The following is a 72,089-nucleotide window of genomic DNA, read 5'->3' as shown; positions in this document are numbered from 1 at the left end:
ACCATATTTAATTATGGAGACTGAACATAGAACTTTGAAAAACACTAACCACATGGATCATGATATAGTTTTCCAGTACCATATGGTTTATATAGCTTGACTGAATTTATTATATTTGTCAGAAATATAAAACAAGTCAATAACTCTGTATAAAAGAAAACAACAGGCCGGGCGGTGGTGGCGCACGCCTTTAATCCCAGCACTCGGGAGGCAGAGGCAGATGGATCTCTGTGAGTTCGAGACCAGCCTGGTCTACAAGAGCTAGTTCCAGGACAGGCTCCAAAGCCACAGAGAAACTCTGTCTCGAAAAAAAAAAAAGAAAACAACAAAAACACTGTTCTTCAGTTACTTTATTTGAATACTAAATGAATTCTTTTTGTATATTCCATTCTATACATCTTTATTTTATTTTTTAATTGATTTTTATTGAGCTCTACATTTTTCTATGCTCCCTTCCCTGCCTTTCCCCTCCCCTTTAACCCTCTCCCAAGGTCCCCATGCTCCTAATTTACTCAGGAGATCTTGTTTTTTCTACTTCCCATGTATTACGTTATATCTATGTAAGTCTCTCTTAGGGTCCTCATTGTTGTCTAGGTTCTCTGGGATTGTGATTTGTGAGCTAGTTTTCTTTGCTTTATGTTTAAAAACCACTTATGAGTGAGTACATGTGATAATTGTCTTTCTGGGTCTGGGTTACCTCACTCAAAATGATGTTTTCTACCTCCATCCATTTGCCTGCAAAATTCAAGATTTTGGTTTTTTGTTTGTTTGTTTGTTTGTTTTGTTTTTTCTTGCTGTGTAGTAAATAAATTCTTAATAATACTGGGTACACTTGAACTGAGTAGTGAGTAATGAATACTATACATTTAATCTCAGTAGGAATTATTATTCTACTAACAGAATGCTTTGTCCTGTTAGGGTTGATTTTGTTTATTGATCTAGTGACATTTTCTAGGTCTTGTAAAGCCTCCCTGGCTACAGCCTGCTATACATGTCTTAGTGATGGGTCTTCCTAGGATCGGCAGCTTCTATCCATCATGCTTACTTAGATTGTTTTCTGCTGTGCACAAATTAATCTCAGAGTCTTCTTTTTCTCATATGAAGTGATTATTCTGATAGGCTTGTGTCTACAGAAACTCTTTTCCTTCAGTCACAGGACTCAGAAAGACTTGCGGAACTTTATGTGTAGGTATCTTAAAATAACATTACCTAAAAACAGTAATTTGGAGCTCAGCTCACCTCTGCATAAATAAACAGTAAACTGCTGTCTTTGTGACAACCATACTTCAAAACCTCCAATAAGTTACCTTGACTCCCCCAGAATGGCTAAACCTCCTTATAAAATCTAGCAAGATACATCAAGAGCTGTCCTTTTCCTCAGTCTAAACCTACCTCTCACATCTCTCCTCCCTCAGCTGACCCACACTCTGTCACTCCCACAGCCATACATTCCTTCGCAGACATGCACACACCCCACCTACATTACCTTGGAATGCATCATTTGACAGATGTTCACTTTTATTTATGCACTCTTTCATAGACGCCTTTCCGTTTTACCAGTGATCTGGCTAGATCATTGTCTCTATTCTAACAGAAATCCTGAATAGCTGTAGAACAGTCCTTCCAAATTCTAGGCCTTTGAGTGCTTTTCTGTATCTTGGGAGCAAGGGGCCTTATTGCTCCAGACTTTGGATGCTTTGGATGCCATAGACTTGTGGCTCAAGGGACTCAGTGGGGCACTTCCTACTCTGAACGTTAAATACCAAATGTCCTGGAACTTGACAGCTAGTGAAATCCTGACCTTCCATCAGCAGTAGATAGCACCTGCTAATGTTACTGCTCTGGAGCTGGTCTTCAACATCTTGCTACTTAGCCCTTATGGATGACTAGTATTACAGCTCTTAAGCACAGGATGCCAGGAATGTTGGCCCTTTAAGGATTGAAGGCACCTCGGAACTCTTAGGTGACTTGGGCTACTCCACCCTTCTACTCACTGTTGCTTCTGCCTACTCCAGTCCCTGGCCCTGTTCATCTTTCTGCATTCTCACCACTACTGCTGTTATCATTACCTTTGCCCTCATAAGGCACTAGTCATTGTGCTTCTGGTGCCAGGGGTGGACTCTCAGCAGCATAGCTCTCATTGCAATGTTGCTTTCTCCAGATGTTTATGGAGTGCTCAAGGAAGATAGGCCGTCATTAAGACAATGGGGTTGACTGACGTACAAGGGCTATCTCACTGACAGTACTTCAACCAGGGTATTGGGGCACATACAAAAGGACTTAGCAATTACCAACCGAGGAATCAAGTGACTAGAACAAACTGTTTCAATTATTTTAAGGAAAAACAAATCTTACGATAGGTACTCTTAATAGACGCTTAGCATGATGGCGTTTTTACAGTTTAAACACAGCTGTGACCATATGCCACAGAACCTTTGTCTTAGCCAAGTGCCTGCTAGGGTTCACTGAGTCATTTTATGTGCTTCATCACAGCCACCCCTCCTTCTGTTTCCTTCGGATCAAAGTGAGCAGTTATCTCACACAGAATTCCTTCATATAAACTCTCTTTAATTTTGTGTCATTCCAATACTCCACCAGCTATTGTACCTTTTAACCTATCCAAACACATTAAATACACCTCTTTGTTTCATTCCACATAAGCTCTTGATAGTAGTGCTTACTGCTTGTTGACTATTGTGTGTTTATATTGCGAAATAGTGAGACCAGTTTCGGGAAATGGGGAGAGAAGGAAACAGAGGAGAAGTACATATTATAGGATGTCACTAATGTCAAGTAAGGCAAGAAATAATAAAGACTGAGAAAGACAGCTAATCTTATCTTAAATGATTGTATGACTTACATTACATACATATGTGTGGATGTATACGTATACATATATGGTATACAGATGTACACTTAAACGGCTGACAGACGTTACAGGCAGTCTCTGAAAATTAAAAGCTATTATTTAAAGATTAGATAGCTATGTTCTAATAAAACAGGTTTTGTGAGAGTTTTTTTTAACAAGCCTCTCATAGGAGTTGCCTGTTTGCAAGAAACAGAAAATAATTAAATCATGTCAAATAAATAAATGTTACCAATCAATCAGAGGAGGGCTATTGGATTTCCATAGTCAACCTGCAAATTAAGCATTCAGTTATTCTCTAACTGATTTTCATTTCTAATTATCAACAGCCTGCCCCCTTTTTATAGGAGAAATTGACTTAGGCAATGCATTATACTCCTACCAACCTATCATAAACTGAAAGTCTAAGATAGGGGTCTGAGGTTGAGGAATTTAGTCTCTGCCTCTCTGCGACCACAAGACTCTCCCTTCTGGGGCCAAAACAAGCTGGAAGAATCCATTTTCTGACTTACCTGGTTTTCCTTCCAAAGAGGGCAGCAAAGAGAAAGTTGCCTACCTTTTAATAAAATTAGAGAAGATTTTCTTTTTTCTTAATGACCTTGGAAAAGTCTGACTTTTTCATTTTACATATATACAAAAAAAGACAGCTTATGTCTTCTAATGAAACCAGCTATTTACATAGGATTCCCTCCTGTTTTCCACTCTGGTTCAGGACTCTGTACTTATAACAAATGGAACTCATTTTCAGGGGTTCATTTGCTTAAGAAAGATTTAAATTTAGTGCAATAATCTAAAGGTAAAAACAACTCTTGTTCAGTCTCAACAAATATCACCGTGTAATGTACTTCATGTAAATCCATTTCAAATTTTTAAATGCTTCTGTAAATTGCATTTATATAAGAATGTCACTTTGAGAAATATAACTGCATGATTTCTCATGACTCTAGCTTGTAACATACTTTATGAATCAAGTGTTCCTTGATATTCAGCTAATAGAATTATCTCTAAAATAACATAGTTAAAATTAAATTATTTTCTCAAAACTAATTTACCTGCTGGAAGGACTGCTCTTTTTCTTGGAGACTGTGGCCATTTATCATCATTGTCATAGTCTCCCCAGAGAATGGATATGGTTTTAACTACTTCCTAATGGAAAGAAAAGTTTCAACATCTTCTGTTTGATACTGTTTCATTGAAACCCCTGTAAGTTTCAAGTGCCTGACAAAAAGCCATAATCAAAATAATCCAAACTAAAACTTAGTAGTTCATATAACAGGAAAGTCACCCAAGAGACCGGTTTGATATTTGGTTGTACTGTCACAGTAATCCAACTTTTTTCTTTATACTTTCTTGAGTATTTTCTTTTCTTGTCTTGTTCAGGGGAAGTCATCTCCCTCTCTCCCATCATTGTATCTCTCCTTCTCTGGAAGCACCATCCAGTATCTTAGTCTCTCTCTTTCTCTCTGTCTCTCTCTCTCTCTGTCTCTCTCTCTCTCTCTCTCTCTCTCTCTCTCTCTCTCTCTCTCTCTGTGTGTGTGTGTGTGTGTGTGTGTATGTGTGTGTGTGTAAATGTTCATATTTTATAGGTATGAGGGGGAGGAAGGGTTATAGGAGCCAGTGCAATCAAGGGTACCACAAGAAAACCCACAGAACTAACTAAACTGGGCTCATAGGGACTTTCTTGGGGCGTTTGTTCAAAGCTCTATTGATCTCTGTGCTCCAGAGATAGCTAAGATTTCTCTTGAGTGTGATACAAAGCTTCATTCTTGGGCAAGAAATAACCCTGCCAAATACATGTCCCAGAAAAGCAAGACTAGTCACTGCTTAGACAAGTTTAGGGCTCTATCCCCAACAGGGGAACAGGTAGATTACATGAATCTACTTCAAGATACAATTAAAACAGAGATAACTCATATTTTCTATCCCTTTATCTTAAGACGGTAGATGTACCTATGAAGGCCAGCCGGCTAACTCTGCTGCTACTTAAGGGTGTCAAAAAACGTATGGTCTCATATATCAAGATGTAATTTTTAAGTATTTGCATTATACTTAAGCTTTATTTTAGGAAAAATAGCCACATAAAAAAATAAAACTCTCTGATGTTTTGATTTGCTGTGAGAATTTCAGCTTCTAGGAAATTAGAGGGATGGCTTAATAGCAACACACACATTGTTCATTCCTCTGGCAGTTTTAGAAGGACAACTTTTGTCTGGAGAGCTATAGAATGAGGGTATAGTGGGGGCAGGACTAACTAGACACATCATTTGATTATAGTGTAAAACTACCTAACTGAAAGCTTTATGTCACCTGACCAAGGAAAAGCCATGGCAGACATACCTTTATCCAAAACAGAATTACTGCAGAGTAATGCCTAGCTGGTGCTTGCGAATTTGGGCATGGTTGCACGGGCTAGTAGCTTTTAAAGAGTGAAGAGTGGAACCTACTTTGAAATCCAATAAAAAGGCTAAAGAAATAATTCAATGTTTAAGAGACCTTACTGCTCTTGCAGAAGACCAATGTTTTGTGCCCAGCACTGACATAGTGACTCACAATTGCTTGGAACTCTAGTTCCATGGGATCTGATACTGTTTTCTGTCTTCTGCAGGCTCATGCATGCATATATTTTATATATTTTATATATTTTTTATATTCAGGGGTGACTGCATGTGCATGCACACACAAGAAAAATAAATATATTTTAAAATTTTAATAAAGACAATTTTTCTTTAATTTCAAAACATTGGAGAGTCACACGTGTACATTGATGCAGCCACTAGAGGTACTCTGGCCACGGTTACTACATGCTAAATGCTAAAGTTGAAAAGAATTTTCTAGGCTGAATTTAGAGGAAAAAATAGGACAGAGAGTTTGAGAAAGTGAATATATTGTTAACACAGATAATAATGCATAAATTGGAAGTCTGCGAAGCTTTTAGGGAGTGTACAAGTAGCATATCAGTTGAAGGTATTTTATCTGAGCTATGTGCATGAGTGTTTCACAGACCATTAGAGCCTGAGAAGGGAGGGTATGATGAGACTGTTCAGAAGTGATTAGTGAGGGAATTGTATACTTTTCTAGGATCTGGGCCGTCTATAATCATAAAGTCTGAAAATACTAACTGAATCACTCCTTAAGTCGGTAGACTTAAGTAAAAAACTGAAGTGAGTAGCTTGGGAAATTCATGCTCTTTTTTTGGGAGAGGTGGAGAGCTGTCCTTCTGCCTGCTGACTCTGCCTGCAGCGTTGCAACCCATAACTTCTAGTCTCTTACTATCTTGAAACCGAATAATGTCGAAAATGTTATTCAGCATTCTTTTCAGAATTTTTTATTCTATGGAATGTTATCCTCTAAATTATTTCTGAATGGAAAAAAAGAGACAGTAGTATAAAATATTCTCTTCAGGTTAGAATTATGTCTTATAAAATATTTCCAATTTTAATAAGTTCTATAAATGTAAAATTTCAAATAGCATCACTCACTGTCACTCTGGTGATGCATATGTGCTATTCAACTTAGTTCGTAATAAATTTACACTGAAATATTTAGTGTAAATTATTTAATTTATAATGAAAGTATGTCATTATCTCTGATTTTAATGGACACCAAAAGATAAATATGCTTTCTTTTAAAGTATTTCATACTTTCATTATATTGTAGCTTATAAGTAACTCTATAATCTAGCACTAACTTTTACCATATTACAAGAATAATTATTTCCTAGCATTAGGAAAAACCTAACTCTGGTTCTCTTTATTGTGCCACACTGATGTTTCCTCCAACCTCTTAAACAATCACTTCATCTTCTATGAACATCCTAGAGAAGAGTTCCTTGTACCAGTTTCCTCTTTGTTTCCAGAGATACTTATGTTCAGGTTTTTAAGGAAAAGACTGTCACATAGAGGTTCTCATGAAGGGAGGATAGTGTGGGAAAGGTAATAGATAATAAATTCCCAGAAGATATCCCTGAAACTTTTCCCACCAGACATACCTGAAACTGTAAAATCCAAAAGGGATTAAAGAAAGAATATAAAAACCGCTTCTCAAATTACAAAGTCAGGGGAGACGAGTGTGGTGGCAAAGAAACACAAGAATAACAAAGGCAGAATTATAAAACACAATTCAAAATGTAGGAAATCCAAAAGACTACCAAACACAGCATGTGTCCCCATCCATTAGAATTAAGAGACACGCTAATTAAAACAACAATAACATATCACTTTACACCGAGAAGAGAAGCAAATTGTAGAAAACTGGGCAATTCCAAATAGTGGAAGACGTAATGGGGAATGAAAAAGCTCCTTCCCAGAGTGTAGAGCCATGTAGCCATCCTGGAAAGACAATCCAAGGCACTTCTTAATCCAATTAAGTTCACATACCATCTATATCCCCACAACTCACCCCAAAGCACACCGTGAAAATTTTCTCATGCAGGGTATGCTGAAACATAACAAGAATGTGCTCCCAGTGGTATTTGTACTAGCAGTGGGTTGGGAGATGTAGATGGCTGTGCCTAGAGAAACAGATTGATAAGAAATGGCTCAGTGGTTGAGAGCACAGAGGATTTGAATTCCATTCCCAGCACCCACATCACAGTTCACAATTGTCTACAACTACTGTTCTAGAGGGTCCAGCACCCTTACACAGATGTACATACAGGCAAAACACCAATACATACACAAAATAATTAACTATAAAAAAAGAATTGGAAGCTATGGTATGCATACTATGTACTGCAAATAAGGTAGGGGCACAGGCTAGATATAGTAATAAAAAGATATTTAAAATATAATGCTCTTTGAAAAATAAGAGAAAAGAGCTATTTATTTAATCTTTAAGATACATGAACACAATACTATAACATTTAACATTTAGTGAAATTAAAGATCACTAATCACACACATTGGGATGCTTGCCATCCTGAGGGCTGGCTGGAAATTTATTGATGGAGCTGCATAATAAGAGTAGAAAGAAGCAATTGAATAAGCTGAGTAATATTGGCACTCATTAGCAACCATGAAAACTATGAAATAACACTAAAAAACTATAATTGAACTACCCTTCCCCTTGTAATATAAAGATAATTATGAATAGATACATATATAATTGTGTAAACACAAGGGAGTTACAGTTTAACTGAGCTTTACTGATCAATATATGTATTGGACAGGTAGACTTTATCTTTACAGATATTCAAGTCATTTAACAATGTCATTGTACTGTGTTGTTTCTTAAGCTAAATCTCTTGAAGGCAACGGTTGTTAGCAACTAAAACAGAACTTTCCAGGCAAAAATCCTGCCAACATTGACCTTGAGAACATGAATCCAAGCTTCAATATCCTTCCAGTTGGGCTTCTCTAGTTTCAAGGCATTTGTAACCCATTTGACTACTTAAAAAGACAGCCAACTGATGCTGGCCATTCATTATTTTGAGTTATCTGTTTAATAGGAAAAACCCCTCCTGTGATTCTTCATAGAGATCAACTCTTTTTGGAAATAGTCTTCAAGATTCAGAGTGATGCTGTTTTGCTTAGCCAGTTTAGGTGTGTTTTATGTCTAGACAAAATCTCCCTCGGAAAGATGGTTTTGATATAAACCCACCAATATTGAAGTATCAAAAATGTAGCTCCTTGGCCAGGCAATAACCCTCCATGTGGGTGAGCTGGATGAGATTTCCAGGCCTCTTCTCCTGTCCTGGGATCTGCAGCATCTGGAAATGATACTTGTGGTCATGGTAATACTTCTGTCTGTCAGAATATATTTTATCCAAAGTTTTCAGTGTGCTTTGCAATTTACTAATCCTTGCAACACCTATATAAGGCAGGCAGGTTTTTTTTTTTTTTTCTTCCCAAAGAGCAACAAAGGAAATCGAAGGTTGAAATGAGAACTGTACAGGGCCAAGCGTTTGGAAAGCAAGAGGAAGTCTTTTGCAGTTAGCACAGCAGCCAATCCTGTTACATGCTGAACTCAACTGACACGCTCATTATACAAATGTTCAATGAAACTTTATAGGTTTCTGAATATAGAACAAGCTTTTTAAACATCAAAATTAATAGAGACTTAAGGAACTAAAAATACAAAATCTGACACTGAAAAATGTGCTTTTGAGCTATTACTACATATTCCCACTTACTGGGTTTAATGCTAGAGGAAACCACCGGTGGTTTGACACTACCAGTCTGAAAATGTGTGAAGTAAGATGGTGTTTGCCTCTGGACAGTGAGACCGCTTGGCTGAAGGCACACTCTAGGGACCAAGAGGAACATTTTTGCTTCTGTTATCTGCTTCTACTGTTTTTATTTCTCGGTTGACCTCACATTCACTTCTGATTTCCATGCAGCTTAATAGAGTTTTCCTGATCTGTCATGGGCAGCGTGTAAATATGACTAATAATATAAAAGTCAGTGGACAGACTCTTTACAATAACTATGAACCCCTCCTTTTATCAAGGTGATTGTAATCTTGATGACTCACCTCCCTAGAAAGGCACAGAACAGACTGCGCTGGTGGCTACAGCATTGATAAGATTACGCTATGTAGTATCTACAATAGCTCAGTTAAGCACATAATGCAAAGAAAGGACTTTAAAATAATTGCTCATATATATGTACATTTATATGACTACACAGCTATTTAGAGCCACTTGAAAGAAGCCTCATTTCATAATTACATTGTTTCCATATTATGCATTGATAATTATATCAAAAGAGTACATTGTATGTTCTCTGAACAGTACAATTGTATTCTTATTAATATTTTAAAACTGGAAATGCAGTTTATTAATAAATATATTCACTTCTAGTGTCTAATATTCTTTCCTCTAAAAGTAATATTATTAATATATTTTGCCCTCTGATTTTAATATTTGCATAGAATGGTAAAGCTTTTCCATAATGTAATAGTCACTTCCTTTAATATTAGATTTCTTTATTATTAATGTTATTGTAGCATTATTACCATATTAACATAAATATTAATGTTATGGTAATATATGACTTATGATAAGATGCTACCAGTATGATGTTAAAATAGAGTATTTTGTGTCAACAAATACTCTTCTAATCAAAACACTTTTAAAATTTTGAATATTACCCATGTTCACTTCCAAGTTTCATTTCCAGACAAAATGATTTCATTTGGCTTCTCTCATTGAAAGTTTGTTAGCTATCATAGACCATGTATAGCAAGAGCTTGATGACACAATGCAGGCCTGTCGAATGACTTCCGTGATAATAAGCAGGTCTATTGGGTGTATGTCTTCTGTGGCCATGCTGATAGCTGCAAATGTTCAGAGCAACACACTGTCTACAGGACCCAGAATGTGCTGGGTTTTTTGCCAAGAAAAATCTCACCTTTCTTGAACCTAAAGCATGAGCTAATTTATATCACGAGGCACATGCCAACAAAAGTAGTCCAATAGCCCATTTTAAAATATAAAGCATTGCTTTCCTGAGAGGAAATATTTTATCAACAATTGCTTGCGACCAGTTTAAAGCAAGCTTTTCTTTAAATGTGTTTTATCCTTTGTTTTATGTATTTGAGAATATGGTGCTTAGTAGTATATCTTAGTTGATGGTGTTTTCATGCTATTGTATGTTTCTTGTCTACAGCTTTATTTTTTTCTTATGTATATTCTAGAACAAAAACTTTGCTCATTGCTATGCACTCTCAATATCTCAACCTAATGATGCTTGTTTTTGTATCCCGTAGTATGAATTTTCTTTTTTATTTAAATTTTTTATTTTACATATCAACCCCAATTTCCTTTCTCTCCCCTTCCCCATCCTCCTACCTCTCCCTTTTCCCATCCCCCATCCACTCCTCATAAAGGGTAAGACCTCCATTTCGGAGTCAACAAAGTCTGGCTTATCAGTTGAGGCAGGACCAAGCCCTTACCCCTCCTGCATCAAGGCTGAGCAAGCCAAGAAAACCAAGATTTTCTAATGACAATATTTATTTCATTGTTCTTCTCTTATGGTCACTTACATCTTTATCTGTTCTATCTAGAAACATACGAGCAAAGTTAAGGCTCTAAGACATATTAACTCTTTTAACTTCTACATGTCACAATTTTCTACAAATATCCGGCAAGATAGTAAAACATAAGGCAATTGTCTCCTTCTCATTGGTGTATTTTTACATAAAAGTACATAACAAGTTCAGTCCTTCAATTCAGAGCTGAGTCCTGACATTTCTTTACCTTCCACTCCCTAAAACATAAAAATTGAACCTGGAGAGATTAATGAGCCACTGTAAGTGGTGCTGCAAGCAGCTGATCTCAGGGCTACAGTGATAACTAGTGCCTAATCATGTTGATCTTGGCCATTATATGCACCAAATTCCCAGTCCTTCTAAAATGCTCAACCCCATGTACCAGGGCCATTCTATAAGATGTCTTGCTTCAATTTTTCTTGACAATCCATATGCATAACAAATGCATGGCTGTGGTAATCACTGTAAAGGGCCCTGCTAGCTCACTGTGAGAAAACTCTCCAAGGCCTCCTCGTGAACTTATTGTACATGGCCTCATTTTTCACTTCTTAGATATAACAGAAAAATCAGCAAATACATTTTGTTTGACTTCAAAAAAGAGGAAAGTGAAATTCTGCAAAAAGGAGACAAACGTGTGCCAAGATACCAAGCAGTGGTTCTCTGCTCTTGACATCAGCTCCTACAGAAATTTGACTTATAAGATCCAGACTGTTGCTCAATGCACATCATTTTTGCCTGATGATAGTGTGAAAATATACTCAAAAGATAATTGTGTTTTTCATTTTCATTATAGTGAAATAAGGTACATGAGATATCTCATTATAAATCATTATGAAATTTAATTCATTATAAAATCAGTTGTGTGCTTTTAAGTGGTTTGAAGGCAAAGCTGTAGAGTTTACTAGATAAGGTCCATCAAACACATTTACTTATTTGTCATATACTATATTTTTATTTTTCTAATATGGCATATTGTTTGGGAGACATACCCCATCATAATTAAGGAATGTCTGTGGTTAATAAATATCTAATATAGTTCTGATTATTTACTTTTAAAAACTCTTCCTGCAATTTTGGGTCAGTGCAAACAATAATAGAAATAAAATCATAATAACATGAGTTACTAAACAATGACTCCTTACTATATACCCAGTAGCACTGGACTTACGGTCTTGTGAGAATTATCTTCTTCCTTTTTTCTCATTAGACTTAAAAGGGAGGTGTTTTCATTTCCATTTTGATGTTGCTAGTACTGATCAATAGACATGTCAAATGACCTGGCACAGATAAGGTGCACATAATTGCAACACTGAAATGTATACTGAAGGCAAAATTGCGAAAATATCCCTGTTCCATCGACCAAGCTCTTCGTAGTTTGTTTTCTTTTTTGTTCAACTACATTTAGGCATTGTACTGCCTGTTACAGCAGAATTTTTATAACTAGACATGTAACCCTGATTAATATTCATAACTGATATTAAACCCTTCCTATTGCTACAGTAGACAGCTATCCATATAAGATAAATCTGATAGGGTCAAATGTAATATGGAGGTGTTTTCTTCATTGATTCAAATGAAAGTCAATGCCCCACATACTTAGAATATGGGGGTAATCTCTTTTAATCATGCAACTGCATAATAAAAGAGCAGGTGAGGAGTCATGAAGACAGAAGGTTATGATTAAATGTGACCGCCAGTTGTAATGACAGAACAGTGTACACTGTCCAGTAGATGTAACATGTGCATCTCTATATGCATGCCAATGTCAAATACATTAGTACAGAAAGGACTTGCCAGCTCAATATATGAAAAAAAAATGCCAGCTTCTTGAGGACATTCAGAGTTCTTTTGTGTATAAATAAATAATATAGAGTATATATTGGTATAAAATAACATCCAATGAAGGAACTTCAATTATCTTATTATGAATTAATTTTTAAGTAAATCTCACCACATATTTAAAAACATTGTTCATGACATCTATATGTAAATTATTTCCTACACTGAAAGTTTGCTACACATTGTAAGTTCTTTCTTCTACTGCAGGTAAAGGGAACCCTTACCAGTTACAAAAAACACTGATAAGCAAAGAGAAGAAAGAACGCATGAGACTTTATCTTAAAAGTATTCTAAATATAACCAGATTAATGGACTTCCCCAATGATAACCAGAAAAAGTTAGGAATCGGAACTGAAATTGATCTCAAATGTTATTGGTGCACCTGATACTAATTTTAAATTAGTATTTGTTTGTGAGCAGTCTGAGGTCTGCAATAAAGTTAATCAGGGTCCTTAAAAGTGATGGACTGAAAAGCTTGTTCTGCGGCTTCTCTGGTTCTAGACTACCTTGACTTTCTCCCTTGATCTCCACCTTTTCACTATGGATGTCAACTCCTGTTTAGAAAATCATATTTTGGATTTCCCCAGGGCTTAGTTTTGGCTTTTATTCTCTCTGTGTAATTGATTGCTATTATACATTATGCTCACATGTGAACATGAAGATTTATATTAAATTTATTAAACTACAAAAGGGTACGGAACAACTTCTGGTTTTAACCATTTGATAATTACTTTCTAATATCTGCCTCATAGAAAATAAAGACATTACCTCAATCTCTGATATCTACATTTATTAAACTATCATAATGCATACAATCAGGTTTATAGGAAAATGAGTTTTATCAATTAACAAAAAATTGAAAAACAATAAACTTGATTAAAAAAATCAGGGAAATATAGATGTTTCCCAAGCTTCAATGAGGCTACATCTTACTAAACATATAAATTAGTAACATAAGTCATAAGTATATGCAATACATTTAAATCTCATAGACTTTGTGGGTAGGCTATGGTATTGAAAATGAAAGCCAATAAGGTTATAAGAGAATCAATCTGCACCATGAAAAAGTCAAAACACAGTAAACTGACCATCTCAAGTTGGTGTAACTAGATGTTTCTTGAATGGCAATTAGTGCTGTAGGTATGAGAAGCATACATAATGCCTTGGTGATAATCGTGGTTCTATGCAACCTATTTTGTTGGTTTTATCCCTCAATTTTTTAATTTTAGAATAAAGATGATTATAACTGTTTTATAAAGGTGATTTTAACCATTAAGTGGCATGTATACAGGTGTTTTAGTCAGGGTTTTCTAATGTAACAGAACTGATAGAATATAAACAGGATATATTAAAGTGGCTATTCCGATAATTACTGTCTTCTGATGGTAAGTCTAGAAATTCAGTCCACAAGAGTGGATGTCTCAGCTTGTCTTCGGTACATGCCAAAATCCCAAAGAAGTAGACTCTACTGACAGTGAAGGAATGGACAAAGCACCAAGAGTGAGGGGAAGCAGGCAAAGAGCAAGAGCTGCTTTCTTCCTTGCCCTTTATATAGGCTTCCAGGAAAATCTTTGGTCATGATTAAAGGTGGTTTTTCTGACTTCAAGTGATATAGATTTAAGGGGAAAGGTCTTCCAATCACAAATGATGCAATTAACTAAAAATCTCTTGCAGGAATGCCCACCTGCTTAAGTTATTAATTGACTCCATGTATAGTCCAAGAGCAGGTAAAATAATTAAAGACACATCTGTCCCCACGATTAGGAGTACCACAAAAACACCTAAACAAGCTAAGAGCCACAACACATAGATAAAAGGCTCAGTGTTGACCCCTGAAGGCGCCATGCTTGCTACTTCAGTCTCTGTGAGTCCATAGGTGCCCTGCTTAGTTCATCCTGTGGGCCGTGTTCTCCAAGTCCTCCGTTTAATTCTCCAATCTTTCCACCACCTCTTCCATGGAATTCCCCATGCATTTGATCTTATTGAATTCCCACTCTACACCCATGCCTCCTCTCTTCCTTCCCCAATCCCATAGTCTCCTTTTTTATTTTTGTAACCCATGACTCCTGTTTGTGCTGCTTATGTACATCCATCCACTGTAGTGAGGTTTACCAGGAGCTACACCCTTTAAAAAAAGTAATTTTTCCTCCCCGCAGAAGGCATCGACATCTCATAGCTCTACTGTTTGGGGCTCACGAACGCCTTCCCCATCTACACTAGAATGTTGTTGACTGGCTTGATTTTATGCCGGTCTTGTGCAGTGAGCTATAACTGCTATGGGTTCATGACAATCCTGTGATCCTGTCCTACCCAGAATACATTGTTTCCCTCTGCTACCTCCCGATCTCTGGACTTTACAATCTTTTCCCCTCTTCTCTATGATGGACCCTGTGCCTTGTGAGGGGAGAGATAGGTGTCCCATTTATGACTGGCATTCATGTTTTGTACTCAACTGTCTCATGTAGGGATCCACATATGTATAGCATCAACATATCACATCCTGGGGCTCTCAAACTATGGTTCTACGAATTGAGCTTGAAACAATGTCCACAAATTGGCAACTCTTCCACCACCACCAGTATCTTCAAGCCAAGAATGTGGCAATTACCTTAGCGTTTCCTTCTGTGTCCCTCCCCCATGCGCCACTGTGTATGTTTGAATGTATGCATTTCCCCAAACTTTACAGCCACCACCTAACCTCAAGAACTCATCATCTATCTTCTGTAATAAGGTGATAGTCTCAACTCTCAGTGAACTTTTGCCTACATATAAGCCTTCCAACACTAACTAGACAATATCCACATTTTTTAAAATTGAAGACAACTTTGTCTAGGGCTTCTGGTTTAGTAGACTATTGCTATTAAGTCAAAAACAAAATTATTTCTCTGTGCCCAGATAACCTTGACTATTTCAGTTAATTCCCTGAACTTACCTTACCTTGTCTTTAATTAATATGAGCCATTGACTCCTGAGAGTCTCTACTAAGTTCTTTCGTTCAGAGGTATTATTCTCTCTGTTGTTCTCTGACATCACCCACCTGTATCTCCCCCTTGACTTCCCCAGAGTGAGGACCTCCCCACTTCCTATGAAAGCCTCTTACTGATCTTTTACATCTCAGTTCATGCATCATTTCTTGGGAGCAGCCTTCCTGATAAATCTCACATCAATCAAATTAATTTCATCATTACTTTCTTCCATTCCTTATTATAATTCCTGACTTGAATAGCATGCCTCTGTGTTGATGTAACCTCAGTTGTTTCATTTTGAAGATCATATTGGAAAAATAATCATATACAACAGTTAGCCTTTTATTCCTGAAAGATGGTCCATCCATACACTGTAATTATCCAGTAAAGAAACAAGTATTATTTGCTGTTGAATAATGAATGGTACACTTTCTAAAAACACATTGATAAGGAAGAGAATGTGATTCATAGCCATGGCAGAATAAAGGTTACTGCTAACAAAAATGAGAAAATTGATCTTGTGCAAATGTAAGGAGTATGTTTCTATGTTCAAATGATGGATGGATAATTTATTAAGACTGAAGTCAACTGCAGCAAGAGTATAACACCTATCTAAAAATACAACAATGGGGAAAGCCATTTTGTTTTTGTTTGCCTTTTTTCCCTTTGTTTCTTTGTTTGCTTTTGCAGAAAAAGAAAGGACACAGATGTGGGTAATTAGGGAGGCAGGAGAAATCTGAGAGAAGCTGAAGGAGGGGGGAAAAATCTACTCAAAATAAATTGAACAGAACTCTCGAAATTAATTTTTTACAAGGGGTGGAAGAGGGAGAGAAATAACACATTTTCCTTCTTTTTATACTAAAACCAAATCCAATTTCATAAAGATCTCTTCTTCCATAATAATCCATGTTATTGAAGCCACAATAAGAGTTTTCAACTCTTTAAACTTTATTCAACTATAAACTAGTCTATATTTCAAAAAGTACTGTATCATGAGAACTCAAAACTAAAGACTGTGATGGCTTAAAGAATATACTCGTTTTATTGTTGAATATAGTAGAAAGACATTTTTATTTAAAAAATTAACTACTGTAATTGAAGAATAATATTTTTCATAACTGCCCTTATTAATCAAGATTTTTCTCAAGTTATGACTCTGTATGAAGTAGGGCTATAGTAGTTCCTTCTTTGTGCATTAATTTCCATGGGAAATTAGTATATAGACATAAATATATCCTTATGCTCAGAATTCACTCATACAATATAAGAAGTATATAAATAATTTATATTTATATTAATATTTTATTCCTTAACCATTGATGTGGGCTACATGAAGTTAATTACCTACACATAGTTATCTATTCTCAAATGTGAAACACAGTCTAAATAATAAAGTATTAAAAGGTTGTAAATTGTTCTGTAAAAGAAAATCATTCATCTCCCTTAAGAACTACGTTTTTTTTTTTTTTTAATGTAGTCTTAGATGTCTAGTGAATTTGATGGTAAAATACTAAGTCACTTATTTCTTCCTAACTTTTCATATAATTTTCATTCATTATAATCTGATGCTGTGCCCTACATAAGAGCAAACTCAACAAATCATATTCAGTTTTATCACAGTTCACAATGGCAAAATGAAGAGGGAAAGTTACCACAAGGCAAGTAACATCCTTAGAAAAACAGCAATAAATCTTCAACTCAGCTAGAAGAAAAATAACATAGTATGCTCAGAGAATTCCTCATACTTGAAAACAAGACTGAACCAATATTTGGTTATGTTTGCTACACTTTAAAAACCACTTTCCAGCAAATGTATGTTTGATCACACCTTTACAAAGGTTTGCTTAATATAAAATGATGTAATATAGTATCCTGGGGAGATCAATAGAAAATTAGGACAAAGTTTCCCTCAAGGGCAAGCTATGTCAGCTAGAGAGTTCTTCATTTATTTATTAATTTGATCCTTTAAATAATTGCTAATTAATGGCTATATTACAAATGGTATGATTAATAATTAAATCTGCATAATATAAATGTTGTGAAACAGCATCCTTTTAATAACACTGGATACAGGAGACACTATATAAGTCTTAGTCTCCATGTTTATGAAGAACACAGCAACTAATTCAAGACTAACTTTAAAAGGATGCGTTCAATTTGAACTTTAAAGAAGATAAAACTTATCTGTAAGTGTGGGAGAAAGAGAAAGAAAGACATCCATAAAAAGTCATATAATAGCTCTAGTTTATTTACAAAATCTTGAGAGCCTTGCTGCATTGTTCCTTGTTCTTCATGATGGTCTAACGGGATAAGTCTCTACTCTGCAGGATGAACTTTCTGTGTTTCAACAAAAACTCCAAGCAAAAAATAGACACAATCTGTGCCATAAAGTAGCTCCTACCCACGTGTATTTGTAAAGTCAGTCTCCTGAAAATGAGTAATTCAGTCTTCCTCAGGACTACTCATATCCTAAGTGCATGTTGGGATGTACAGAATATATCTGTCAACACTAAAGTTCTACTGGGCAATATCATATTGCAGTTGTCTTGTTTCTGTTCCTAGAGAGAGTCATTTCTAGAAATCCATATGGAATTTCAAGTGCACTCTTTTAGAGTGTGTAGGTAGGGCTGAGTTTTAGTTAAATAGTTTTAAGTGCTATTTCAGGATACATAAGAAATCTTTCAGGAATGGAGACACCATTCAAATGTTCTTCTATGGGAAAAAAATCCTAACTAAAACAAATAGTAAATGCATAAGGTTCTACAGCAAGTTTATTTGAGATCTATAGAAGAAACTTAGTACTGATTTGTTTTACTATCATTGAATTTCAAGGGTGGCGCTAAATTGCTTTAGCAATTTCTGAACATGAACTCCCTCCATTTTCTAATATGTCTGTCCAAATCACAGATCCTATATTGTTTGAATTTGTGCTCCTGGTCATCTAAAGTTCTCAAATTGAACCCCAAAACCAGAATCAAGATTGTAAATTCATTATGTTACTTTTGTCTTCCCCTTGAATCAACATCAGACTTACTACATCAGACATCCACCTCTGATAGTATATGTTTTATTTTATATTGGAAATACTATATATAATATATATAATATACATACTCAATGTAACATGATTATATATCTTGTAAGCTGAAGATTTAAAGTGCCTTGCTAAATGAGTTTTCTAACTACTCAAAAATACCAGCATGTACACAGGAACAAATAGAAATGTCTATGCCATCTTTATTTTTTGGGCAAGTAAGATCAAATTATATAAAATGCTACATGTGCATAATTTCTAGTGTTATCATTTCCCTACTGCTGCCCTATTTTGTTCATTCAATGTCATAATTATGTAGCGAGATATCAATGAAAACGATCATGTTGAACTGACATGTGACTTTGTCTCCCTTCTTAAATATGTGATATATTTAACAGAGTTAAATGAGTCTTAACAATCAATAATAATTTTCTGCACTTTTTATGTGGACTTAAAGCATTTTTCTACAGTCGTTTTTATGTTTTCTAATGTGAGTTCATAGGTATTTTAATGTTTACTTTCATATACTTACATATTAAAAGTTTAGTATCTTAGCCTGTCTTGACTACTATATCAAAATGCTATAGTCAGGAGAGCTTGCTTACAACATAAAATTATTTCTTGCTATTCTAAAGGTTGCTGCTAAAGATCAACACAGCTGTCTAGCCAGTGTCAAGGGAGATTCCATGGCCTGGTTTCCGGAAGCATGCTCCCACACAGTGGAAGATGCATAGGTCTGTTAATTCCTTCTGAGCAAGCGCTGGCCACATTACCTAGCCATCTGTCAAACACCTTTACCTCTTGGTACCTTTGCTTTGTGTATTGGCTTTCCAACTATGAGCTTGCAGGAACACAAGCATTCAGATTATAGCCCTCAGCGAACTACCTGGGTTTTGATATGAAGGACTTCAGAGGAATGATAAAGTGAAAAACTGGGCATATGGGATCCTTGCTTTCAGAGCACAAAGGACTTGAGAGCATTAGCCAAAGGGAGGGGGAGAGATGTGCCCAGCTTCTATGAAATGTATCAGTTCAATTAAAAGGGCATTGTCACAGGCAGTAAAAATTGAGAGTCAAAAATCAATGAAAGAGCTGAGTGTGGGCAGTATGGTTGAAAGCCAAGCATTTGTGACGCTGGGGTAGAAAAGAGGATCTTAGGTTGAGGTCCTATTACAAAACCGTAACAAAATGGAGCCTTGCAATTTTACAAACAAAAACATCATCATATATGTGTTTAGGCATATACCAACTAGGTACTAAATAGATAGTGGTATATATTCATGTATAGTATATGTATTTATCTTAGAGATTCTAGGTGAATATACACAATGAGTTTACCACATATCTTTATTTCTCGTAGTCATATATTTCGGTGATATATTTCGGTGAAGTAACAAAAACATTTTCTATGTTCTACCTGAGAAAGTATTTAAATGAGAGCTAACTTCCTGATTTTGCCATATACCAAAGAAGCAACAGAGCTCTCCTCAAAATCCACACATTTTTTAAAAAATACTTACACGAAAATCAGTATCAGTGCAAACAGTTTTTTTATTAAAAATTTCCATCGCCTTCCCCCCTCCTCCTCCCCCTTCCCTTTCCTCCCCTCCCCACCACCCATACCCCCACTCCCTCCCTCTCCAGGCCAAAGAGCCATCAGGGTTCCCTACACTATGTTGAGTTCAAGGTCCTCCCAAGTCCCATCAGGTCCAGGAAGGTGAGCAACCAAACTGACAAGGCTTACACAGAGCCCGTCCTTGTCGTAGAGACCAAGCCCATCGCCATTGTCCTTGGCTTCTCAGTCCTCCTCCACCGTCAGCCACTTTCAGAGAGTCCGGTTTGGTCGCATGTTCCATCAGTCCCATTCCAACTGGACTCGGTGATCTCCCGTTAGTTCTGTCCCGCCATCTCAGTGGGTGAACGTATCCCTCACGGTTCTGACTTTCTTTCTCATGTTCTCTCTCCTTCTGCTCCTCATCAGGACCTTGGGAACTCAGTCCGGTGCTCCAATGTGGGGCTCTGTCTCTATCTCCATCCATCGCCAGGTGAAGGTTCTATGGTGATATGCAAGATATTCATGAGTATGGTTATAGGATCTGGCTTTTTTCGGCTCCCTCTCCTCAGCTGCCCAAGGAACTAGCTGGGGGCATTTCCCTGGACACCTGGGAACCCCTCTCGAGTCAAGTCTCTTGACAACCCTCAGTTGGCTCCCTTAATTAAGATATATGCTTCCCTGCTCCCATGTCCACCCTTCCTATATGCCAAGCATCCCATTCCCCCAAGCTCTCCCCATCCTCCCCTTCAGGCTTTTCTCTCCCCATCTCCCCTTGCCCCCATCCCACCCCACCCCCAAGTTCCCAATTTATGCCCGGCAATCTTATCTATTTCTCAACATCCAGGAGGATAACTGTGTGTTTTTATTTGGGTTCATCTTCTTATTGTCTTCTCAAGGATCATGAATTATAGGCTCGATGTCCTTTAATTATGGCTAGAAACCGATTATGAGTGAGTACATCCCATGTTCATCTTTTTGGGTCTGGGTTACCTCACTTAGAATAGTGGCAAACACAGTTTTTAAAAAAATGAAAACAGTACAAACAAATGTCTCTAATAGTCTAGATGTTAATGCCAAAGATAGAAAGACCAAAAGATTCATCACACCAACGGATAAAATATTAATCATTTATTTATACACACATGTCATTGCCTTTGATCCTCAACACTTGTTAAAGAGTTTGAAGCTTAAAACTGGCTGTTTTCTCTTATAATCCATACTTCCAGAGTCTGAATCAAAGTCAGAACAAAATCAATTCTGTCCTTATATAAAGAAAGCCCACTCATTGAATGCTAGTGTTTGACTCAAACTTCAAGCTTAGTGATGGCCAGTATTTGAAGAGATCACTCAGAAAATAAGTGGCAAAACCAGTTTTATGAACTGGTTCTACTACTTCTTCAACAGTTTTCTTAGTACCTCATTTAAGTCACAAGAGATATATTAAGTTCAAAATTGTACATAAGGATAGCTTAAAATAAATACACGTTTGGCTGTGAATTTGCCATAATGAGTTTAATTATTTTTATGGATTTTTCCTATGGTTGGGCCTAAAACCAGATTTTTAGTTTACAGATCAGATTATATCCTAGCCATATTAAAAATGTCCCCAAAAATCATGGCAGAGTCAGCTAATGTTGGGACCATCTGTTTTTTGAATTGCTCTTGAAATTTTTCTTCAGAGGAATTCTGCCAACCCTTTTTCATGTCACTGGCTCCTCTCTGAGTGACTGAATTATTCAGTGTTGGACAAAAATTATTCTCAGCAGCAGGTTTAATTTTTTTTTTCGAGGCAGGGTTTCTCTGTAGCTTTGGAGCCTGTACTGGAACTAGCTCTTGTAGACCAGGCTGGCCTCGAACTCACAAAGATCCACTTGCCCCTGCCTCCCGAGTGCTGGGATTAAAGGCGTGCGCCACCACTGCTTGGCTAGGTTTAAATTATAACAGGAACTGATTGAGTAGACATCCAATATGAGATGACGCACTCTGCATAGGGTTCTTGCTACCATGTAATATCTAAGAATGCTCATATGAATTTGACATTTAAGTTTTAAAGGAAACCAAAAATGATGTGTAAGGGGGAGAGGAAATTTAGAGATTGCCTAGAAATTCTACTTGCGTATCTCTGTTGATGTAACAGAACCAAGTCAATCTGAGCATGTCTAATGACAAGGAAGTTCTTCCAGGTCTTGCATCTTCTCTTCACATCTCTGAAACACAGCAGTTCACTTAAGATGATGCTGTTTCTTAGAAATTTAATTTTTTTTTAAAAAATTATGAATCATTTTTTGAAGTCTTCTGAACTCAATGCAACCGAAGTTGATGAATCACATACTAGCTTTTTTGTTATTTCCTTTAATTTTATTTATTTTATTTGTTAAATTAAAGCATAATTACATTGTGTTCCCTCTCCCTGTCTTTTCTGCAATCCCTTTCATATATCCTCCTCTCTTACTCTCTCTCAAATTCATGCATCTTTTTCCTTATTTGTCGATATGTATAATAGACAAGATTTCTTAAATATATAAGTGCCACCTGCTCCTAATAGTATATACAAAATGTTTACTCATATGTGTATGATTTGAAGATTGACAATTTGGTATTAGATAGTTAATTGGTGTGTTCTTCTCTGGAGAAGAATATTCCCTCATAACACTACTTAGTTACTATAGTTCTTTCTCTAGGGATAAGACTACCCGTTCCACACAACAAGAAAGATTTCCCTTCCATGATAGCATGTCTATTGGTGTTGGCCTTTGTCAGGTCTCTGTTTTCTAGGCAGCCATGCTGATGAGACTTCATGGATGATATTTCTAAGAGATGCAATCTTACAGCAAGCTTCCTGTTCCTTTGGTTTTTACAACCACTCTGCCCCTTATTTAATAATGATCACTGAGCATTAGGTGTAGGAATTGTGTTGTGATTGTATCTGTTGGGACTGGGCACAACACAGTTCTCTGCATTTTGATCAGCTTTGTCTTCTGTGATCATCTCTGTCTGTTGCCAAATGAAGCTTCACTGGTGAAATGTGAGGACTAACATACCCGGGGGTATATCGATAAATATTAGCAATGTAGATAAGAATTGTGCTTCTTAAGTAAAGGGACAGTCAAGGTTCTTCTCCAAGATTCATCACTTCCTAGCCCCAGATATTTGACTAGGTTTCCAGGACCAGCCATGATTTTCCTCTGAGAAACTTGCATGGCAATGTATACTAGCTCTTAAATTTACACGTTTCATTGATATCAAGCCACGTGGCTATATCAGTCTACCAAACCTCTTATCACATCTTTTTGTCAACCTCATCTCCTTTTATGTTTTTTAATCAACTGAGCCCAATTACTGCTGCCCATGTGCATATGAGTGTGGAATCATCCCACTACAGTATGTGGAATCCATTATCAGTGCTGTGAAATGCTCTCCTCTAGACAAGGCATGGCTGCTCTGTACACACTTGATATTAGAGCAGCCATAGTCACATCAAGACCCTTGTAAGATCCAGTAAGACACTTGCTGTTCTAAGTATCATATGCCTAAAATTCTATAATAAGCTGGTTCTTTTTTTTCTTTATAAGTGTTTCTTATAAAAGTAAACACTATAAAAAAATAAATTATAGTCAGCATAAAGCCCCCCAAGACATGTGGATAAATAGATATAGGTTAGAGCATTGAAATCTAAAGGATCTTTCCTTTCTCAGAGTGCTATGTAAGGAACGTTAGTTGATACTCTTACAATCCTAATTACTGAATTAGCATTGTTTTGTATGTGCCTCCTCTGGCAGGTATTGTGATTTTCACAGTAAATCTATGAGTAGAAGTTATCACCACATCCTACACAGAGGGGAAAGTAACTTCATTTGCAGTTGGGTTGATGTGAGATTTTCCTCTGTATGCTGTGATTACCATTAATAAATAAAGAAAACTGGCTTGGCTTGTTGATAGGTCAGAACTTAGGCAGGGAAAACGAAACTGAATGCTGGGAGAAAGAAAGGCAAAGTCAGAGAGAAGGCATGGAGCCTCTGCTGGAGAGAAAAGTGCTGAAACTTTGCTGGTAAGCCACCACCTCGTGGTGATACACAGATTGATAAAAATGGGTTAAATTAATATGTAAGAGTTAGCCATTAAGCAGCTAGAGCTAATGGGCCAAGCAATTATTTAAATAATACAGTTTTGTGTGCTTATTTTGGGGTTAAGCAGCTGGGAACACACTAGAGGCCTCCTCCAACATTGGGTAGCTTGACAAATGAACACATTTGGAATATTGTCAAGTGAAAGTCAAGCTGACCCTCAAACATATGCTTTGCCCACTACTGCACAGGTGTGACACAGGTCCCTGGCTTTTGCTGAAGGTGAGTTGAGAGATGCTGTGCACTATATCAAAAATTAATCTGGCTCCTGGGATTCTCAGTTCTCTTGGAAAGAAGACATAGAATCCATTGGCTCCAGCCCCTGGCACTTTACTGGGATTATCTCTAGTGCTTGAGTCTGTTCAGAAACTTTTACAAGACTAGAAGGAGGTCTTTCTTAAAACAACAAGCTTCGCTTAAATCCCTTCCCCATAAAACCCGACCTTCCCCAGCCTTGATCTTCTTGGAAGATAAACACAGGCTGATCCACCTAACCTAAATCCTAGCTCTAGTCCACCAGCCAAAGGAAACAGGAGTGACCTCACCCAGAATCAGACTACATTCTTGCCTCTTTAAATCACCAGCCACTAATGTCCTCCAGTCACACCTAAGATATCTCCCAACTCCTGTGCAACCATGGACTATCTGTTGCTCTAGACAGTACACATTATTTTAACTAAGAGCACTTCTCTTTCCCCAAATCTCAGGAAGACCTACATTTCAAGTTTCTGTTGATAGGATTAAAGTCTCTTAAAAATAGGCCCTATTGGGGTAACTAATGTGAGCATATGGCTGAGTGTTAAGAATCTGTGCAGTATCTTCTACCATGTGCAGCTTAATCCTTTCTCATGTGGGGCCTTTAAAAGCCATGTATTAACTCTGCACCCTACATCCTGCCACTTCTTTTATTTTAATATGTTTTTCTTTTGATATTAGTAGTGATTGCGTAGGAACAGCAACTATTGAAAAGAATAAAACTGTGCTGGAGAGATGGCTCAGAGGTTAAGAGCATTGCCTGCTCTTCCAAAGGTCCTGAGTTCAATTCCCAGCAACCACATGGTGGCTCACAAACATCTGTAATGGGGACCGGTGCCCTCTTCTGGCCCTCAGGCATACACACAGACAGAATATTGTATACATAATAAGTAAATAAATATTTTCTAAAAAAGAATAAAACTCTGAAGGAAACAGAAAGGTTACAGAAGGCAAACAATACATTCTATTTCTATTTAACTAGAACCATGGCATTGCACATTAACCATTTTATTTGTAGTAACTGAATAACAAGTGTGCATTGGTGGCAATACCAAAATCATGTCTGCTTATTGGCAACAGATGTTTTAATATCCCATCAAGTCAACTGCTCCAAGAATTGCCTTAGATGCTGATGTTTTTCCTACAAATCCCATTCCCTCCTGCTCAGAAACAAAGCAAGACAAATGACTAGCAATCCTTTAAAAATATTCAACCAAGTGACATGTAAAAAAGTGAGAAGTAAAAGAAAAGAGTAATCCTGCTAATTTTTACTATAACAACTCAAGCATATGTAAACTACCAAATGAACATACAATCTGTTTTCTAGAATAATGTTATTAGAGAATTTGTTGACAATAACTTCATATTTAGGATCAAGAATGTTAGCATTTTAGAAGCTTTTAAAGTATTATCCTCATATGCTCTTACAGCATAGAAAGATTAGAAAATATCACTTCCTGACTTACCCATCAGAATTTCCCTAAGCTAATATTTACCTATAAATCCAGAGCAGCTCACTCTCTACAGCATGCCAATATCCTTCAAAACCTTCTTTTATAACCATACTTTGCTCTCTTTAAAAAAAAAAGCTGTAAAATTATGTTATACTTCAAAGAGCCATGCAAAAGTTGTGCTGCTGTGAGTATAGAACCCATTGAACAAAAATGCACAAATTCCCCCAAAAGTTAGGATGATCCCCACCATCAACATAATAAAATGTTTGAGCATTTTAGAGCTTTTTTCTCCCTACGGGGCTGGCTTTGTGTTTCCTACTGTTATCAGTGGCACATGTTTTCAAAGCACCATAGATTTTGTGTTGAAATGATATCTATCAGTGTTTCCTGACTTCTGTCTAGTGTCAGCATAAAGTGACTAACACCGGGCTTTGCTCTCTTTTAGCTATTGGGAATTTCTTAATTTTTTTTTAAATATAAAGAAATTGCTAGGTTCCTAGAACAATCTTAAACTAGAAATTACATGGCATGAGTTTCCCTATTTCTCATTCTTGTTCAACTGCCACTAGTAGCCGTCACTTTCCCCCACGATCTAATGAAGGAGGGAAGGGGTAACAATATTTTTCCATTTTGTACTTAAACACAATAGACTGATTGGATCCTCTTCCTTGCCCTGTGTGTTTGGGGAGGGGCATGTGTATGTGTGTACACTCACATCGAGTGGAGTCCATTTTCTTCTAGTTAAACTTTGCCAAGCTATAATTTTAAAAAAAAGTACCAGTATTTGGTATTTATTTTAGGTAATAACTCTTCTTAAAATTAAAGGGATCCAGTCTTATTAGAGTCTTCAGTGTTCATAAGTGAATGGGATTTTTCAAAAGCCTTCAACAAATATACAATGTTGCTGTGATGTTCAATGACTTTCTCTAGCAATAAAGGGATATAAAAATAAATTGCAATATGATTTGTGAGATATGGACTTAGTTTACTCAAATTAAGCCTTCTTAGTTTTTTAAGAGTTACATGGCATTATTTCCAGAGCATGGAAACATGGAGATTTGAAACAGAACGTTCCTTAAGAAAAGAGAGCATTCTGACTAAGCCCAGGGTAAACAATGAAGGAGGGAAGAAAGACCCTGGCAAGAAATTATAAAAATTAAATCTAGGAAGTAAAGCTACAGAAAAACTTTAAAACAGTCTCCCCTTTCTTATCATTCTTCATTTTTTTTAAATTTTCTTTACACAGTTTCTCTTTGTTCTTACACAGGCTTTGCTTTGGAGCCTGTCCTGGAACTAGCACTTATAAACCAGACTGGCCTCATACTCACAGAGATCCACCTGCCTCTGCCTCCCGAGTGTGCCACCATGGCCTGGCCCTTGTCATTCTTAAACCATTGCTTAATTCTTTGCAATTCTCTTTTGTTCCTTCATGGCTGTCCACGAGTACAGGAGAATGTTTCTTAGCAACAAAAACTAATCTGTGTCCTTACTCATTTACACTCTCACAAAGGACCTATTCACAAGCCAGTGTTTGTCATTTGACAAGAGGCTGTGGAGACCTGGGCAGGTTCTTAAACCAAGATAATCATTCAATCTCAACTTTTAGCTTCTCCAGCCATTTTTCTTATGCCTGAGCTGCCCCTTTCATGGGTGCCAGAAAAAAAGCAGAACCTCTAATACCAAAACATCATTTCATTTTGTTTTAATACTGGATCGAGTGTTTCTCAGATGCAGATACTATAAACATATAGAAATTCATGAAAATAATTAAATGCTATCAAATAAAATCTACCTTTACTAATTAATTAAACTTATGAACATATGACCCGAGCTTACAGCACTAAGAGTACCTCTTCAGCCTCCTCAGGCCCTATGCAGGTGGAATGCCAAGTTTAAGTTGTGTGTCACGGTGCAGGGACTTATGGGAACTAAGGAGCAAAGTCAGTTATTGTATATAGTAAATCCACTGTTCCACTATAGGTCTGAGTCTAGGGTGTGCTCCTGACTGTCTTCTCCATTATCTTCATTAAGAAATAGCACTTGCTGAGTTGAGGAGAGGGTTCAGGAGGTAAAAGTCCTTACTGTGAGACCTACCCACCCAAATTCAACTTCCAGAAGCTACCAGAACCCATGTGATAGAAGAGAACTGATTTATGAAATCTGTCCTCTGACCTACACACACACACACACACACACACACACACACACACACACACTGGATTATTAGATAGATAGATGATAGATAGATAGATAGATAGATAGATAGATAGATAGATAGATAGATGATAGATAGATAGATGATAGATAGATAGATAGATAAATAGATGATAGATAGATAGGTAGATGATAGATAGATGATAGATATATAAATAATAGATATGTAGATGAGAGATAGATAGATGATAGATAGATAGAAGAAGATAGATAGATAGATAGATAGATAGATAGATAGATAGATGATAGATAGGTAGATGATAGATAGATGATAGATATATAAATAATAGATATGTAGATGAGAGATAGATGATAGATAGATAGATGATAGATAGATAGATAGATAAATAGATGATAGATAGATAGGTAGATGATAGATAGATGATAGATATATAAATAATAGATATGTAGATGAGAGATAGATAGATGATAGATAGATAGAAGAAGATAGATAGATAGATAGATAGATAGATAGATAGATGATAGATAGGTAGATGATAGATAGATGATAGATATATAAATAATAGATATGTAGATGAGAGATAGATGATAGATAGATAGATAGATAGATAGATAGATAGATGGTAGATAGATGATAGATAAATAGATAAAGACAGAGAAATGTGAAGAAAGTAAAAAGTTTTAACTCTGTCTTCCATATTAAATTCAACAAGCTAACTTAAGACTTTATTTATTGCCAGGATCAATCCTACACATGAAGAAGCCTCAGATTTCAGAGAATCAGAAACTCTCCATGCAGCTCTTCTTGAAGAGAAATCATCTCATTTCATTATATACTCAGACCGTTTGTGCCTCCATTTCATATTTTTGGTTTTATAAGGATATGAAAAAAGTACACAGCTAGTAAAAATGAGTCTTTGCATTTGAAGTTTGATCTTTTTTCTTTCTTTCTTTTTCTTTTTTCTTTTTTCTTTCTTTTTTTGAGACAAGGTTTTGCTGTAGCTTTGAGCCTGTTCTGGAACTAGCTCTTGTAGACCAGATTGGCCTCAAACACAAGAGATCCACCTGTCTCTGCCTCCCAAGTGCTGGGATTAAAGGCATGTACCACTGCCACTCAGCGAAATTTGGTCTTTTATGGGACCGTGATATGCAGTATGATATGCTCTTGCAATGGCAGCCAGCAGCCAGAATCTACGGCTTGCTATGATGCATGAGATCATAGTAAAAACCATCAACACTTTCATCAGACGACACTGCTACGCTACAGAGAAGTTATGTGTATTAAGTGCATTTTCCATTAAAAAAAATATGCTCAACTTGTGTATTTCAGCTCACAGTTGTATTGTAAGTGGAGGAGTATTTATAAATACTTGTGGACAAAAAATGTAGAGTATGCTCTGAGGATACATATTATAGTCCATTGACTTATTGGCAAAGCCTTCCACCATAGCAAATGCTAAGGACAAGGACCTTCTTGGTACAGGGCCAGTATCATTTCAAAGCTAACTCAGACAGCTCCCTTTCTATTATAAGAGGACAGGATACAAATGGTACAAACAGATTAATGAATGTTCATCTATGAGTTTACACAGAGTAGAAACATCTTTGTAGCATAGGAAGCAGAAGGGTGATAGGAGTCGGCATCCAAAAGGGACGTTTCCTCAAGGAAATTCTATGTAAACACACACAGAGAGAAAGAGAGGGATGGAGAAAGAGAGCAGGAGAGAGAGGAAGAGAGAACTAGAGAGAGGGAGAGACAGGGAGGGGAAGGAGGGGAGAGGGTAAGAGAAGAAGTGAGAGAGACAGAGAGGAACAGAGAGAGAGGGAGGGAGGGAGGGAGGGAAGGAAGGGAGGGAGGGGAAAAGGGTAAGGGAGAGGGAGGGAGGGAGAGAGAGGGGGGATGGAGAAAGAGAGCAGGAGAGAGAGAGGAAGAGAGAACTGGAGAGAGGGATAGACGGGGAGGGGAGGGAGGGGAGAGGGTAAGAGAGGAAGGGAGAGAGACAGAGGGACAGAGAGAGATGGAGGGAGGGGAGGGAGGGAGAGAGTGTAAGGGAGAGGGAGGGAGGGGAAGAGAGAGGGATGGAGAAAGAGCAGGAGAGAGAGAACAGGAGAAAGAGGGGGGAGGGAGAGGGAGGGAGAGAGAGACAGAGAGAGACAGAGCGAGAGAGAGGGGGAGAGAGAGAATATTTTGTCCAGACCAAAAAACAGTTGTCTTCCTCAGAGTGCTCCCAGGAGAGTGCATGTGACTAGAAAATGTGACCTTCATCCTGCCCTCCTCTTCCATTGTATCTCATTTAAAATAAGTTACATGGCTAATTTTTCAGAGAATGCCAGTCATGGTTAGGCCCTGTCACCCAGAGTGCCAAACTATCATAGAACTCCAATTTCCTTCTTATTATACTTATCACATTAACTATAAAAGAACCAATATTGCTATGAGCCAGGCTTTGGGTTCTGGAAGTGTATTTACTTACTTAACCTGCTTAACAACCCTTATGAAATGGCTTGTGGATGTGATAACAGCTTGTGGTTGTGCCTAATGGGCTAGAATTTGAGTGAGGCTCTGAAACTCGTGTTTCCAGCCACTACACTGCATGGCCTCTCCACAGTGGCAAAGCCGAGCATCATTGGGTGCATGCCTGTGTGTAGACTGGTGATGGATGAGCAGGTATAAAAGAATGCTTCCAAGTCATTTCTCTTCCACTGTGCTACACAATTGTGTTTTCCCGTAGTTTGCAGGTGCTGGTAGATAATTATCTCCGGTGTCCGTAGCAGTTTCTGAGTCATTGGCATTCTAAAAGATCTAAACAGTGTATAAAAGAATGAATGAGAATTGGGGGAAAAAGAGGACTAACACAATTATCAGATCAAATGGTTCTGTAAGCTGAGTAAGGAACTTGAAATCCATCCTCAGGGCTGGTCCCTGAGGGAAGGAAAGGACCATGGCACTGTCTGTGTGCTAGGTAAGCGCAAAGCTGCAGGCTGCTTACTGGGGGCAATACAATTGAAAGTGGAGCCCACTTTGCATAAGACAAAGAAGGCAAGTAATACATTTGCTCCGGGTTGTTTTTATAATCGTTACAATAGAAAATAGCCCGAAAGTGTTTCCTCCTACCAACCACTAAAATCATCATAGGCGCGATCTTGCAGTGCTTCATGAAGCTATTGGGAACCAGAAGTTCAAGTGATTCACAAAATTCAAAGCCAATCCATGTTGCCATAAAACCAAATGCTCCACACTGTCTGAGAAATCAATCTGTTCATACTATTTTCCTTCGCCAGACTGTAACTGCTTTGAATGCATTTTACTATCAGACTCAATATTAGAAATGAATTTTAAAAATATTCTTAATCGTGGCAACTTTGGTACCCTCTAGAAGTCTCAGTTATCATGACTGAATGTTTTTCTTTGAAAATTCATGGGTTTACATTTTAAACATTGTAACACAAGTAAATAATGATCATATCCGATTATATGGCTTTAATAAACATTTTTAAGAAAGTCCAAAAATAAACAAAATATCACATGGTTTAACAGAGTGTTCTTTGGTCACTAATGATTTTAGTAAAAGCAGAAAATTAAAATTATTCACTCTTATTTATTTAAGCAAGGTATTCTATTGTTATCTTTACAGAAATTAAGTCAGCAAAATTCTAAATAGTATTGACCTTCTAGAGTAATTTACCAAAGCAATAAAGTAAATTAAAATCATCTATTTCTTCTAAATTTTGTTACCTAAGTATTGGTTGTCCAGATTTAGCTCAACAATTTTACATTTTAAAATATGCAACTTCTCACGGGAAGTTCATTCTAAAATTATCTAATGCAGCAGTTCTTTCTTTGAAGTATTCTTTCTTTCAACTCCACTAAAAACCTCAATGGTTACGGTTCTTGCTTCTTTAGGGGATGGCCCCTCTTTGTTTATTTGTTTATTTTTAGTGGGCTTTGAAATACCATTCCAGGGAAAAGCCCATCTGATGTCAGTTCTTTCTTTATTGAAGTTCCACAGAGTCAGCCGGAGATAAATGGAATTTTCTTCTTCAATCCAAGGCTTAATTATGGTAATTAGTCTGTGCAATTTGTAAAGTTTGGCAGCCAATTCAGGTCCTAATATGCATAAGCCTCTTTCTGTTACAAATTGAGTAGGTTTTAATCAGTTTTTAAAAGACAGTGTCTTCCTAGGCCTATGTGCCTTGCTCTCAAATTTCAAGATTGAACATGGTTGCCAGCACCGCCGCATCATTAGCAGGTTAGATTTTTTTTTAATATTCATGAAGCTTTCATCTTTCACATTAATCCCCCAGCATCTGTGATTATGATGGGCACTTCGGGGATCTGTCTATTGTGCGCCTGTGGAGAATGAAAGGTCCCAGCAGCTCCTGGCAGTAAATTAACCCTCACAATGCCGCTTGCTGCCACATGCCTTTGAAATGTTGCCTTCTGCTCTGTCCCTTTCTGTGCGGATTTCACACTGATGGTTGATGCCCTCAACAGAGCCATGCCTCACTTGATTCTGACAGCCATCTGTGACACTGTGGCTCCTCCGCCCCACCCTTTCTCTGAACAGCATATCTTTCGATAGTTTTTCCCTTCCTTTCCCAAAATGAGTCTGTTAATCAATTGAGTCCAGGTTACACGTTCTCATTTCACAGTGTGGCTATTTGTACACAGTGGGGAATTTGTTGGCATGTTTGCAATTAAATTTGTGTTGTTGCTTTACCAAAATAATTTCATAAATCATAAATAAGTTCTTCATTTATTGAAGTTTCAAACATGCTTCAAAATTTCTCACATAAACTCTCTTCGGTATTACTTTTTTCATCATATTTTGTATTTAAAATAATACATTGAATCTTCTGGAGAATAAATCAATACAATATGTATAATTTTAATGAGTTAACGACTTCTGCCAGAATCGTTTATCTTTAGATAAATAAATGTGCCAATAGATAAGCTGTCAAATTTTAGGTTACAACTAGTCCACATTTTAGCAATGACTTATTTGAGACTTCAGAAGCCCTCTCATTCTTGTAAAGAAAAGTGGTCTGCTAATTAATCACAGGACCTTATAATGCAGTAAGGAATCTCTTTTTGGTCTCATAGCTTTGCAAAAAGAATCAATATCTAAAAGCAAACCAGAGTACCATTTCTGTAATGGGATCAAAGCTAAAGGAAAATAAATAATATTCTGTTAACATGTAGCCTTAAACAATAAGCATCAAATTGTAAAGATTAGAAATAATCTATTTCCGGTGAACCCTAGGCAAAAGCTAGTAACCCTTCATTTATAAATAAATAAATAAATAAATAACCCAGAATGAATACCTACAATAACAAGCCATTCTTCCTGAAATTTTTTAGAATTATTTTAAATGTTAGATAGGGTAGTGCTGAAATGGTACCCTTCAGTGGGCATGAGGCAGTCACTAGCTAGTTTTTATGTCAACTTGACAAAGGATATTCTAAAAAGAAAAAAATGAGAAATGGCCCATAGACACGTATGTGAGGCGATTTCTTGATTTCTTGATTGGCGTGGGAGGGGCCATCTCACTGTGGGCAGTACCACCACTGAACTGGTAGTTTCAGGTGCTACAAGGAATCAGCCTGAGTAAGTCATGAAGAGCAAGCTTTAAAAAAGAAGCTCTGCTCCAAGCCTGTTGCTTCAGCCCCTGCCCTGGTTCTTCCATGAAGGACTGGGATTTGGAAATATCAGCAAATAAATCCTTTTCTTCCAAGTTGTTTTTGGTCATGGTGTTTTATCACACCAATAGAAACCCTAACACACTATTTGTAGCCTTCATTAGGAAGACAGGAATGGAGTTGGATCCCTTGAGTGACTGAAATGGTGGGTAGTACGGGAAATGCCTGGGCAGAAAGGTCTGCCCATCCTATATATTCCAAACCTTTTGACCTCGTAGGGAGCAGAAGGTTAGTAAAGGAAGCCTGCTCTGCAAGGAAAGTGTCTTAGAGAAGACCATGCATTTGCAGGCAAATAGAAGTCGCTGAAATTGCCTGTAATATTCAAGAGGATGATACAGGTTAGCAGTACCAGGTCAGCAATGAAGTTTCAAGAAGATATTGTTGAATATCTTACTTTCCACAACAGACTCAGTCTTGCTTTTTACTGCCATTGGCATGGTTTGAACTAGAATTTAAGCTTCGTTTTTTGTTTTTTCTGTTTTGTGACCCACGTAAAAAAAAAAAAAAAAAAAAGAGGCTGTGTATGGTTAGATGCACATTTTTTATTTTATAAAAATAGAAACTTTTGGATTGAAAGCTGAACTTTCAATCTAAAGTTATGTCTAAAAATTCACAATACTATAAAACATTTCATTCAGTTTTTCTGGAGTATTTCTTATATTCCTTGTAAGTAGATTATTTCAATTTTATTCTGTGTTAAGACAAAAAACTTAATACACATTAACTGCCTACATAAGTAATGGGAGATGCTACAAGCAAATGCTTAGTAGAGAATAAGGTTTAAATACACTAATTATAAGATTTTCAATCATAGCCATGGAAAATAAAATATCATTTTTAGGTGAATGACAAAATATATTCTGTAATGTTCTGGGATTAAAGAAGATGCCCACTAAAACAGTATTCTTCAAACATACCTAAGCTTACAAATTATTCTAACTATAGAATTGAAGAAACTTGCTGGTATAAATAGTTTTGATAGCAGAACATTATAGTTGCTATCTCCTATTATTTAGAAAGTTGAGCAAGATGAATATTTTCCTATTTAGGTTGTGACCTTAACTGGAGAAATGTTCCTAATGTAGCTTTACTTGCATATATTTAGCAATGAAATAATATGTATTCTGGAGCCTTAAGGAAAATGATTGGTGTACTTCTCAAAAGTATGTCATTTGAATGCAGAATTTAATTGTTGACAACTTCATTGCCTATAAGACTTTAAGCAGGTAGAGGTCCTTTGGGCTTAGCTGTGGCTCAGTTCCATTTTTTCCCTCACTGGTGTTTAGATAAAAGCCAGAATGAACCCTACCCTGAGGTAGCCAGTGGATTAACCAAGTCTTCAAGGCGCTCAGTTTGAAGGTGGAGGAGGGGCAAGAGGATAACCAGAGAAGAGCCAGGCCTTCCTGTGTTTATTATTTTGGAAGTTAGAATGCCCATTTTCTCAAATGGAAGCCAGACACTTTATACAGTATGTATTCTGCTCTATAACATTTCATCAGTGCCTCAGAGAGGCCCAGATAACAACGAAAAAAGAAGTACTTGTCATCAACATTTATAATATTAACAACTTTCTTTATTAACTCCTATGACGAAAAACCATTCTGTCTCATGGTCAGATATGAAAATGTGTCTTGGAAGAATAACTACAGTTATATAGGTGAATTTCTAATATGTATATTACAGGGTATTTTCCAATTTGACAATAACTGGAAAAACTAAAACATTTTGAGTATTGTGAATTCCATTTGTGAACAATGAGTGGCACAGATAAATTCTGTACAATTCTCTTCAGTATTTTACAGTAGGGTAGAAAGATAATATGAATAAATTATGTAGCATGACCCAAGTATATGTATAATAAGATTTGTATAAATCAAAAATCAATTTGTGATTAATAAAACTCAATGCTAAATTTAAAAATGCAAGGACACAAAAATGTCTATAGAGTCCTTTGTAAATGCTATTATAACTTTATCATGAATTGAGAAATTAAGATGCCTACACCAATGATTTAGGTAAATGTAAGAGAGAAACATGTATATAATGCCATTGTATTACCTGAACTATATTTAAACTAAAAAATTAATATCATTCATTAATGAGAGCAGCTTAAATGGAATAAAAACATTGCTTAATTCTTCCCTTCCTTGCCTGTGAAGCAAATAGTTATCATCTGACTTGTCTGGCAAACGGAGTGTTAACATTATACCTTAGTCTTCATAAATAAGCAGTAAAGGACTTACACAAAACTGAGTTATTTCTACTAAAGTCACTGAGGAGACTAACTTAAATCTGATCTTTGTCAAGTTTACTCACTACCTGTCATCATTTGAGAGAAATGTACATGTGCTGTTATTCACTTAGCCTACTACAGTTCGCTGTTAACAACAGGCAACAAAATGTCAAGACATTTTAAAGGTGAGGATTGTCTTCATCATGCACTAATATGATACTAGCATTCATCTGAAAGCATTTTATCCTTGCAAAACATTTCTTCTATTTTCAGTGTCAGATACAAAAACATAGACATCTGATCACATGCCTTCACTTTGGCCAGGCAGATATGAAAATAAAATCTTTTTTTTTTTTTTTTTTTTTTTTTTTTTTTTTTTTGGTTTTTCGAGACAGGGTTTCTCTGCAGCTTAGAGCCTGTCCTGGAGCTAGCTCTTGTAGACCAGGCTGGTCTCGAACTCACAGAGATCCGCCTGCCTCTGCCTCCCGAGTGCTGGGTTTAAAGGCGTGCGCCACCACCGCCCGGCTTGAAAATAAAATCTTAAACCTAATGAAATACAAATACTTAAATATATAAATAAATATATGAAATATCTTTTAAGATAAATGGAGAGATACCCAGTAGGTAGTGAACCAGTTAGTAACTCATGAAGAACTGAGTTTGAATCACTAGAATCCACGAACAACAGAGCAATATGGCCCACATATGATACCCAGTGTTCTCATGGTGACATGAGAGGCAGAAAGAAGAGAATCATTGAAAGCTGACAGGCCTGCTTCTAGGCATTTGTAGTAGCAAACAATAGAGAGATGCTGTCTCAACTGAAACGATGGGGAACAACATCTAAGGTTGTCTTTAGACCTCCACCCACATGCGCTGGCATGTGCACTCACACAAACACATGCACACACATAATACACATAAACACACGCACACATATACACACAGATTAGGATCACAGAAGAAAAGCAGCAATTTTATAATTGGAGATAAAAATAGAAAGTAGTTCAAACTAGAAAAATAAGTGTGGTAGGACATAGTAACACAGTTTAATAGGTAGAGCTTAGTAGAAAAGGTAGCTGGAAAGACGGTTTAAGGTAGAAAATAAAAACAACAGATGCATGTTTGTAACAGGGAGCAATGCATTTCTGTATTTCTATTTGAATATAACTCTTCTTAAAGTTTCTGGGACTGCTCCAAACTAACAAGAATGAGGACAGCATGCAACAATTCTGCCTTCAGATGGTTCTTAAGCCCACTCTTGCTTAGTTTGTTCCTTCCTTCAGGGAAGTTACAAAGGAACTCCTTTCCAGGAATGCTGTGCTTAAGGGGATCATTAAGTGCAGAAAATTGGGGAGATTTTTTTTAGTGATTTAGTTAATGCAAGAAAGATGTTATACTTTTAGCAATGGAAGGTGATTTTTTTTCTTTTTGTTTGTATACTTGCCTTAATATTTTAGTTATCAATAATAAATCTAAAATAACTGAATTTGATCCAAATTCTTAGAAACAAATGCATCATTAAAAATTGTTTAAAAATATATTTGAATATAATAAGCTCAGAATTTTTTTATCCTCTGGGTTTTCTTTATCAGACTTATACTGAAGAGCTTAATTGAGTTTAAACAACCCATGAAAATGAAGTAGGGTCCTGTTAATTTGTTAATGTCTCCTTTATGCCTACATTTTTATTAATTTAGTTTTTCTTTATCGAGTTTTTATTTACTTATTGATTTCTTACATTCTTGTACATCGATATGACCAACAATATGATTTTTTAAAATTTATTTTATTGAGTTCTACATTTTTCTCTGCTCCCCTCCCTGACTCTCCCTGCCCTTCAACCCTCTCCCAAGGTCCCCATGCTCCCATTTACTCAGGAGATCTTGTCTTTTTCTACTTCCCATGTAGATTAGGTCCATGTACATTTCTCTTAGGGTTCTCATTGTTGTCTAGGTTCTCTGAGATTGTGATTTGTAGGCTGGTTTTCTTTGCTTTATGTTTAAAAACCATTTATGAATGAGTATATGTGATAACTATTTTTCTGGGTCTAGTTACCTCACTCAAAATGATGTTTTCTAGCTCCATCCATTTGCCTGCAAATTTTAAGATGTTGTGTTTTTTTTTCTGCTGTGTAGTACTTCATGGTGTAAATGTACCACAATTTCCTTATCCATTCTTCTGCCGAGGAGCATTTAGGTTGTTTCAAGGTTCTAGCTATGACATAGTTGAGCACATGTCCTTGTGGCACGATGAGCATCCTTTAGATATATACCCAAAAGTAGTATTGCTGGATCTTGAGGATGGTTGTTTCCTAATTTTCTAAGAGATTGCCATACTGATATCCAAAGGAGCTTTACCAGCTTGCATTCCCACCAGCAATGCAGGAGTGTTCCTTTTACCCAACAACCTCTCCAGCATAAGTTGTCATCAGTGTTTTTGATCTTGGCCATTCTTACAGGGGTAATATATAATCTCAGAGTTGTTTTGATTTGCATTTCTCTGATGACTAAGGATGTTGAGCATTTCCTTAACTGTCTTTCAGTCATTTTAGATTTCTCTGTTGAGAGTTCACTGTTTAGGTCTGTACTCCATTTTTTATTGAATTATTTGTTCTCTTGATGCCAATTTCTTGAGTTCTTTGTCTATTTTGGAGATCAGACCTCTGTCTGATGTGGGATTTGTGAAGATCTTTTCCCATTCTATAGGCTATTATTTTGTCTTGTTGACTGTGTCTTTTGCTTTACAGAAACTTTTTAGTTTCAAGAGGTCCAATTTATTGTTTCTCAAGTGTACTTGCCATTTTCTCTTCTATAAGATTCAGTGTGGCTGGCTTTATGTTGAGGTCTTTGATTCATTTGGACTTATTGGTGATCGATATGGATTATTTTCATTCTTCTACATATTGATATCCAGTTATGACAGCACTACCTGTTAAATATGCTCTTTTTTCCATTTGATATTTCTTGCTTCTTTGTCAAAAATTAGGTGTTCAAAGGTATGTGGATTAATATCCTGGTTTTCAATTAGGTTCCATTGGTTCTCATGTCTGTTTTTATGCCAATACCAGGCTGTTTTCACTACTGTAGCTCTGTAGTAGACTTTGAAGTCAGGGATTGTGATGCCTCCAGAAGTTCTTTTATTGTACAGATTTTTTTGGCTATACTGGGTTTTTTTGTTTTTCCATATGAAGTTGAGTACCGTTCTTTCGAGGTCTGTGAAGAATTTTGCTGGGATTTAGATGGCATTGCATTGAATCTGTAGATTGCTTTTGGTAAAATTGCCATTTTTACTATGTTAATTTTACCTACCCAAGAGCATGGGAGATCTTTCCACTTTTTGATGTCTTCCTCAAAGATTTAAAGTTCTTGTCATACAAGTCTTCCACTTGTTTGATTAGAGTTACTCCAAGATATTTTATGCTATTTGTGGCTGTTGTGAAGGGTGATGTTTCCCTGATTTTTTTCTCGGCCCATTTATCAATCTGTGTAAAGGAAGGCTACTGATTTTTTGAGTTAATCTTGTATCCTGCTACCTTACTGAAAGTGTTTATGAGTTGTAGAAGTTCCTTGGTAGAATTATTTGGGTTGCTTTTGTAAACTATCACATCATTAGCAAAAAGTGAAAGTTTGACTTCTTCTTTTCTGATTTGTAGCCCCTTGATTTGTTACATTCTTGTATATCTATATGACCAATGATATGAATTTAATGGGCTCCCCTAAGATAAGTTGTATTTTCCTATTGTTCTATTATAAGAACACATAACACATGACTCATGAAGAAAATGTACAAATTTTTATTGTAAGCTTTAAATAGTTGGTTGATTTCCAGAAAATGCTTTTCTTGACATATTTCCAGGACTTCTATGGACTTCATATGTAGTTCTCACATAAATGTTGGCTGTTTCTCTCAGTCACACTAACAAATAAGAAAAAAAAGAAAAATAGCCCCCATGTGTTTTCAGTGGTAGAGCATGTGTTTAACATGAATACTTGTAATAAAATGCAGTATCAAAAACAAAAGCTGTGATAATAAAATCTGTGTCAGATTTTAGAAATCCATCAATAAAGTGAATGACTTAATTGAAATCACTAATAGTTTTTTATATTTTAATCACTAATAGTTTTTAAAAATGAGATAATTCTTCATTTGAAAAGTGTGTATGTGTGTGTGTGTTCATATTACCCTCAATGCAATGGCTGCTGATATGATATAATTTAATTTGGAATTGAATCTTTATTATTAATATTTAATTCATATTTAAAATTTGAAGGATAAACAACAAAATCATCAAACCTCTGTTTGTAGTTTTATTTCCCAATTTCTATGGCATAAATACTTAACCCCCTGCTACTAATGTGACATACTCAATATATGAATTTGAGGAAAGATGCTTGGAAACACAATATGTTTTACTTTATTTATACTGTAATATAACACTTGTTAGCAGGCCAAGTATGACAACTCAAGCTTTTAATACCAGCATTCCAGAGCCAAAGTTGGGTAGATCTCCACCATGAGTTGTAGGCCAGTATGGTCTACATGGATATTTCCAAGTTAACCAGGGCTACGTACTGAGTCCCCATCTCAAAAAACAGGCAGATAAAACATGTGATTAGCATTAAGGACATTGATAATAATACAAACCTAATAAAATAAGAAAATTTAAGATTTAGTATTTATATTTATATGGTTTAATTTTAAATAAAATGGTTTCTTTGTTATGACCACATCACAAACTCGCTGTCATTTCTCTTTTGAATTAGTGAATGGAGAACCAGCATTCAACCATATGATACATGCCCAGGAAGAACCTTTTCATTATGAATTGTTGCTGTATAAGTTTATACCTCTCTTAAGATGCATGAACATGGGAAGTGGATGGGGTGTGGCATGGGGAGAAGGTAGAGGAGATGGAAAAGAGGGGGGAGTGAAAACTGGGATTGGTATGTAAAATGAAAAAGATAGATTGTTTTTTTTTAAAAAAAAAAAAGTAAAATAATTGAACAAAAGTACGACAAACAAATTACTGCTGCCTTTCCAGGTGTAACATGCAAATCACATTGTTGTCTGTTTGCATGAGTTGGGTATTGAAGTACTGAAGCCACCCATTCTCCTTGTATGAGGGTTAATAAGTGAGTTAAGCTGTAACAGTGTTTTGTTTTATTTTGTTTATGAACTTGGATACCCTTGTGTTTGGTGCATAGATGTTAAGGATTGCCATAGCCTATTGGTGGATTTTCCTTTGATAAGTATGTAGGTTCCTTCCCTATCTTTTCTGATTAGTTTTGGTTTAAAATATTTGTCAAATATTAAAATTATTACAACAACTGAATTTTTGAGTTCATTTGTTTAGAATATCTTTTTCCATCCATTTTCCTGAGGTGATGTCTATTCTTGATGTTAATATGTGTTTCATAAATGCAGCAGAAGGATGAACACTGTTTTCATATTCATTTTGTTGGTCTTTGGCTTTTTAATGGGGAATTGACATCACTGCTGTTCAGAGATATCACTGATGTTGTTGAGATCAACAAACATCGTTTGCTGATTCCTGATATTTTATTGTAGTGATGTGTGTGTGCTCTCAAATTAACCTTCCTGTTTGTCGTCGTCGTCGTCGTCGTCTTCTTCTTCTTCTTCTTCTTCTTCTTCTTCTTCTTCTTCTTCTTCTTCTTCTTCTTCTTCTTTATTCTTATTCTTTTTTCTTTTATTGAAAATAGTATTTTCTTCACATAAAATAGCTTTATAATGGATTCCTGTTCCTCTACTCCTCCCAGTTCTCCTCATCTCACTTCCCATCTGGTTCCACTTCCTTTCTGTCTCTCATTAAAAAACAATCAGGATTCTACAGAACAATAATAAATATATATAATAAGATAAAAACAAAACTAACACATTGGATTTGGACAAAAGAAAGAGAAGGAAAATGGATTAGGAAAAGGCATAAGAAACAGAGACCCACGCATTTGAAAACTCAACAATTCCAAAAAAGCAGTAACCTGGAAATCAAAATATATACACAAAGGACCTATACTCTCAATTTTTAAACATTGACTTTCTTTGATTCTTTGTTTCAGGCATGTTTAACAGATATTAATTCCTGAGAAGAAAGAAGTTATTAAATTCCCTGTTAATAACCTCTGTGGTTTAACAAGATAGCATGTTCTACCTCCAATATAGACTGGGAACCATCTACCAATATGCATGGCATTTGCTAGTTTAGACATGGAAAGAAAATTGAAATTTGTTTGTCCCATGAATAGGATAAGAATAGCAATTGTAGCCGGGCGGTGGTGGCGATCGCCTTTAATCCCAGCACTCGGGAGGCAGAGGCAGGCGGATCTCTGAGTTCGAGGCCAGCCGGGTCTACAAGAGCTAGTTCCAGGACAGGCTCTAGAAACTACAGGGAACCCTGTCTCGAAAAACCAAAAAAAAAAAAAAAAAGAATAGCAATTGTAAATTTATGTACAAGGTTTTATGAGCATTTCAGACTTTATCCTAGTTGGAATGCAAAATACTTAAAATCACAAGTCTTAGATGCAGGCAATTGGTCATACTGATAGATTATAAAGACTGATGTTGAAGTGTTTTCTTTACTTGGATCAACTCAAGAAAAGAGTGACATCGTACTGCTAAATAGAACTAGAAACACATTTAAACTGTCTGATAAATAGCAACCTAAGTAGTGCCCTATGGCCTCTGAAAACATTCAGAAATGTGTGTGAACTAATGGAGAACAAAGGATTTCAGCAGTGACTAGTGTACTCATGAGGCCCTGGCTTGAAAGCCTGAAGCTTCCTTCCATTTGCCCCTTTGCTTTTGATTGGCACAAGGACCCGGAACTTCAATCTGGTGAGCATATTTTAAAAAAGGGCTGAGAGACAGCTAAGACTCGGGACATGTCACACTACTTCCTGTTGATAGAACAGTACGTGCTCTTGTGTCTTCTCTCTCATTTTTTCTCTAAATAAACATTTACATTTTAGAATTTTTAACCTTCTGTTTACCTTTTTATTTAACTTTTTAATGTTCTAAACAGCTTCGAATATGAGGACTGTGTTCACATCTTTTCCACGTCTCCTCCTACTTCTCCCTTGTCCTTCACTCTCTCTAAAACTCATGACTTCTTTTTTCCATAGTAGTTATTATTGCACATGTACAGGTCTATCCATAAGCACTACTGAGTCTATTTGCTCTTATAGGTATGTGTTTAGGAATAACCATCAGGGATTGGATAACCTATCAAAAAGTTCTTACCCAGAAAACCCTGACTCCGAACTTTTAGATTTGATTATAGAACCTAAAGTAACTGTCAAAGGTAGAAAGGCCAAAGGGACCATGGGGTGGGAGATAGGGAGCTCTGCAGAGGAGGATCTGTCATAGGACACAGGTGCAATGCAAGGGAAAAAGAAAAAAAACAGAGTGGGAAGACAATCTGAGAAGTGGGGGGACAGTAATAAAGAAGGAGGAAGGTGTTAAAGAAATACCAAGGATGTTTGAAAGGACTATAAAAAATGTATTCTCTTATAAGCTTACTTGAAAATGCATATAATGTGAGTGAGTGTGAATGTGTGTGTTTGTGTGACTATGTGCATATGAGGCCATGTGTGTGTGCATGTGTATGTGTATTTGTGTATGTGTGTTGTTTGAAAGATGTCATGCCACATAGAGTGACCATACTTCCCCAAGAGCTGTATCTTATCTAACAAAAAACCCAGTGCCAAGCATCAGAAACCTCCCTTGCATGTGCTGGGCAAAAGACCAAAGAGAATCCCAAAACAACACAGGTTATTGTCATTGTCCTTGGCTGCCTTCTATCCACTTACATAATAAGTTAAAACTCAGGAAAATGTAGACGTTTAAATTCCTTTCTTTCTTCTTTAAGATGTAAATTTTGTAGGCCTTCCCCTCCTTTTTTTTATAATTTCATGTACCAAAGGATATTCTCTGCTCATTATATTCTTCCCAGTAGAAGTAAATGAGAGGAGAGGAAGAGGGTGGAAATGATATAAATATGGTACTCATGTATAAAATTCAAAACCTCAAATTAAAAGACAAAAGAGCTGTAAAGCTTGTGTAATTTTGAATGGAAATAACAAGATTTAGCAATATTCCCTTTAGTTTAACAACAGTGGAAACAAAACAAAGTCATTTTTGTTTTGTGGTTTTATATCACAGTTAAGTACTTAACAGATTTACCAACTCTTACTAATGTGATTTTAATGCTTTTGCAGGGAAATTTTATTCTGTGTTTCTGCCATTTAAAACCTTTAGTCATGGAAGAGGGTTATCTTTCACATGGAATAAATTTTTTTAAAAGAAAAAGCTCAGTAATTGTGTGGGTGTCTGTAAAACATTTAAAATATTTTAAGTCTACAATAGCACCAATATTGTGCATGAGTGTTCCTTTTTACCATCAAAAAAGGTAAATCTGAATAGTATAAAATAGAATTGTAGGGAAATCTCAATAAGTAGCTACTTATTGTCTACAGTATGCCTGTGAGGCAAATAAGTGAAATAAATATTAAAAGAGCTGTTCTTATACAATATTGTCCTTGAATATGCTTATGGAAGCAAAGTAGTAAAATGAATATTCATCAGTTTTATATGACACTATCTGAAATTCAGATTCTCTGTACATACTAGTTAGGTATTCCAAATTATAAACACTCCAAGTACCATTAGATTTTGGTTCACTAAAGCAAAGCTATTCATCTTTTACTTTTCTAATAGTACCATTATCCTCATCTTTCCATCTTTGACACTTCCCCGAAATACTTGTTATATTGCTTCAAATATTCCCTGCTCCCTTCTCCTCCAAGCCTTTGCTTAGATGATCATCTTTATTCTTAAGGCCTCAATTTTAAATGTCACCGATACTAGATGGGGTGGATGTTGGAGTGGGTCAAGTCATAACCCTCGTTCTGGGCCTGAGTAGTTGCAGGGCTGGTCAGTCTGCCAGCTCTCTCTTGTCCTCACCACCAAGGTGAGTTCTTCTTCATTGCCCGGGTTGGTTCACCCCGGCAGCAATGAGCCCCTTGGAGAAGGACATCTCTACCCAGCAAACACCACCATATGGGTGGAAGACGAGGGGAAGCACAGATCTCCTGCACTCACACTCTCAGGCCAGTCACACTCATCGCTGTCAATAGTGTAGAGGTGCTCTTAATTTACACTTCTCAACAGTCCACTCTTACACATAGTTTATGTGTAATAGTTGTACAAGGGATGCAATACAAATTACTTATGCTCAGCTTCTAACTCAGGGTTTAAATAAGTGAGTGGCTGAATAATCATCTGGGGATGGGTTTGCAGTAGCTGGGAATTTTGAGGTATGTGAACGTGGCCTCTAGGTTTAAGCGTGAGAAAGACTTATATAAGGGAAGTGCAGCATTTGCAATGGAGAGGGAGGAGTTAGGTAAGAGGCTTTGAAGATAGCAAACAGAACTCACAGGGAAAAGGTGTTGAGGGTTAGTTCAGAAAAGGTAAAATGAACAACCACTATACCATGTCAGGGTAGAACCCATTTTCAGAAAACAAAGAAGTTCCTGACAAATTTAGCTTGGGTTCCATGACACTGTGTATTTTAATAGGTAATTTTGAATGAGCACACACTGCATTGTTTCACTGTGGAAATTTTCAATGTTTTTGGAGGGTTTTTTTTTTTCCACATCCTACCCGTCTTCTTTTTGTATCCTCCCACCCCAGTCGCCTCCTTTCTGGTTTGTCACTTGTTTACTATCCTTACTTACATAAATACACAAAGATTTCTGAGACTAGAAACCAGCCTCCCCAAACAGAACCACCATGTGTTATGTAACTCCAGAGAATGCAGCTGGCCGGGTAAGTGTTTGTTTTGGTCAGGTGATAAGAGTATTTTCTCTGATTGGTTACACTCTGACTAGCATGGCTCTGCCTACAAATCAAAGAGGGATGTTGATGAATCCACAATTTCAGACCCTTTGCAGTATAAATTTATTGGACAGATTAAAACATACACTCCCCAAAATATCAAGAGCTTATTGGTTCTAGGTCATTAGTTAGCATGGTACTGATTGAAACAATAGAGAAAACATAGTAGTAGAATCCACCTGAAAAAATATATTCCAAATTATTCTAACTTATTCCGAAATTCTGATTATATTTCCATGTATTAGTCCACAGAGCTTATAACCATTTGCAGAGAGTAGCTACAATTACAATCCCAATTTTCCACTTGTAAATGGTAAAGTAAAATGTTTTAAAGGAACTTCCTTGAATCACTTACTTAAAATATCCAAGCCAATATTCAAAAAGGTTTTTTGACATTTGAATCAATGTTCTGAACATATTCTAATTTTAAGATGAAAATACTTAATTGCGTTATAGTATGTTATTGTATAATTAATGTGGAGAAGTTTCCTCAAAGCACTAATAATCATCATGGGTACTGATTGGAATTAACACAAGAGAAGCAGTACTTTAGATTTTAAGACCAAGACAGGCCTGTAAATGCATGCAGTATAATTCTAATCATCTAAATCTGTGTTACACTTTGGTGTTATCTCATACTTTTTTGAAATAATATCAAAAAGCCAGACTGACCATTATTATTAAAGAAATATCCAAATTTTAAATTAAAAATTACTGATACAAGTTTAGATGCTTTGTGTGTGTTAGACAATGTTTTTTATATTGATAAATATACCTTGATACAGTTTTGGTGATTATCAATTTAGATCAGCAATGCCTTAAAGAATAAAAAATGAAATGACTGCTCACTGCTCCTTCTTTTAGATGCATGATCAAAACATGATTAGAAATTGACTAAGTGTTTACTCCACTGGAGACTCAATGCTCTGTAGAGTCAGCTCAGGCAGTATGAATGCCATTTGCATGGATTGAGAAATCTAAGAAGTCTCTCAGCTATCAAATAGCAATGACATTGGTACTGCAAATACCTTAGTGGACATAAAATGATAAACTAAAAACGTGCCTTCCACTAGACAGTTTACATCCAAGAGGGGAAATTTCAAGGAAATTTTGAATTTTGTTACTGAAATGTGTAGCACTTGCTAAGTCTAAAACTGAAGAAAATACATTTTCCCAAGTGCTAGGAATAATGGAATGGAAATTAAAATTCCAACTGAAAGCAAATAGTGACTCATGATCATTAAGCTTCTGACAAAGTGCCATAGACAACCAACCGAACAAAACTCACTGAAGAACAGAGAGTAGGGATTTCCACCTTGTGCTTATTTATCCATCATCAGCATAAGAAGGATGTTGTCAGTATGAATGAGATTATGCGGTTAGTTGTGCTCTTATGATCACCACATTTTAAATTTACCTTGAGGCATTAATAGTTATCAGTCAGAGTTCTTCGAAAGAAGCACAAGTAGTGGAAGATAGACAGGACAAGCTTTGCTGCAATTATACAATTGGGGGAACTGCTTTACTCTGCCTGAGGTCTGCACATCAGGGCATCAGCAGGCATCTGTGGAAACTCTTCAGCATAAACTAGAGCAACTGCGCAGAAGAAGAAATTCTTCCAGACAGATTTCATCCTGTTCAAAAGATCTTGGAACTAACTGAATCAGACTCATGCAAATTAGTTGGGTCCATCTAACTTAACTGAAGGCAATTGATTTTGAACCTTAATCATAGCTCAAAATGTTTTTTTCACAGGTCTGAGATTAGGGTTTACTTGTATATCAAGAGACTATAGCTTTTTCCAAATTGATTAATAAAAGGAATTATCATATCAGTTTGCTTAATACATATGTCTGGCCTGGTTTCATGTTTTTTTCATTATATGCTCCTGAATTATGTAAACAATTCCTTTTTAGAGTGAAACTTGAAATTTTACAAATGATACATTTAAAAATCATGATATTTTTCGAATTCAGGGGAATCTACAGATAAACCTATATGTGTCCATCATTGGTATATAATATAGAAAGAGGGTTTATCACCCATTTATTTCAATTCTATTTGACTTATATTTCTGCCATTCTGGGGAAATGGGTGAAATCATGGATGTCCTTGTAGGCATCTCAAAGAATTATTTCTCTCACACAGACATGAAAGATTCAGCATTGAATGGATTACAACAGAACACTACTGAAATACATAATGTTCAGAAGAATACTATAAGGAATAAAAATATAAACAGCAACAGCAGTTCCAGCTACTGTAATAGTACACGCAGAGTCTAGGGGCTTGTCAGCACTATGAATACCGTAACAGTGGGCAGAGAAGTACTAGATGCTAGTTAAATTGTGGGGAGTATGCCAGTTGATGTTGTAGCACCCAGCAGTAAAGTGAGACACCTGATGTTATAGGACATAAACCTTTGACCTAAATGTCTTACAAATATGTGTGCCTCTCAAAAGTTTTCTATTAAAGAAACTCCACTGTGGTTTTTTTTTTTTTTGTTTTTTGTTTTTTGTTTTTGTTGTTGTTGTTTTGCCTCAGATTAGCCTTGAGATGATTTCTGCTGACATGGCCTAGAGGAGTTAGAGGTGCATAAGTTAAAATTCTTAAAACTTATGAGCCATGTTCTTATTAACAGTTGTTCCTTTAATAATCCATACTGTCTATTGATGAAGATTTATTTGTTCTTTGTTTGTCATCCCACTATGGACAACGTTTAACACAAATTTTAGTATAATCCAATGCAGCCATTGGAAGGATTTGTCACAGTTTCCCTCTGAAAGCAACCAACACAGTGTCTTGTCCTTATTCCTTCAACGGTATAGCTGTGTCTCCAGCAGGAAATTCTACAAAAAAAATCTAAAATGCTCATAGCAGGCCAATGCCATATGTAAGGAGCAAATCTCTTCAAATGGTGACTTCAGTGTTCTGTAAGATTTAAAATCAATGAATGATGAACCTTTCAATGAAATTCACTTTTCCATATAGGATTTTCTTCTTCATTTTAAAGTGACTGTCCCTCTGAACCTATGGCCCAGAGATGGCTACTGTTTTACAAGAGTATAAAATAGCAAATATATGGAGAAACTGGACACTTTGTGTTGGTAAGGATATAAAATTTAAAAAAGTAAACATGAAAACAGGAAGGTTATATCATACAGATGTTCCGCTTTTAGGTACATGCTCTGAATACATCTAGAGATGTATCCTAAAAAAATAGTCTTCAATATGTTGATTATGAATTACTTATATGTATATAATCAGTTTTGATCAAATCCATCACCTATTCTCATCACTTTGTGTAAATTTACAAAAATATGAGTTTCCTTTCAGGGATCACATCCCTGAATAAAACTGATTAAGCTAAATTCTTTTAAAGAGCTTGTGACAACGTATTTAAACACATGTTTTATACTTTCATTGTGGGAGCTGAAGTCATCCTCAATTTCTTACAATTGAGTCATAACTTAAATGATCTTTAGCCCAATCCCCAAAACGCATTGTCTTTATTTTACTTTTTAGAGGCTCATACAAGTTTTGAAGGGTGTGTCTAATAACATCCACGTAAACAAAATATGAATAGGTGGTGTCTCATTGACACTAGCATTTTGCTGGGATCACCCCATTGTGAGTCAATATTTTGTTGCAGAAATCTATAGAATACTAGGTGATCTTTTGTTTCTGTGAACTTCTGCATTTGGGGTTGATAATTAATAGTTTAATTTGTCTTACATAATAGCACACACCCTAAAAAATGATTATTTGCCTTTGTGGAGAAAGAGCTCAAATTGAATATCTTCATTGGGTCTTTCCTCTTGGAGCTTGGGGAACCCTGTAAGAGAGGGGGAAGAATTATAGGAGCCAGAGGGCTCCTAAGTAGGGTTCATAGAGCTCACAGAGACTGAAGCAGCAATCACTGACCATGCATTGCTGCACTAGGTTATCTGCAAATATCCTGTGGCTGTGTGATGTGGTGTTTTTGTGGGCCTCCGAACAATGTGAGTGGGAGTATATCTGATTCTTTAGACAGTTCTTGAGGTCCCTTTATCCTACCAGATTGCCTCCATCAGTATAGATATGAGGGTTCGTGACTAAGTATTATTGGACACTGTTGTGCCACATTGGGCTCATATTCATGGGAGGGAGGCCTGTTCTTTTCTAAAGGAAAACAGAGGAGCAGTGAATCTAAGGGACAGAGGAGGTAGGGAGAGCTGAGAGGAGTGGAGGGTGAGAAAACTGTGGTTAGGATATATTGTATGGAGAGAAGAATTTTAAAAAAGGAAAGGAAAGGAAGGAAGGAAGGAAGGAAGGAAGGAAGGAAGGAAGGAAGGAAGGAAGGAATAAAGAAAAAAGAAGGAAGGGGAAGAAAAGAAACAGAAAATTAGCCTTTGCCTTTTATTTCATATGTGAAAATTCTACTTTGGAGAATAGGAACATAGAAAGATTCCAAAACATCAGTGAAAAATGCCAACATTTCTGCTATATGTCCCCATAAATTTACTTTCAGCATAGTTCTAGAGCATTTTTATCACTCTTCTTACTCCTGTCTCCTCCAACTTGTGGCAACTGTCTGAAGTTTCTTCTGAGCAACTCAGGGATCTTTGCTGACCTCATCAAATCTGTCTCTTCCGGAATCTTCTGGGGAGTCTGAGGTTCATATAAGTCAGTGAACTCCATACCAATCTTACGACTGAAGAGTAAGAAATGGCTCTAACATTGGTTACAGACTAGGAGAATGTCATTGACTAACATTAAAGCAGAAGTGGGACATGGTGCTTTTCTTCTCCATCCAAAACAGTAGTAAACTTCAAAGAAGAAAGGCAGTTAATTCAAATAATTTTATTATCCCAACATTTATCATCTCCACAGAGAAGTTGGAGAAAACCTATCTGAGTAGGAATCCTCAGAAGCCAAATCTTGCATTTTAGAGTTGTATGAATCATAATCTCTGCAGAGTGTCCCTGTCTGTTCAAGAGAGCATCCAGTGCCTTTGTGAACCAAGGTGGAATAGATAGTCCCTAAGCAATGGGGGGGGGGGGCATCAGTGCAGTTCTCAGAGTTGAAGCATGAGAGGGGTAACTAGCTCAGGCTCATAGCCTAAGCAAACATATTACTAGATGAAAGTAATGAAATTATTTGTGCCATAGAGTGTTTCTAACTACTTTAAAATATAGACAAAATTTTGGTAGATGATAGATAGATAGATAGATAGATAGATAGATAGATAGATGATAGATAGATAGATAGATAGATAGATAGATAGATAGATAGATAGATGATAGATAGATGATAGATAGATGATAGACAGATGATAGATAGATAGATAGATAGATAGATAGATAGATAGATAGATAGATAGATGATAGATAGATAGATAGATAGATGAATAATTAATTTTCTGTATAGAATATTTCAACCGATAGTTTTTCGTCAACCTTCCTTTTATCCCCTCCTCTTCCCCTTCGACCCTTCTTTCTCCCCTCACCCCCATGCTCCCAGTTTTGTCAAATAATCTTTTCTGTTTCCAATTTTCAGGTGGGTCTATATATGGTTTTGGGGGGTTCACCTTATTACTTAGCTTCTTTAGGATCATGAACTATAGGCTCAATGTCCTTTGTTTATATCTAGTTTCCACTTATGAGTGCTTGTTCACTTCTCAATACTGTTTTCTTTTTCTCTTCCAAAACCTTCTGTCTGTATGTAGAGATTATTTTGGTCAGGAGATATGAAGACAACTTCTGTAACAAGTGTAAAGGTCAATTCTTGTTTAGTGCTCTTCTTTAGGTTTCTGATATAAATGTAGTTGATTGTATCCTTAAGAAAATGACTTATTATTGAGGTTGTTCACTCATACTTAAAACAGAAATTTAGCTTGTTTTAGGAAATCAATTGATTTTCTTATTCTCAAAAGAATAAAAGCAGTATTTTGACAGGGTAGAAGACACACAGCAGTGGGAAACACAGGGACATCTCCTTTGTACATTTATACTGGCTTGGGGACTTGGCAGGCATCTTTGGTCAAGGACTATAACAACCCAATCACCCTTCTGCCATTTGTTAAATTTGCATAATTAAAGTGCAATTATACATAGCATTGTCTTACAGTCGGATCCTCAGCTGGCTTTCCCTTATTATGGTTTCATGCCACTTTCCCAGTTGATTACCGAAATAGAGCTTTGCCATTCTAATGAGGAAGTCAAAGGCAAGTCATATCTATCAGTGTGTTGTATTATTATCAAACTTGGAGAAGAATCTCAAGAGTAAAATATATTTAACAGATACTGGCATTAATGTTCTATATGTGTGCAGTTAACATGACAGAATAACTTGAGGTGTTATCTATGAGGAGAAGATTGTGTTTACATCTGTGTTTTGAAACAGCCATGCCCAGCAAATGGCTTTTAATTAAAATCATGGTGCTATTAGATAGTTTACTATCAGCAAATGCTGTTAATTTTCTTCTTATTTGAAGAATCTATTGTGGGATCACACTAGCATTTCTCACTGATCATCTCGTCACATCTTAGTGTGGTCATATAGGGTTCAGAGCACAACACTTTGTCTGGATGACCAGCTGCGTGACATATCAGAGCAGTCGTTTGTGCAAAAGCCCGAAAGATGCTACGGTATTGAACTGTATCTTTAAACGTTCATATTCCACTCCATTGATAATTTGAGTCGGGCAGTAGTACTCTTTGTGAACTGCTCTTCACCACATATCTGAAATGGAACAGAATCTAAATTATGCCCTCAGTTTACCCTCAGTTTCTAAACACTGCCATTAAAAATAGTGTCGTGGTATAGTGCAATTCAAGATAACATTATTTGACTTCAAATGAAAAACCTTTGAAATGCTTGAAATTCTTTATTTTAAAAGTATATTTTAAAGAACTTCTCATGAACTAAAATAAGCACTGGTATGCCAAAAGATCTTAACAAAAATCTATTTTAAAGTTTATGTATATTTTATGTATTCTTCTTTTAAATTATAAAGATATATATATAATATATATAAAAATAACTCTAGAAAAATGAACACTTGAGCCTGCTTTTCATATAGTAAAATATACAGCAATGCCACTGTGTCTTGGAATATTTCCATATGCCTTTTTTCTCAGACATAAGGAGTTGCTGAAGTAGATCTGGCCTTTATGACCACTCAGATTCAAATGACGTGGAAAGATTTATCTTTTCCAGTAAAAGCCCCATCATGCTTCCTGGGTTTCTGCTAGCAACATACCCATCTATATATTATTCACTGTGGCCAGAGAGTGAAGCTGCCATAGCCAGACCTGAATGAAATCTCCAGCAAGGGACAGAGAAACATGAAAGTCATTATTACAACTAGGAAGAATTACAAACTGATAACTTAGGAGTCATTTTTATAATTCATTTCAAAGTCTTGCCAGAGGTTACATAAGAGATACTGACTTACAAGTTGGCAATTGGGCCAGTAATAAATCTAATAGCTTAGAAGACTTGATTGCTTGTACATCTGGAATTATTTTAAGAACCAAACATTGAATGGGGACACTCTTCAAATGTTGGAAATGTTGACTGAATTTAAATATCTATGATAATATAGTAGACCTGTGTCTTTTTATTTTATAATATTGTTATCAAGTGCATCATTAAGCTGGAAATAATCATTTAAGATTATAGTATATAGTTCACCCAATGCTACAAAATAGCATCACCTGAGAGACCACTGAAACTGAATGACTCTAAGAATAATTGAAATCAGCCCAATGGTGATGTACCCATTTGGAGCAAAACTCATATTGTTCGTGATCTTGATAACAATCCATAAAACAGAGTAAGTAAATTAGGCGTCATAAAGAGCAAACAGAAAATGAAAACTGGGTAGAAAGTCACAGATGCTAGAACATGGGCGGCTCACTTCATCTTCAAACACAAAATCAAATATGCTGGCCAAATCTCTTCTTAGTTCTTTATAATGGTGCTGCCTATATGTGGGATATTATTGTTTTTGTAAATATTTCTTATACATTTCAACTCTAATTTAATCACACATACTTTCTTTCATTCCTTGATGATTTGGTAAATAATCTGTATTTAACAACTGAGTTTTGGGAAGGTATGAAAATTGTTTCTACATGGAGACTACTTTCTAAATAATGTTCACAGCCCAAAAAAAGCAGCTGTAAATATAAAATGCCAGAAGAAATTGTTATTAGTAAATAAAAAAAGTTCACGTACTGAGAAGTTATCAACAATGGATGAATACATTTATGAAAACAGATTCAAGAATGAGATAGAGTCTGTACATGGCAACAGCACATTCGTAATACTGGTAAAAAGAAAGAATTCTTACATCATGCCTAAGACAGCTGTTCAGTGTCTGGTAGAAGTAAAGACTTACTTTTCTGTCGTGTTCTTCTTTACACCAAAATGAATTTCTAGGGGAAAAATATGTAGTCTCAGTGAACTGTACTCATACAGTTAAATATCTAGAGGAAATAGATGAGAATATTTAAGTGCATGGCATGGGATTGTATTTCTCAGACATAAAAACCACAAAAGTACCAAAAGAAATAATTACAAAGATTGTGAAAAACATAAATAAATTTTATACAAAAGTGCACTGGGAATATATAAAATTCTCTGGGTGGTAGTGGCCCACACTTTTAATTCCAGCACTCATTAGGCAGAGGCAGGCAGATCTCTGTGAGTTCAAGACGAGCCCGGTCTATGGGAGCTAGTTATGTGAATGCTACAACACAATATAATGTCTTTTGCAATTGGTTCATACATATAAGAAAATAATTCTTAAAAAAATTAAAAATCAGTGTGATAGTTTAACCAGCTACATGTGTGAAAAATTCATAAGAAAGCATAAAGATGCGATTAATTTTACTTATAGTCTACAGCATTGCATCATTAATGCCACTCAGTTTTTCAATGATACTGTGAAGGAAATGTTTAATGGGCGACAGTGCTGAGAGATAGTTCTCAAAGCTTTAACTGAAACATGTCTGAGTATGCTTTTTCCTTAAAAATTAAACTGTAAAAATGGCTCTGGGCTCTGATTGTTCTTCATGGACGGGCTCTGTGGGAGCCTTCTCAGCTTGGTCGATCACCTTCCTGGACCTGGGGGGAGTTGGGAGGACCTTGGTCTTAGCATAGAGTGGGGAACCCTGATGGCTCCTTGGCCTTGAGAGGGAGGGAGGGGAGGTATGGGTGGAGGGGAGGGGAGGGAAGGGGGAGAAGGAGGGGAGAGAAAGGGGAGAAGGAGGGGAGGGAGGGGGGAGGAGGAGGGAAGGAGATGGAAATTTTTAAATATAAAAAAAAAATAAACCATGAGAAAAAAAAATACGCACATGATTGAAAACTGCTAATGTTCTAATATGTGCTGTGTGTTCGCTAAGGTAAGAATTCATTTAATAAGATAGGACAGCATACAGTGAATCACTATAAAAATAAATGAAGCAAATGCATGAGCTCCTATAGGCCATAAGCTGCACTACAGCACTTAAATAAGAAAAGAAAAAGGAATAAAATGGTCTCTCCCATGTACTTTCTGGCTTTCAAAAACAAATATACACTGAGGATTATTGAGAAAATTTTCAAACAAGTAACAGCAATTATTACATTTGTGCTTACCTCAATTATTTCCCCCATTATTTAACTATTTTTTAAGTTTTATTACATGCAGATGTTATTTTTCTCACATAAGAACTACTTCAAGCTATTCTTGAGGGAGAGGCAAGACTCCCATTTCAGTGCACATTCAAAATACTTGCCTGAAAGCCTAGTTTACTTTTGATTCCATCTAAAATTTTACTTTGAATAATTCTGTGTGGTAAGGAGTTGGTATTGGGTATCGAGTTTCTGATGCCCCAGCAGCTCGAAATGTACAGGTTCTTGAGCTATTTACCTTCTCCTGCACCCTTATATTTACCTTACCTGAGTTCTGCAAACAAGACTGCATGGTCTTATTGCTGAATGCTCAGTTGGTTTCTAAACAAGGATCTGTGCCTGGTGTGCCAGCTTCCGCCTCTGCTTCAGCTCCCACTGCTCATCAATAAACCATTACACACTGCACACTACCCTGTGCCTGGGGGCCAGCCTGTCAGTGATGGCAGACAATAAAAAATTATATGCCTTCACCAAATCACTGCAGGGACAAAGCTCAAAAATAAAATCTCCCAAAGAGATATTCCCAATTTCAAAACAACAGCAGTAAAGGAGAAGGGAGGGCAAGGGAGGGCAAGAGAGGAAGCAAGGGAGAAAGATTGGGAGATTGAAGTCAATGCCACATATAAAAAATAATATATATATACATATATTCAGTTATATAAACAGTTGTAAATGGTAGTAATGAATATGAGTCTTTGGAGTCTGTGTCCCATTGACTGCATTTTCCAACCTTTTGAGTGCAAATTGAACAGTACAGTTAAAAGTGCTCTTTGAATGACCCCACAACAAGATGTTGATTTCAGTGGAGAAGGTTATGACCATCTTACTATCAGGACTATGTAACTGTTAGAAGCTTCAAAAGCAAACTAAAGGTTGAAGTAAAGTATTTCCCCCAGCAGTGGTCTGTTTATGCACTCCTATGCTTTAGTTTCCTTGGTGATCAAGAAAGTCACATAAAGTTTTGGGCATAATTTTATTTTGCCATTTTAATTTAGAAATTATATAGTTACAGACTAATTGTATTATTGTATATTCATTGTGAAGATACTTTTGCTATGTTTGTTTTATATCAAAGTATCTTTTGTCTACACTATCCCTAAAGTGTTGGTTTAAAAACAGTGAGAAAATATTTTCTGGGGCTGAAGGGATGACTCAGAAGTTAAGATCACTCACAGCTCTCCCAGAGGACATGGGTTCTGTTCCCAGTACCCACATAGTTATTCCCAGTCTTCCACCTCCATGGTATGGAACCAACTCCCATTTATGACCTCTGTGAGTCCCAGGAATGCACATGATGCACAAAAATATATGCAGGCAAAGCACCCATACACATAAAATATTAAATATTGAAAATGATTTCTGATTTCATATATCAAAATTCTACCCCATGACTAAATCAAATTGCTGTCAGATAATAAACTGTACTAAATGAAGTGATCATGTGAAAAAATTAAATATTTTGTATGTGTATGTGTGAAATATATATTTATATATATATACATATATATGCATAAGTATTTACATGTGAACATTCCTGTCTAGATAGCCAATCTGCCCTGAGGTTGTAGTAATGGTATGAAAGGATGTTAGAGTAAAAAATTTATTTCATGATAAATATTATCTTTTCAAAACTTATGACACGTGACATTTTTACAGTACTACAAAGTGTAGAATGCTTTGTATTGAAAAAAAAAAAAAGAATAGTCAATTCCATGTGATGTTCAGAAGGGAAGAAACAGTTGGACAGAACTGAGCCTGCTGAAGGGACTTCTGTCCGGGACAGAAGTGAAAACGCATTTTAAGTGAAATCTGAATTTAGCTCAAATTAAGGGTCTTCAGCAGTCAGTGGCAAGTGGAGAGCAACCTGGTGACCAGCAATCACGACTTCTCAGACTTTCCTGAGAAGTTTCAAGTTAGCTTAGCAGACATTCAGGACTGTAAGCTAAATGCACTGTTTGGGGAGTTCTTGCTTCTAAGAGCCATGGAGTGATAGTTTGTGCTAGGAATATTAGGGCAGGGTTGAAACCTGATCTTCATTCGTGGCTATAAATAAATTTTATTTTCCGAAGGTACTTTTGTAGGGTGATTTGACTAACTCTTGGGATTCTTATTCAAGTTCTGATTCTACCATTTTCTAACCATTTAAACCTGATAGGTTTCTAACTTCGAGGAGACTATAATCCTTCTTTCATAAAACAGGAGGCACATCTGGTCGTGCCTTTTACGGCTGTTGGGAATAGGTGAAATAATGCCCAGTGCTAAGGCAGCTCTCAGCACACGCATTGTGTACACCACTGCAGAAATGAAGCTGGCCTTTCTGAGTATCACTGTCCCTTGGGAAATGCAAAGTACCAATCTCCATCTTATATAAACATCCAATTTTTAAAAGATATTTAAGTCACTGAATAGTTTTAGGCAAAACGAGAGAGAAGAGATGAGAAGAAATGCATCATTGGAAAATGTTTCCTTTCATATTCCAGCATACTTGACTTTTAAGATCTTTGTATTTGTTTGTCATTGGGTTTAGTTTCAACATGTAAGGACAATTCATTCAATAAAGGAATAGTCACTGTTTCTCCTAGGTACCTGCATGAATTTTGACACATGTTTCTCATCCATTCATCTTCAAAAGGTGTCCTATTTTCTTTTCTTTGTAGAAGGTGCCTTAGCAAAAAATAAAAAAAAAACGTAACAAAAATGGAGCTTTAAGACTCTGTCTTTTTGATGTCCACAGTGACATGTTGCCCTCACTGAGGGAGAAAACTGTATAGACTTCTGTCTTTGTTTGTGAACCACATGCATCATGGGAGTGGAGGCCAAAACATCCTTTGAGGGGAACTCATGTGTATACCCAAGCAGAGCTGTCCTGAAGTCTATTTTCAGAATGGCTGTCACAGAATACAACCACAGAAAAACAGGGAGCAAATGAAAAGAGATGGATGTTTTCATTTGATTCTATTCTATTTTATGCTTTAAAAAAACTGATGGCAAATATCAATTGTTCATGACAAACCAATTTCAGCCTTCACAACAATGCTCATGGGGTTGACTGTTAAAAGCTTAATTTCAAAATAGTAAAATAGAACATGCATTCTAAATGTTATTGGCCAATACAAAATTAATAAAAATGTTAAGGCTTATGATTTTCACTTTTATTCTCTTTGTAAAATTCAATGGACACTGAGGTTGACTAGGAAAAACTCAAACTGCCTATGAAAAAAAAGTCCCTAGGAATTAATCCTAAAACGAAAAGAAGCTGCTATCTGCAGCAAGGGGCAATATTTTAAGAATTCATGAATCTCCTTTTACTTATTCATTTGCAAAGGTTAAATGTGAGCTGTTTTATGCGATACTTCATGCTTTGATCAGTCTCGAGTGGCCGGGTTGACTGATCTCACCTCCTTCATGTCACATGCAGCACAGGAAACATCAACAAAATAAAAATTAATGCTACAGCAAAGACATGTAGCTGTGTTTAATTTGAAATGAAAAAAATGGATTTATCTGAAACTCTCTTTGAAATGTAAAATGCCACGTCATTGGCTAGTGATCTTGCATGGCCTCCCATGCGAGTGATCTGAGATGATGGAACCAGATGAGAAGGAGCATTAAGCAAGTTTATCAAGATGTGACTGTCTTGGCTTTGCAGTTTAGACCTAATTTTGCCACTTAAAAATAAAATAGAAGATGCATAATCTGAACCTGCTATGTGATGACAAGCTGTAGATACTGGAGAATAAAACAAAGCCTCCATCTCATTGATCTGAATTTTTAATATATATGCCTGTTTCCATGACTGAAAAAATATATATTTATTATATATATATTAAAATCAACATAATGTCAAACATTGAGAAATGCTGTGAAGACCATAAAATAAGAACTGATAGGTGGGGTGGCACTGAGTAGAGACATATATGGTTAGCTTGGTCAGGAAGCAGATGTTCAGTCACATACTAATAACCACTGCAACTGCTTCTTATAGAATAAAATCACTAAAATTACAGTTGTCATATATATAGAATTTTTTAAGAATAAAGAATCATGAAATGTTGGCTAAAATCTAACTTAACATGTTCTGATTTTATATTATTTACATATAAAATTACAATATGCTTTTGTTTTTTAATTAATTTATGCGTGTTGGTATTTTGCCTTCGCATATGTCTGTATGAGGAGTCACAGCACGGGAACTGGAGTTACAGACAGTTGTGATCTGCCATTTGGGTGCTGAGGATTGAAACTGGGTCCTCCGGAAGAAAATCCAATACTCTTAACCAATGAACCATCTCTCCAGTCCCATCAACATATGATTTTTAAAATATTGAAGTGTAGCAGAGACCTGCTTAAGCAGATGAACATATTTTAAGAGAACTAATACTTATTGGATACTTGTTCTTTTTGTCATTTGTCTATACTAAGCCAATATGTTCATTATCACTTAGCAATCTTCTCTCTCTAATCTTGGCTACAAATAGAAGCTCTAGATTCTGAGAGCAAGCGCTAAAATCAAAGGTTTGCTGAGTAATAGCCATGCAGTCTTCGGCAAGCGAACCTCTCCACATAGTAGCTTTTACTTTCCATCTTTAAGAAAGCTTAGGGCGAAAAGTTGTCGTTCAACTTGATCTCAAGGACAGTCTGAATAAAAACTGCTTGAGAATGGCTGCTTTTGTTGCTGTTGGTAGAGCTGATGTCTTTATCTTATGGAGACCTGCTTTTCTGCTCCCTGATAAAAGTGAAAAGGCAGAGCATGATAAACTGTGCTACTGTTGAACAGAAGCCTTCAGTTCTAAGGAACCTGCGCTTTCTGTACTTTCCCAGATTGTAAAGTGTCATTTAGAAGAACATGCTTCACCACCCCGACTCCCGCATTCATTGACACACACATCTTTTCTCTACGTGATAGTCTAGTATCTTAAGAATGAAGGTTGGATCAGGTCCCACTGAACATCCTTCAAAACCTGTCTGCTGCAATATGCTCTGAACCTTGCCATACTTGAATTTCACTTTTCAAAATTAGATGTTTTTTTTTTCTTATTTATGGGAAAGCAAATACCTACGACTGTTCCCCACCTATAAAACTTTGTACACAGTGCATCTTCTGCCAAAGCATTTAAGCAGGTGACTCCTCATTCATCAGATTTCAGAAACATCCGCCACCACCATACTCCTCTGTACTAGGAATTGAACACAGGATCCATTGTGCATCTCAGGTACAATGTGCTGTAACACTAATCTATATACTAAGCCTTCTTTGAACCATTTTGAGACACAGTCTTAACTAAGGCTGGCCTTGAACTCAATCTGTAGCCCAGACAGGCCTTGAGCTGATGACCCTCTTCCCTCAGTCTCCCGATGGCTAATATTGTGAACCAACATCACCACAACCAGACTTATTTTATTTTCTAAAACATTTTCCCTTAACAGCGTAGCCTAGAAGAAAAAACAAATGTTTAGTAAATAAACAAACATAGGAGGGAATGGTTGCTTCAAGTTACAGACCCATGAACATGCCTTTCTTTGTGTTTAGAATTTAGACAATGAAAATATGTTTCTCTCTTTCCAAGTTCATTTAAAAGTGGTGAGTTTTTTTTCTTTATCCTAAGGTATAAATAAAATATATGATCAATATAGAAATCCTGCCTCACTGATGCCGCAGCTCTGCCCACGCACTTGACTCCCACCGTCTCTAGTTTTTTGTCATTTTTTTCTTATTTTTATATTTCCCCTATTTCCCATTCTGGTGAAAATAAAGTTCATATATATTCTTTTCCTGCGACCCAAAACTTGTCACCATGTTTTTCATTTTATCTGTTTATATTTACACGAGGTTCTTCAAGGATGGGATAGGGTTATGCTTCTGAATGTTGCCAACTTTTTTCTTCAGAATTGTATTCATGCTGCCACTTGGTCGGTGCCTAAAATATATTAAAAGTTATACATTTTGCCGGGCGGTGGTGGCGCACGCCTTTAATCCCAGCACTCGGGAGGCAGAGGCAGGCGGATCTCTGTGAGTTCGAGGCCAGCCTGGTCTACAAGAGCTAGTTCCAGGACAGGCTTTAAAAAAAAGCTACAGAGAAACCCTGTCTCGAAAAACCAAAAAAAGAAAAAAAAAAGTTATACATTTTGTAACAATTAGAAGGCATCAAAGCAATTTATGAAAATAAATCAGTTTAGATGTGTGCTACAGTAGGCTACTTCAAATAGTATGATGAAAAATGCTTCAAAGATAGAAATTTCAGCCGGGTGGTGGTGGCACACGCCTTTAATCCCAGCACTCGGGAGGCAGAGGCAGGCGGATCTCTGTGAGTTCAAGACCAGCCTGGTCTACAAGAGCTAGCTCCAGGACAGGTTCTAAAGCTGTAGAGAAACCCTGTCTCGAAAAATCCAAAAAAAAAAAAAAAAAAAAGATAGAAATTTCAAGTTAATCAATTTTCTCAAAGAGCAATCATCCAGCTTGGTCTAATGCATATCATTTCCATATTAATAGTAGACAAATTATTTTCTTAATACACTATTGTCAGTAGTTTTAGAGAGAAATGCACAAATGTTAAAATTCACTGTATCCCATGCAAATCCATGTTTTGCATTGCCTGTAAAGATTTTTTTTCCTTCCTTTTGAAATTTTTTGACTTATGTATTTATTTACTTCCTTTCTTTCTTATTTACTTACTTATTTTGTGTAACTGTAAAAAATTAATGGGCTCCTTCTTATTTTATATAGTGTTTGAGAGAATATTTATTTATTATTTTGAGCAACTGTAGAAAATTGAAGGGTTCCTTCTCTTTCCATGTAGTATTTGAGAGAAGAATTAGGGATTTCATCAGTTTAGGCTACTCTCTTCCTCTTTGAAATATGTACTTTTAAGGAGCATCGTCATTTTTGTGTTAACCCTGAAACAATGTATCCTGGGAAGACAGTTATGCAAAGACCACAGGTTCCTAGACTGTGCTATCTATGGCCAAGTTTGGGGTAGGGACTGGCTGTACTGAGATTTTCTGCTTGCTCAATGTGTAAGCACTCTCTGATTCATAATTCCAGCATGTTGGATGTCATTGTATCATACTAAAACCCTTCCATTTATGGAAAGAAATGTTCCAAGACTTTTATGCGAGAAAAATCAAAACATTTCATTTCTTTATATTTATTAAATGAGGTTCTTATCTATAAGCTTATAAGCATTAGTTAGAAAAATAAGTGGACATCAGAGTTTATCTGACCCCCTAAAACTGGCTTCAGTCACTTGATCTCTGGAATCCAGGAAAGCTCTTTGGAACACAACCACCACTATTTCATCCCTGGGTTCTTGTTTTCCCTTTTCTTTTCCTTTCTTTTTTTCTTTTCTTTCTTTCTTTTTTTTTGCCTTTACTAATAACAAAATATAAATAAATTATTTAAAATAAGTGTCTACAAATATCATTAAATAGCTAGATTCTACTGTCAAAACAGAAAGGGATGTTAATAAACTAAGCAAAAAATCAAGCATATGTAAAACATTACAATCTTTTTATGCACAAATTCTATGACTTGGATAGTTTAATCATCTTCAGTTTCTACTTGATGAAACTGGGGCTCAGAGAGGTTAATTGAGGTAGCAAGTGGCAGAATTCGATTGTAAAGAAAGCAGACTCTCCTGAGTTCCCTAATCTACTGCCCAAAGTAAGTTACAGAGCCAAGAATCTAGAGGATAAGGGAAACCTTTCTAAACTTGAGACTTCATAGTGGAAAACCCCAATCTTTTATATACATTATATTCATTATCCTTTTGATCACAGAAGAAAACCATGGTGAGATAAATAAAACTGATTTTAATGTTTTTTACTACAATCAAATAGTTTCAAGTTTATCCTACAATAAGATGGATTTCTAAGAAGTCTGAAGACCTTTATTTTATGTAACTATGCGCTAAGTTCATGTGATTATTTTGTCATTTTTAACAAGTGCTTTCCACCCATCATTTCCCTTTGGTCTAGTCCTTAATCATGTGAAAATAAAAGTTTCCCCATAAGTACCTACATCTGCTATGTGTTGAAATTCATAATATATTCTATATCTTCCAATTATTTCACAAATGAAATATATATATATACACACATACATACATATGTATTTAAACATGTTTGGAACAGTGAACTAGACACTATCAGAGCGATTAAAAACATTTAAATTATTCAATCCCCTTTCTCATGAACTTCAAATTCAATGGGAAAAGGGCAACATTCTGCCTATATTCAAATAAATGTGAGCAAAGCAAGACCAGTTTGTGAAAGGTTCTTTAAAACTGAACAGAGGAATGTGAGGAAAAGAAGGAGGCATCATTACTGCAAAGGTCAGACAGGAGTGTGAGAGAGGGCCACTGTGAAGCAGGGACATGACTTGAATTCTAAATGAAGAACAGAAATCAATTCACCAAAATAAGAGTAAATTCCAAACACAGGAAAGAATGAACTCTTAAAATACAATTATAAATGTTTGCAAAGAATGGTCAATGTTCAGTGTAGTGAACACAGTCAAAATTGTTTGCAAATTGTGCATGAAGATAAAGGAGTGAAGTATATTGTAGACTATGGCAGGAGATGGCTCAGTAGATAAAGCACTTACAAGTGTACAATTTGGAATTTGGATTACCACAACCACGATGCAAATGCCACGTGGGTGAGAAAACTCATCTGTAAATCTAATGATCCTTTTTTACATCATCATATTTGTTTTTACTCATTTTTATGTTTTTGGAGAATTTTATATAGTTTTTATTATATTCCCTCCCTTCAATTAGACCCATCCTTCCTTCTATACCCAACTTTGTGTACTTAGTGTGTGTGTGTGTGTGTGTTTGTGTGTGTGTGTGTGTGTGTGTGTGTGTAGTTCTGTCCTTATATTCTTGGGTGTGCAAACTTCCACTGGAAAATCATCAATCTATACAGAGTGATACTCTTAAAGAAAATTGCCTCTTCCTCTCTCATCATCTATAATTCCTAATAACTCCTTGACTGGGGATGGGACTTTGTTCCCATCTCCCATGTCTGTATTGTGTTTCTGTCTGACTTGAGTTTGTGTAGGTCTTCTGACTACTGTCACAATTACTGAGTTCATATGTGCAATTTCTCTACAGTGTCCAAAAAAGGGTTTCTTTGGAATCATCCACTACCTCAGGTTCTTAAAATATTTCTGTCCCCTCTTCTGCAACAATCCCTGAGTCATGGAGTGGGTAGGTGTGATATAGATATTCCATTTAAGGATAAACTTCCTTCCGTTCTCACCTTCTGTATCTTGACCAGGTGTAGGTCTCTGTTATAATTTCAGTGATGTGAAGGTACAAAGAGGATCCCATAAGCAAGCTGGGTACCTAGACTAGCTGTATTAGCGAGGAGTAAGTTAAAGTGTGAAACCCTCCTACAATGAATAAGATGGAAATTGACGAAGCAAGACTGCTTTGTCAACTTTGAAGAGACACAGACATGTACACACGTGAACGTTGCATATGAAAGGAGTTTGAATTTATTATCACAACAAAAGAAAGATCACTTAAAACAATTAAAGAACCATGTCTAACTTTTCTTTTTAACTAATTATACTAATTTTCTCTGGAGACTGGATTATAACGATGGTCAGAGAACCACAGACCATGGTTAGGGATCCAGCTGAGAGATGAAGATGGTTGAGGATGAGAGACAACAACACAAAGAGGAGTTGAGAAATGCTTTTGTGCATCAATCAGTAATACAGGGTGATTTGAATGCATTATGATATGCTAGATTCAAGGGTTGGCCAATGAATTAAGAATTCCTAAGTGTTTGGTTTGAAAAATGAAGCAGATTGTACTCTTCAGCATAATTATACATGTCTGAGTATTGAAGGCATAAACTCCAGATTTCCTTTTCTAGTCATGTTAGGTGGTGGAGAGACCAATTAGACATCCAGGGGCATGTGGCAAATAGTCACAAGTGACAGTCTCTTTTCCAAATCCAATGCAAGTGTTTGTCGTTAAAAACTTTTAGATTCTTTTCAGTGTTTAAGAATATTTAACTATCTATATCTTTAAATCATCAGCAGGCTAAGATTCGTGCTAAGGTTAAATACTGTGTGTTATAACTTAAAATCATTATTGAGTATTAAATAACAAAAATCTCCTACATAAATTCTACTAGACAAACTGTTGTCTTTGAAATGCAACTATTGGCAATTGTTATAAGCATAACTCTTTCTATTGTTATTCAATTTGTTGAACCTGACAAATAATACATTTTTAATTGTATTTCTGGGGCAACCTTGAATTGAGCTAGTGTATTGTGTCATTTTCAGCAGTATATGTTTACAGTGAGCCTCAGTTTGATAAATATCATATTTCAAACTAATTTATCACTATCTTTTACCTTGACCTGTAATCAGTGATCTTTGATGTTACATTTATAATTGCTTTTAAACACCACTGTCTCTGCAAACCGAAGCAAGGAGCTTAATACACAAACCTGTACTGACTGTTGTAGCTCTGTTTCCTCGCTACTCTCCCTCAACTTAGACTTCCTTATTCATTGCACAGCACCAATGTTTAAATTAAGTCAATTAGTAATCTTGCACTGACTTCAGAGTCTTAAAGTGAAAGGCAGAGTTTTCTGTCTTTCCCTTTAAATGAAAAGTTAGAGATGATGAAGTTTTATAAGTAGATTGTATCGAAGCCAAGGCAGGCCAAAAGTTAGGCCTCTTGGGGAAAGAGCAAAGATGTAAATGCAAAGGCAGGCTTCTTGGAGGCAACTGAAGTGGGGCTCCACTGAACACATGACTGATAACGAAAGTGAACCGGAGTTATTGCTGATGTGGAGAAAGCTGTCGTGATCTGGAAAGAAAATCAAACCAACCTCAACGTTTTGAGCTGAATCCAAGTTCAGAGTAAAGTCCCAACTTTGCTACTCTATAGTTGGAAGAGTTGAGTAAAATCTCAAGGGAAGTGTGGACTTTGAGAGTTAAGGAAAAGAGGGAAGTTGGGCTGTCAAATGTAGATGCTACAATAAGATATACAGAAGGTCCAGCTATCTGATTAAAAAGCGTTCCATGAGCCACAGGAGGACCGAGTCCATACAGTATCTATTAGAAGATAATTCATCTAGGACTTGATCCCCAAGGAAGAGAGGTCAGTGGCAGACTGCAAAGCTCCAAAGGGGAAGCAGACATTCTCATTTGAGGATAATGCAGTTGGTGTCTGTAATTGAAGTTAATTAGCATTTGTTTTCCATTCTGAAGCTTCTAGTGTTCTAATACGAATTCTACTAAATCTGCTGGGGGGCACTTAGAGGGCAGAGGCGGATGGATCTCTGTGAGTTTGAGGCCAGCCTGGTCTGCAAAGAGAGTTTCAGGACAGCTAGGGCTACACAGAGTGACCCTATCTCAAAAGAAAATTCTACTAAATCTACCCTGCATCCAGTTTATCAAACATAATTCCGTGACTTAATGAGTATTTTTAATTACTATTGATACTTAGTACCTGGGAAAAAATGTTACTCATATAAACATTTTGCTCCCTCATCTCTCCCTAAAGAAGCAAAATATTTGCTGCTGATTTACTTCATACTTGGTTGCCCCTGCCTTGTTATGTAAGTGTACAATTATATCAATGGTGTTTAATGCTTCCTAACAAGGGATTTATTCTGAAACTCCTGGATCATGAAGAAATTTCAACCATCAAGTTGTAACGTTTAAGAAATGTATTCATAAGGAAAAACTTCCACAGTCTGATAGGTCCAAAAGAGTAAACTGACAACCTTCTAGAGCAGATTCACTTCTGAAGATGTTACTGGGACTACATGTTGTTTCTGAGTTCGAGTCAAAATATCAACATTAACTAGAGTTTCGAAGAAGCTGATCACAACCCTTACAGACAATTTAAAGGAGTTTGATAGTTCAATTCAGTAATTACAGATTACTGGAAATAGAAAAAGATCTAGAATTAGATATGGAGCCTGTGGTTGGCTGCCATCAGTTGCCTCTGTTTTAATCTCATGATGAAATTTCAACAGATAGTGATTTGATTTTCACGGAAAAACAGTGCAATAACATGAAACTACTTCTTTTAGTTATGCACAGTATTGTAGTTTAGCCATAATGCAGGGATTCAACTTAGTTGAAAAACTGTGCCAACATTGGCAAGATCCGACACAAATTTTGAAAAAGGTTCTGCTGCAGGTAAAATGCTATTAAATAACATAGCAGGACGTGGAGAAATGTTTCATGAAAAATAATCTAAACTGGGTATGTAACGCTGTCATCTTACATGAAATTGTTACACTTCCGTGACTACCATCCTGAGAAGTCAGCAACCATCAACACTGTAATCAGCACCATTCCCTAGCAACAAGCACAAGGTGGGACAAATTGGAAAAACTGACTGTCTTGGCTCTACCACAGAAGGACACAAGCAAGCCACTACCCCCAAAATTCAAGCAACACACATACAGATGACAAGAAATCATGCCTTTCCCAACCAAGGCCTTCTGTGTAAGCCAATCCTTGAGCAGAAGAAGATGCACTGCAGTGGAGAGCTATAGGCCTCCTCTCTGTGTGTCTGTGTTTGTCAACAGAAGCATGTGTGTTTCCAGCTGTGCAGATGTTCATATGGAGGAAAGCTCAACCTGAGTGTTCCTCCTCAAGAGACATCAACCTTGAGTTTTGAGACAAAATCTCTCAGTGGAATGTAGAGTTTGCTAATTAGGCTAGGCTGGGTGGCAAGTGAGCCCCAGGAATTTCTGTTTTTGCTTCCCCAACACTGTGATCATAGAGATGCACAATCTCCCTGGCTCTTTTACATGGAAGCTAGCAATAGCACACTGATCCTCATGCTTGTGTGATTGAACTATGTTCTCGCTGTTCACTCCTTGACATTTGAAGGGTAATAAAGATTTCCACAGACAAGTCAGACTGAGACAGTTTGTTCTCAGCATCCCTTTCTTAAAATCAGTGCTAAAAGAGGTTCACTGGAAATAAAATGATGAACTGTCAAAAATTTTGACCTTCTAAAGGAAAAGTAGAAGGTCAGGGAACATAGCTCATGGTAAGGGCATTTAACTGTATGTGTAAGCCCAGAGTGTAATTGCTGGCACAACTAATAATGAAAAAGAATAATCCTTTGGACTCTCACAAGAACTAAATATGCATAAAAATAAATGTGTGATGTTAGTTTAGTTCAGATAGTCTATAATGTATATGTACATATATTTTCAAATATATATATATATATATATATCATAGTTATGTATAATGTTTGTTTACTTAGGAACTGATACTCAAGCTACATAAATATTTATTAAATTATTTGATATTCTAAGAAAGGAAAGAAAACATAATTGCATTAAATGTATTTTTAAAAGGATAAAACAGCAATGGAAATGGGTTACTAAGGAAGTCTTAAATAGTAAAGTACATTTTGTGGGCCTGTTTCACAATTGAGAGCTGATATATACTAAAGAAACATAAATATTATGATTATATACTCTTTGCATATTTTAAGTATACAGTTGTGAAACAATCTTTTAATTTTTAAATAACTCTTTCAAGAGAAAAATAATTTTCTGAATGAAATTGGAGGTTGCATAGTGATTTACTGGCTTTCTAAACCAAGAATTCAAAATTATAGTATTTCCATGATATAATTACCTCCACTGTCAAGAGTATCCAATATGTGAATATGGAGTTAAGAAGAGATCATTGGGGAAAAACCTGTGTTTACAATTAAGTCATTCCCATTCTTATGAAACAATAATCCCTGTGGAGCTGAGACCCAAGCTTTGATTTTACAAATCTGAGCACCTTAATTCTAAAGTCATATTCATATCATATCTAGATCTTAATTATTAATGATATCAACATGAGCTATTACTCTAATCCATCATTCTTATTAGACAACACATATTAAAAATTCAGCATTTTTTGCAAACGCGTCTTAGGAATGAATGCGATTGTTAAGAACTGATTTTTGTTGAATTGCTTATTTTTATATAATGGTGATTTTATACAGCTCGAGAACTTATTTCATGCTTTACTAGCGCAGGAGACATGTACACGAGTATTCACAGATAATCATACACTGCTGCAAGGGAGCTCAACCTAAGAAAGGGATTTGTAGAGCTACATACCTTGTTTATTCTGCTCTGTCAGTCCGTGAACTCCCTGCTCCTGTATCCCAGGCGGGGTCACGGTTAGGGTTTCTATTGTAGTGACAAAACAGCATGACCAAAAGCATCTTGGGGAGGAAAGGGTTTATTTCAGGTTACAGCTCTCAGGTCCCACCAAGTCACTTAGGGAAGTCAGTACAGGAATTCAAGGCAAGACCCTGAAGTTAGGAGCTAAAGCAGAGGCCATAGAGGACCCTGTTTACTCCCCATAGCTTGCTCAATCTGTTTTCTTTATTTTTTTTTAAATTAATTATTTATTTAAAAAAATCTTTTCTAATTTTACATCCAATCCTAGTTTCCACTCCCACCCCTCAACTACTTCCACCCACCCCACCCATCGCCACCCATCCAACCCCCACCCGGGTCCACTCCTCAGAGATGGTAAGGTTTCCCATGAAAAGTCAAGAAAGTGTAGCACCTTACTTTGAGGCAGGACCAAGGCCCTCCCCCACTCTATCTAGGCTGAGCAAGTTATCTCTGCAAAGAGAATGGGTTCCAAAAAGCTCTTTTCTTATACAACTAAAAACCAGCTGCTCAAGGAGGCACCACCCACCGTGGGTTAGGCAATCATTAATGAAGACAATGCCTTCCAGACTCCACTACAGCACAATCTTAAGGAAGCATTTTTCTCATATAAGAGTCCCTCTTCCACATGTACCTAGGTTTGTGTCTGGTTTAGAAAAGCCAAAGAGCACCCAGGCTTCTGTCTCATAGCTATCATTTTTTTTCTTTTAACTTTTAAACACGTATTACAGTAGTTATTCTGTAGGCAAGAATACAGCCTTCTTCTCATTTATACTGAGGCCCCTTCTTTATTCTGACAGTAGGCAACATTTGCCACCTACTCTTGTGTATTTCTTTCTTTTTCTTCTGGAGAAAATAAATTGCCTTCTAGAACTGTTCCATATAAGCTAGAAATAAGAAGCATGAATTTAAAACTATAGAGACCTACAAAAATAAGCTGTTGGGTATGGCACAGGAGGATTAGGAAAGAGGAGAAACAAAAGTTAATTCCAAAATATGTTTAAGAGACTTTCCTGTAAACATCAGTTGTTTCCTTTTGAATAATTACGGTGATGAATAAAAATAATTTAGGTGCATCAATAACAAATGGAAAACAGACCCCATCTTCAGCCTGACATTGCTTAAAGGCTGATTATAAAGCAGCACCCAAAAAATCGATAGAATCATTAACCATCTCATCATTGGGTGTGATAAATGAGAGATTACCTTCAATGGGATCAAACTTTTTCCATTCAAAGGAAGGCACTTTCCTATTCAAGGACCACTTGATTGAATGGTGCCACAGAACTGCCTAACACCCAATTTCCTAAAGTCATTTGAAGGATGGGATTATTTAGCTTATACTCTGAGGGACTAATTGGAGCCTGAGACAACAGCTGTGGAAGGAATATAGTTGTGCAGGGGGCTAGTTCCCTGAATATTGGGGATCTTATCTTCTGCACCTTTGATCTCATGAAATGGGATTCCTTGGCTGCAAAGAACCCCCACCCTGATCCCACACACCCAGTTTATATATATTCTGCAAGAAAAAAAAAGCAATCTTAGTCCCAGACTTCCCATCTTCGATTTTGCCACACAGGATTACTTTCTGAACGTTATGATCTCTCAAGCAGGCATGGTTGGATGTTCAACACAGAGTAAAATCAGCCTTTAAATCATTAGAGAACCAACTATTATTGTCTACTTCATACATTCTGAGTTACTGTCTGGCAGATGCAAGAGTTACACCATAAAGAATGGCTAAATTAGAATTTAAACTCAAATCTTCAGTACTGTCTTTCCTTGCAATTTGCAAAATGAACTTATGCATTTTATTATTTATCTATCCGGTTTTGATCCACAATGTTCTATATTGTTTCATAGAGACATGAACACTGATTTAACTTTAGTTACAAACCCAATTCCTATGCTTTTCCCTGTTCTTTACAAATAGCTAGAACACTATCGTTACAGAACTAAAGTCTATTTTGTCTTTGCTTGTTTGTTTGTTTGTTTACTATATTTTTCACCGCTTCCTTGTGCTTAGCTCTGTCTTCTGCTAGAATTCAGAGACACACACCTCTTCAGATTTTCAGCCCTTAAACAATCTGAATCTATTAAAAACCTGCCACCATTTTTTTCAGATGTGTAAGA

The sequence above is a fragment of the Arvicola amphibius genome, chromosome 10, assembly GCF_903992535.2.
Source record: "Arvicola amphibius chromosome 10, mArvAmp1.2, whole genome shotgun sequence".
NCBI lineage: Eukaryota > Metazoa > Chordata > Mammalia > Rodentia > Cricetidae > Arvicola > Arvicola amphibius.
This window is presented reverse-complemented; position numbering follows the sequence as displayed.